The 69,416-nt window shown below is 50.7% G+C and overlaps 2 protein-coding genes across 2 annotated transcripts; one reads left to right on the top strand and one right to left on the bottom strand.

Annotated features, from left to right (window-relative positions):
* Window positions 1-19,523: 19,523 nt before the first annotated feature.
* Window positions 19,524-39,286, top strand: DDX17 (DEAD-box helicase 17). The gene is made up of 13 exons (XM_049771584.1): window positions 19,524-19,653; window positions 23,047-23,197; window positions 23,521-23,620; window positions 24,751-24,884; window positions 25,949-26,014; window positions 27,818-27,959; window positions 28,965-29,125; window positions 29,214-29,386; window positions 29,796-29,906; window positions 30,082-30,143; window positions 31,053-31,112; window positions 35,170-35,406; window positions 36,492-39,286. The coding sequence occupies exons 1-13, from the start codon at window positions 19,604-19,606 to the stop codon at window positions 36,995-36,997; spliced, it is 1,953 nt and encodes a 650-aa protein (XP_049627541.1). The 5' UTR covers window positions 19,524-19,603; the 3' UTR covers window positions 36,998-39,286.
* A 1,050-nt stretch (window positions 39,287-40,336) lies between these two features.
* Window positions 40,337-49,802, bottom strand: KDELR3 (KDEL endoplasmic reticulum protein retention receptor 3). Its single transcript, XM_049771705.1, has 5 exons — window positions 49,695-49,802; window positions 47,039-47,139; window positions 44,115-44,273; window positions 41,048-41,300; window positions 40,337-40,473 (listed from the first exon to the last, which is right to left on the bottom strand). Exons 1-5 carry the CDS (start codon window positions 49,783-49,785, stop codon window positions 40,433-40,435), a joined length of 645 nt encoding a protein of 214 aa, XP_049627662.1. The 5' UTR covers window positions 49,786-49,802; the 3' UTR covers window positions 40,337-40,432.
* Between the last annotated feature and the right edge of the window lie 19,614 nt (window positions 49,803-69,416).

Here is a 69,416-nt window from a genome sequence, read left to right as displayed (position 1 = left end):
TGTTGTTTGGCTGCATCTCTTGCTATAGAAGTCCAGGATCTGGGCCCCGAGAGATAGCACAGCGGCATTTGCCTTGCAAGCAGCCGATCCAGGACCAAAGGTGGTTGGTTCGAATCCCGGTGTCCCATATGGTCCCCCGTGCCTGCCAGGAGCTATTTCTGAGCAGACAGCCAGGAGGAACCCCTGAGCACTGCCGGGTGTGGCCCAAAAACCAAAAAAAAAAAAAAAAAAAAAAAGAAGTCCAGGATCTGAGAATTGGGCTGATGAATTTCCCTGACTTGGTGTGGCTTGGTGAGCTTAGAGGTGAAGCGGGGCTGTTGCTCTCAGGGCAGCAATTGTGGGATGTGGGTGTGGGAAAAGTTCACTGTGAAAGTCTCCAGAGTCCTCAGGCTGAAAGCCAGTGTGTGGGGGCTCCACATGCTATCCTACAACCCTGGGAAAACGGGTCTAGAGCAGGGGTCGCTGCTGGAAATAAACTAGGGCAAAATTGAGAGAGTGAAACACTAGTGTTCCGGGAGCTTTCAACCTCGTGGAGTGAGAGGAGAGCTCTATCCGACAAACCAGCTGTCCTTTATTAAAAAAAACCTTCACTACCCAAATGCTGAGGGGAGGGAAGTGAATGGAAGACAAAAGGCTCAGCTTGAGCTAGGAACAGTTCAGGAAGGTCTCTGACTGCAGAGGAAGAGGGTAGGTAGGAGGAGGAGCAAGAAAGCCAGTTGGAAATAGAGCACACTGAAAGTTGTCCTTGATTTGGTGACTGCAAAGATTAGTCTGGAAGTAGTGAAGTCGGACTATTTGCATGGCTTGTAAGGCAGTGATTGTGGGGTCTGGGTGCAACTGCTGGGGCTTTAGCAGGGTGGAGGCTCAGTTTGTCCCCCTCCCAGTGACACCCCAAAATTTATAGCCCGAAGACCAATGCACCTTAGTTTTAGCAGCTTGGCTTGAGTCTCTTTTAAGATGCATGGTAAAGTTGTGAAGCTGGAAGTAGGAGATAACGATTACATTTTAAGATTTGGGTAGAAAATTCAAAATTTTATAAAATATTAAAATCAATTTATTTATTTTTGTTTTGTTTCATTGGGTCACACCCGGCAGCACTCAGGGGTTACTCCTGGCTCTGTGCTCAGAAATTGCCCCTGGCAGGCACAGGGGACCATATGGGATGCCGAGATTTGAACCACCATCCTTCTGCATGAAAGGCAAATGCCTTACCTCCATGCTATCTCTCCGGTTTCTAAAATCAATTTAAATGTAAAAATTCAACAAAACGAACCCAAAATAAGTAGGCAGAAGGAAATAACAAAGCTTAGAGCAGAAATTAATGAAATGGAAATCCAAAAAATAATTCGAAAGATCAAGGAAAACAAAAGTTGGTTCTTTGAGAAAATAAACAAGATTGATAAACCACTAGCAAAACCCACAAAGAAAGGGAGAGAAATTTAATAAACCAGATTCGAAATGAAAAGGGGGAGATCACTATAGATAATACAAAGATCCAAAGGGTAATCAGAGACTACTGCGAGAAACTCTATGCCACCAAACATGAAAACCTGGGAGAAATTGAAAGAAAAAAAAAAAGAAAAGAAAAGACATTATTGTAATAATGCCCAGAGACAATAGAGATGCGGGCCGGAAGGGCCGGCTCACAATACGAAGCTCACCACAAAGAGTGGGAAAGCAGTTAGAGAAATAATACACTAAAAACTACCATGACAATGTTAATGAATGAGAGAAGTAGAATGCCTGTCTCGAATACAGCAAGGGGTGGGGGAGGAGCAAGAGGGGTCATTGGTGATGGGAAGGTTGAACTGGTGAAGTGGGTGTTCTTACAAACATTACATGTTGGTAATCAAACATGTTTGTAATCATGGTGCTTAAATAAAGATATTATTAAAATGTAACAATTTAAATATTAATATATATTTACACATTTATAATTTATAAATCTGTAAAAATTTCGTTTCTCAGTCTAAAGAGAGCTTAATGGGCTGAGGGCATGTTTACCTGCAGGAAACTTGGATTCGGGTTTGATTGTTATTCCATGTTTCCCCACACGATGCTGAGAGTGAAATTTACCCCAACCCCTAGCACAGAGCCAGTAGTATCCCCTGAGCACCAGTGGGCATTAACCAAATACCTATATATTTTTTTCTCTAATTGTTAAGCAAAAATAAAACCAGTGGGTTTTGTTTTGCTTTATTTTGGGGCTACACTCAGAGACACTCAGGGGTTACTCCTGGCTCTGTGCTCAGAAATCATTCCTGTCAGGCTCGGGGACCATATGGGATGTCGGGAACATAACCCGGGTCTGTCCTAGGTAGCTGTGTGCAAGGCAAATACTCTGCTATCATGCTATTGCTCGGGCCCCCAATAAAGCTAGTTTTTAGGGGGCCATAGTGCTAGCACAGTGGTAGGGTGTTTGCCTTGCATGCAGATGACTAGGAGCAATTTCTGAGCACAGAGCCAGGAGTAACCCCTGAGCACTCCCGGTGTAGCCAAACAAACAAACAAACAAACAAAACCAACAAATTAGTTTTTAGCCTTACAAGTGGATGACCTAAATTCGAACACCAGTACCATAGACAGTCATTTGAGTATCCCAGGAGTGATCCTTGAGCATAGAGCCAGGAGTAAGTCACAAGCACAGCCAGGTGTTGCCTAAAAACAAAAATTGAAAAGCTTGTTTTCAAAAAAATATATATAACAAGTGTTAAAAATTAAAATGCTAAGTACATATGAAATGGCAATCTTCAAAGACTTCAAAATATTTTGTCTCTTATGTTGCATCAACTTGTATGACAATTCAAAGTGCCATTTGTTAAAACAGTATTCATTCTGTCATTTATTCACCAACTGAAAGCTGAATGAATGCTAAAGGCTAAAGAATATAAAAGGAGGGGCCCGGAGAGATAGCACAGCGGTGTTTGCCTTGCAAGCAGCCAATCCAGGACCTAAGGTGGTTGGTTCGAATCCCGGTGTCCCATATGGTCCCCCCGTAGCACAGCGGGTAGGGCATTTACCTTGCATGTGGCTGACCCGGGTTCGATTCCCAGCATTCCATATGACCCCCTGAGTCTGCCAGCATCAATTTCTGAGCGCAGAGCCAGGAGGAACCCCTGAGCAATGCCATGTGTGACCCCAAACCAATATATATATGAGGAAAATATGTTTTATTACCTCAAAGAATGTGTAGTGTATTCTAGTTCAGAGGAAAGCTTGGGAGGGGAAGGAGGGAGGGAGAGAGAGAGAGAGAGAGAGAGAGAGAGAGAGAGAGAGAGAGAGAGAGAGAGAGAGAGAGAGGATGATTATCAGGAGGCGCATCTTGGATTCTTTCATACTGAAATGGGAGAGAAAAGGTTAATCTGGGACAGCACGAACAAAGTGGGTAGAGAAGCTGGGGTGTGGGAACAAAGAGGAGGGAGACCAACCTGACACGCAGAAATTAATTGTTCACATTGTGGAGAAATAAGAGCTTCCCCCCTCCTTACTTTTTTTAAACCACAGAAGCTGCTTCTCTGAATAAACACAGATAAAGTCCTCTAGGAGCAGACTTTCTGTATTTTGCAGTCACTTAAATGAATTCTTTTAGTATGCAAATATGAAAGCATGCCTTTGTCCTGGGGAAGGGAAAGTTTTGTTCCTTGATAAAAAATGTGCTGCTCTAGGGGTGGGGTAGAGGGTTTCGGGGTGACATATGGGAACAGGTGATGGGAGCTTATTCTGGTTTTGGGATTGGTGTTGAGATAGTAAATGCCTAAAATGAAACTATCAGAAGCTGAAGTGATAACACATGCCTTGCATGCAGCAGACCTGGGTTCGATCCTCGGCATCCCATGTGCTCCCCCAAGCCTGCCAGGAGCGATTACTGAGCGCAGAGCCAGGGAGTGACCCCTGAGTACCACTGGGTATGGCCCCCAAACCAAAAATATAAAAAATAAAAATAAGGGCCCGGACAGATAGCACAGCGCTGTTTGCCTTGCAAGCAGCCGATCCAGGACCTAAGGTGGTTGGTTCGAATCCCGGTGTCCCATATGGTCCCCCATGCTTGCCAGGAGCTATTTCTGAGCAGACAGCCAGGAGTAACCCCTGAGCACTGCCGGGTGTTGCCCAAAAACCAAATAAATAAATAAAAATAAAATAAAATAAAATGAAACTATTAATAATCTGGTAAATTATATTTTTAAATTTAAAACATTTTAATAACATTTACAAAATGTTGGTCATTCGCATAGTTAAAAATAAAGGCAGCTGCTCTGGGTACTATCCTTATCTCTTAACAACCCAAGCCTAAATCCCCTACCTGTCACCCTCAACCTAGTCCTGTGCCATGTAAATTGCCTGAGAGATTGCAAGGGCACTCCCGATCACAAAACCAAGAATAGCCCCCCCAGACTCTGCTTGGTGAAACCCAAATTCCTCACCCCTAAAATAGAAAAGAAAAGCATGTGTATTTTCCTTATAGGTTATTCATTCTGGGGAAATAGAGATCCCCAAATGAGAACAGAAGCGACTCTGTTTGCTATGTCTAGAATCAGTGACCCTCATGACAATGTAGTTGGAAATGATCGCTCTGGACAAGAACAGGTTATTGAAAGGAGATAAAGTGTTATTCTTTGGGAACAATATTGCAAACCACCATGTCTAAAAGGAGAAATGGGGTGTTGGGCAGAGAAAAATGTTAGCCACAGAGGCAGGCTGGGGAGCACAAAGGAGAGTCTGGGAGGGAAACAGGGGACATTGGTGGCTGGAAATGTGCCCTGATCAAGGGTGTTGGATATAGTATGACTGAAACTCAATCAGAACAACTTTGTGATTGTGTATTTCACAGTGATTCAATTAAAGAATACATTAAAAAGAATATATTAAAATATTAAAAAGTATAAAAACATAAAAACCATTTAACTTTTTTTTTTTTTTTGGTTTTTGGGCCACACCCAACAGTGCTCAGGGGTTACTCCTGGCTGTCTGCTCAGAAATAGCTCCTGGCAGGCACGGGGGACCATATGGGACACCAGGATTCGAACCAACCACCTTTGGTCCTGGATTGGCTGCTTGCAAGGCAAACGCCACTGTGCTATCTATCCGGGCCCAGAACTGTTAACTATTTACTACATAGTTTGAACATGGCATTATGCTATGTTTAAAAAAAAGTAAGTGACCCTTACATGCTTTATCTAGAAACTCAAAGGCCAAGGAATCAGAGTTCTGAAGGAACAAAGAAAGGCTTCCTAATTCTCCTATTGGTGGGAGTGTACATGAGGAGGGAGGTCAGGATGGTAAATGCCAGTCCCTTCTCTACCCGCTTCAGGCTCGTCTTCACAGAAAGCAATTTCCAAAAAAATAGACAGTGAAGTAAAATAGTCTTTGTCTTCTTGGTTTTGGGACTATTACAGTGGTGGTCAAAATCTACATCTGGCTTCATGCTAGAATTTAGGCTCCTCCTGGGTCCATGCTTTGAGGTGGGGGTAACTCCTGGCAGTGCTCGGGCCACTGTGTGGTACTCAGGATCAAACCCAAGCTTCCAGTCTGGCAAAGCATGTGCACTAGTCTTTTGAACTATCTCTTTAGCTGTGAAGTAAAATAGTTTTAAAAATATGAGACATGAGGGGGCCAGAGAGATAGTATGGAGGTAAGGCATTTGTTTGCATGCAGAAGGACCGTAGTTCAAATCCTGGCATCCCATATGGTCCCCAAGCCTGCCAGGAGCAATTTCTGAGCATTGAGCCAGGAGTAACCCCTGAGCGCTGCCCCCTAAATCTTGCAAGTTAGGCTGTGTGGGCAACTCCAGAATGGAGCACTGTAAAAGATGGATTTGAGGTCGTCACTCCTGCAGAGACAGCCGGGGCGGCAGCAGGGGTGGCTTTTGCTCAACAGCCAGAGAGGTGACCCGAGCAAGCTGTTCAGCTGCCCACGGCAGGCCCCAGTCTGCTAGGCTGCAGAGTTGCTCAGACTTCGTGCATTTCCTGTGCGGCTGTAGCCTCGTGCTGGGACTCCTGCTGCCCTTCCATGAACTTCTCTTTGCTTCAGCCAGTCAGTAAAATTCTATTATTTTCCATAGACCAAGGGGGCCAGAGAGATAGTATAGGGATAAAACACTTTCTTTTTTTTTTTTTGGTTTTTGGGCCACACCCGGTAACGCTCAGGGGTTACTCCTGGCTATGCGCTCAGAAGTCGCTCCTGGCTTGGGGGACCATATGGGACACCGGGGGATCGAACCGCGGTCCGTCCAAGGCTAGCGCAGGCAAGGCAGGCACCTTACCTCTTGCGCCACCGCCCGGCCCCGATAAAACACTTTCTTGGCATGTGGCTGATTCTGGCTTGATTCCCAGAACCACCTAGCATCCCATGAGCACTGCCAGATGTGATCCCTGGCAAGGAATTTGATCTGCTGGGATCTGCCAAGCTCAGAGCCACCAACCACCCCAAAATACATAAGCACATCCCTGTACACATTTGTTGTTTGTTTGTTTTCAGGTCACACTTGGTGTCACTCAGGGTTTACTTCTGGCTTTGCGCTCGGGAATTGCTCCTGGTGGGCTTGGGAGACAAACCCGGGTTGGCTTCGTGCAAAGCAGATACCCTACAGTTGTGCTATTGCTCTGGCCCCACACAATATTTTTTTTTCCCCACACAATATTTTTTTCTTTTTTTTGGGGGGGTCACACCTGTTTGACGCTCAGAGGTTACTCCTGGCTATGTGCTCAGAAATTGCCCCTGACTTGGGGAGACTATGGGACACCGGGGGATCAAACCGTGGTCTGTCTTAGGCTAGCGCTTGCAAGGCAGACACCTTTACCACTAGTGCCACCTCTCCAGCCCCAATATTTTTTTTATCATTTGTCTTCTCGACAAATGATAAATGAGGTTATTAGTGTGTAAATATTGCTTGTCTCCATTTTATTCACTTATTACTCCTGGCTCTATGCTCAGAAATCGCTCCTGGCAGGCTCGGGGGACATATAGAATGCCAGGATTTGAACCACCATCTTTCTGCATGCCAGGCAGTTTTTAGCATATTTATTTATTTATTTATTTATTTATTTATTTTTGTTTGTTTTGGGCCACACCCGGCGGTGCTCAGGGGTTCCTCCTGGCTGTCTGCTCAGAAATAGCTCCTGGCAGGCACAGGGGACCATATGGGACACCAGGATTCGAACCAACCACCTTTGGTCCTGGATCGGCTGCTTGCAAGGCAAATGCTGCTGTGCTATCTCTCCGGGCCCACATATTTATTTTTTAATAATATATTTAAGCATCATGATTACAAGCATAAAAAGAATACCTCCTCTTCACCAGTACAACCTTTCCACCACTATCTCCCTCCTCCCCACCCCCTGCCTGTCTTCAAGACAGGCAATCTATGTCTCTTACTCACTATCACTGTTATGATAGTTGTTATTGTAATTATTTCTCTAACTGAACTCACAACTCTTTGTGGTCCTTCCAGCTCTCATCTCTATTGTCTCTGGGTATTATTACAATAATGTTTTTTATTTTTCTTAAATTCCACAGATGAATGAGACTGTTCTGTGTCTATCCCTCTGACATATCACTCAGCATAATAGTTTCCATGTTCATCATGTATAGGAAGATTTCATGACTTCATAGTATTCCACACAATATTCCTTTCTTCTTTTTCTTTTTTTTTTTTTTTGTTTGTTTTTGGGCCATACTCAGTGGTGCTCAAGGTTACTCCTGGCAGGCTCGGGGGACCATAAGGGATACTGGAGATTGAACCCAGGTCCGTCCCAGGTCATTTGTGTATAACGCAAATGCCCTACCACTGTGCTATCACTTTGGCCCTTCCACACAATATTTCTTTTTTTTTTTTTTTTTTGGTTTTTCGGGCCATATGGGATGTCGGGGGATTGAACAACGGTCCTTTCTTGGCTAGCGCTTGTAAGGCAGACACCTTACCTCTAGCGCCACCTCGCCGGCCCCACCACACAATATTTCTATTTAAAAACAAATCCAGGGGGCCCGGAGAGATAGCACAGTGGCATTTGCCTTGCAAGCAGCCGATCCAGGACCAAAGGTGGTTGGTTCGAATCCCAGTGTCCCATAGCCTGCCAGGAGCTATTTCTGAGCAGACAGCCAGGAGTAACCCCTGAGCAATGCTGGGTGTGGCCCAAAATCCAAAAAAAAAAAAAAAAAAAAAATCCAGGTTTAATCCCTGGCATCCCAGCTTCAGGCCTCTGGGGTTCTGTCTTTCTACTAGACATCCACATTTGTGGCTTTCATCCTCAAAGCCAGCTCATGGTCTAAGGAAGAAACTGGAACCAATAAAATGGTGATAAGTAAAAGGCAAAAATATTTCTTCAACTAAATCAGCCCTTCACACCATACTGCAGCTTAGAGCTTATTGGCCTGAACTCAGAGAGGTACATGGCCCGAGTTAGAGACTGAGAAGATATGTTAGTCTTTTGTTCAAGATAACACTATGCCCTAGTAAAATTTAGGCTTCTCTACTGAAGGCACAGTACAGGAAGGAATGCATGAGGTGATAGCAGTCACAACCAGGGATCTCAAAGCCAGGTATAGCCCCTGTGCACCACTGAGTGTGTCCCAACTCCTCTGTCCACACCTCAAATTTCCAGGATTCTTTATGTTAAGGAGAAAGGGAGAATGGTTGCTTATTGTAAAACAAATCCCCATGTTGTAAAATCACCCCACACATCATATTTCCAACCCCAGGCAGACAAGTCTGAAGAAGGGAACTGAAAATAATAAACCAAGCCCACTGAGTGTGTCCCAACTCCTCTGTCCACACCTCAAATTTCCAGGATTCTTTATGTTAAGGAGAAAGGGAGAATGGTTGCTTATTGTAAAACAAATCCCCATGTTGTAAAATCACCCCACACATCATATTTCCAACCCCAGGCAGACAAGTCTGAAGAAGGGAACTGAAAATAATAAACCAAGCCAGGGGCCGGGCGGTGGCGCTAAAGGTAAGGTGCCTGCCTTGCCTGCGCTAGCCTTGGACGGACCGCGGTTCGATCCCCCGGTGTCCCATATGGTCCCCCAAGCCAGGAGCAACTTCTGAGCACATAGCCAGGAGTAACCCCTGAGCATTACCGGGTGTGGCCCAAAAACCAAAAAAAAAAAAAAAAAAAAAAAAAAAACCAAGCCAGTCAGGAGAGAGTCATGGAGTCAGTCTGGTTTTTGCCTCATGGTCTCCCTGATTGCCAACCCAGACTGACCTTTATTTATTTGTTTGTTTGTTTGTTTGTTTTTGCTTTTTGGGCCACACCCAGTGATGCTCAGGGGTTACTCCTGGCTATGCACTCAGAAATCTCTCCTGGCTTGGGGGATACCGGGGATCGAACCGTGAGCCATCCTAGGCTAACACTTGCAAAGCAGATGCCTTACAGCTTGCACCACTGCTCCGGCCCCTGACCTTTCTTTATTAAACCAGTCCCAATTCCCCTAGGTGGCGCTAGAGGTAAGGTGTCTGCCTTGCAAGTGCTAGCCAAGGAAAGAACCACGGTTCGATCCCCGGCATCCCATATGGTCCCCCCAAGCCAGGGGCAATTTGTGAGCGCATAGCCAGGAGTAACCCCTGAGCACCAAATGGGTGTGGTCTGAAAAACCAAAAATAAACAAACAACAACAAAAAAAAAACAATTTTCATGGGCTGGGGAGAGTAGAGTGATCCAGGCATATTTATGCATATCAAAGGGATAGGTTTAAAGGAAAGAGGAAGTGGGGGGAGCTTTGTTTTGGGTTGATAGCTGGGTGTCATCATACAGTTTATATTAAGGAGGGAAAGGGGAAATGGCACCAGATGGGTGTCAGGAGTCAAACCTGGGACAGCTGCATGCAAGGCTGGTAAGAACCCTGCCTGCTGTATTTTTGCACTGGCTCCAAGAAAATGTTGGATAAGCAACTAGTGGTTTTAAATAGTCACAAAAGATTGACTTTGATTTGATTTTTTGTTTTGTTTTGTTTGGGTCACACCCGGTGGCGGCCGGCGGCGGCGCTCAGGGGTTATTCCTGGCTCTGTGCTCAGAAATCTCTACTGGCAAGCATGGGGGACCATATGGGATGCCGGGATTCAAACCACCATTGATCCTGGATCGGCTGCATGCAAGGCAAATGCCCTACCACTGGGCTATCTCTCCAACTCCATGACTTATTTAAAATATTATTTCTCACCTACACTTCCTCAGAATGGCAAACATTTGGAATGCCTGATATATATATCTGATGTAGGGCATTTTAGGCCTTTTGTATTTTTACCAGTAGAGCTGTGGAGGAGTGTATCAGAAAAACTTCAGCTGCAAATAACAGAAAATCGAACTTAAAGTTACTTAAACATTGATGATTACACCATTTTGTATAATAATTTTTTTTTTTGTTTTTTGGGGCACACCCAGCAGTGCTCAGGTGTTATCCCTGGCTCTGCACTCAGAAATCACTCCTGGCAGGCTCAGGGGTCCATGTGGGATACTGGGGATTGATGCTGGGTCCATCCCAGGTTGGCAGTGTGCAAGGCAAACGTCCTACCACTGTGCTATCGCTCGGCCCTAATGAAATTTTTTAATTAACAAGCAGGACTGGAGAGATAGTACAGTGAGTTAGATGCCCATAACATCCCTGGTTTGATGCCCAGCATCTCATATGGCTCAGAGCTCCAAGTAAGGCCTAAGCAGCCAGGTGTGACCCCCAAACAAAAATAAACAAAAAATGAAAGAAAGGGGGCTGGGCGGTGGCGCTAGAGGTAAGGTGCCTACCTTGCCTGCGCTAGCCTTGGATGGACCTCGGTTCGATCCCCCAGCGTCCCATATGGTCCGCCCAAGCCAGGGACAATTTCTGAGCACTTAGCCAGGAGTAACTCCTGAGTGTCACCGGGTGTGGCCCGAAAAACAAAAACAAAAATAAATGAAAGATTATAACAGTTAGACAGAATTATATAGATAGAGGGAAGAATTTCGACTTTAGATGGTGCTCAGGAATTACTCCAGCAGTGCTCAAGGAACCATATGTGGTACAAGGGACAGAACCCAGATTGGCTGCATGGAAGGCAAGCACTCTATCCACTATCTTCTTTCTTTGACTCCTGAATTGCATATTTATTTAAGAATCTAAGAGTGCAACTTTTTGTTCACTGTACTGATTCTCACCTGCAAGTATGGCCCCATATTCAATCAATCAAGCAATCAAGAGACTGGCTTTTTATTTGACACAGTCCTGCTTTAAATCCTCACTTTAGTGGATTGTTCTGCTAGTGTATAAAAACTGCTCTTTGGGGCCGGGCGGTGGCGCTGGAGGTAAGGTGCCTGCCTTGCCTGCGCTAGCCTAGGACGGACCGCGGTTCGATCCCCCGGCGTCCCATATGGTCCCCCAAGAAGCCAGGAGCAACTTCTGAGCGCATAGCCAGGAGTAACCCCTGAGCGTCACAGGGTGTGGCCCAAAAACCAAAAACCAAAAAAAAAAAAAAACCAAAAAAAAAAACTGCTCTTTGGGGCTGGAGAGATGACATGGAGGTAGTGTGTTTGCCTTGCATGCAGAAGGACGGTGGTTCGAATCCCAGCATCCCATATGGTCTCCCGAGCCTGCCAGGAGTGATTTCTGAGCGTAGAGCCAGAAGTAACCCCTGAGCACTGCCAGGTGTGACCCAAAAACTAAAAATTGCTCTTTGCTGAGCCAGAGAGATAGCACAGCAGTAGGGCGTTTGCCTTATATGCAGGACAGTGGTTCAAATCCTGGCATCCCATATGGTCCCCTGAGCCTGCCAGGGGCGATTTCTTTTTTTGTTTGTTTTTTGTTTTTGGGTCACACCCGGTAAGGCTCAGGGGTTACTCCTGGCTATGTGCTCTGAAGTCGCTCCTGGCTTGGGGGGCCATATGGGACACCGGGGAATTGAACCGCGCTCCGTCCTAGGCTAGCGCTGGCAAGGCAGACACCTTACCTCTAGCGCCACCGCGCCGGCCCCCAGGGGCAATTTCTGAGCATAGAGCCAGGAGTAGCCTCTGAGTGCTGCTGGGTGTGACCCCCCAAAAAACAAACAAAAACAAACAAACAAAAAACAACCTACACTTTGCTACTGATCTCAAAATAATGTTGATACAAGCTCTGTTCTCTCGTATAATATCTTAGAGATGCCAGTTGGTGTTTAACTGACCTATTGGAGTTTTCACTCTGTCCATCTGCTCTCATTTTTCTTGCCAGCCTCTCTGCTTTCACACCAGTAAGTCTAGGTAATTCTAAAGTACGCTTGGCTATTACATAATTCTAGACTTGCTGGTCGAGGCTTTCTCAGTGGTTCCTTAGCAGAATGCTGCGCTTGCTCCTTGACTTTGAACTCAGCTCCACAGCTAATCAGTTCCCTGGCCTTGTCTGGGGAAACAAGAAGGAGCTAACCAAAACATATCACCCATCCTGCTCAGCCACAAGTCCTGCTCAGCCACAAGGACTTGGTCCTTGATTTATTTATTTATTTTTTTTATGGAGGGGGGTCACATCCGGTGGTGGTCAGAGATTACTCCTGGCTCTGTGCTCAGAAATCGCCCCTGGTAGGCGCGGGGGACCATATGAGATGCTGGGATTTGAAACACCATTCAAGGCAAATGCCCTACCCCTTTTCTGGTTTTAGCATTCTCTCCCTTCCAGTCTATAAAGGCCACCTTTCCCTCCTGAAGTTTGTTCAAAAGCATCCCAATCACCACTTCTTCCAGAAAGAACACCGTATCAGTAAGGTCAGTATTCACAGCACATAGTCAGTCGTCAGAGGCACCTGACCTTGAACTTCAGTTCTACTCAGAGAACTCAAAAGGGTCCCAGCAGGTGGCATGTCCTCTGCTTCGTGGCCACAGTGACCCTGTGTCTTGATGGGGTCTTGGTGGGGTTGGTTTTATGACTTATCTAAAACTGCAAATTCACTGACTTGCCCTTTGTTTCAAGCTTTGTGATCATTCCTTTTTTCTGCCTAGCACACAAGGAGCCAATGAAGTCAGGAGCACTTGAACTTTATCTGCTGTAAAAACTGAGACTGGCTTCAGCGTGTGTGTGTGTGTGTGTGTGTGTGTGTGTGTGTGTGTGTGTGTGTGTGTGTGTGTGTGTGTCTGTGAGAGAGAGAGAGAGAGAGAGAGAGAGAGAGAGAGAGAGAGAGAGAGAGAGAGAGAGAGAGAGAGAGAGAGAGAGAGACCTGTGTGCATGCCCTACCCTCTATGTTCCCAGAACCTCATTTTTTTGGTTTGTTTACATTTTTGTAGTACAAGCCTGGAAAATAGCTCCAAGGGTTGGGTGCAGGAGTGGCTAGCAGGAGGCCTGGGTTTTGACTCCAGCAACATAGGAAGGAAGCTTGGAGGAGAGTGTTTCCACCTCTTTACTCAGCCTACCTTGGCCACCCTGGAAATGCCTGGCTGTGAGCACTCACACTACATGGCACAGAAACTCATGCCCCACTAGTTATTAAACTGCATCTGTCCTGTTGGCTGTGCCCAGTGTATGAGATGGTCTTGCCACCCGGTTTCTCAGGAAGCTGTGGACTTAGACTGGAGTGAGAAATTGTCCTTTACAGGAAGGGACACTCAGTCCTCACCTCAGCACATGCTTTCTGGGCTGTCTCCTGCCCTCACAGAAAAGAATTTCAGGTGACTGGAGGGATGGTACAGAGGGTATGGCATGTACCTTGCATGCAACTGACCTGGATTCAATCCCTGGCTTCCCTCATATTGTCACCCAAGCCTATTGGGGAGTGACCTCTGAGCACAGGGTCAGGAAGAATAAGTTCTAAGCACAAGCACATATACACACTAAGTTGTTTTTTTTTGGGGGGTTTGTGTGTCACACCTAGCGGTGCTCAGGCCACACCTGGCTTTGCTCAGGAATCACTTCTGACAGGGCTGTGGGGACCATATGGGATGCTGAGGATCAAATCAAAGGCAAACACACTGTACAATCTCTCCAGCCCTCAAGATTTTTTTGTTTCTTTTTGAGCCACACCTGGTGGTGCTCAGGGGTTACTCCTGGGTTTGTGCTCAGAGATTGCTCCTGGCAGGCTCAGGGGACAATATGGGATGGGATGCAGGAGATTAAACCCAAGTTGGTCCCGGGTCAACTGCATCCAAAGCAAAGGCCCTACCCCAATAGCTCCAGCCCCAAGATACATTTTTATTAAAAGAAATTTTGGGGGGGCCAGAGCAGTGGCGCAAGCAGTAGGGCATTTGCCTTGCATGCGCTAACCTAGGACAGACCGTGGTTCAATCTCCCGGTGTCCCATATGGTCCTTCAAGCCAGGAGTGATTTCTAAGTGCATAGCCAGGAGTAATGCCTGAGCGTCAACGGGTGTGGCCCCAAATCAAAAAAAATTAAAAACAGGGCCGGGCGGTGGCGCTGGAGGTAAGGTGCCTGCCTTACCTGCGCTAGCCTAGGAGACGGACCGCGGTTCGATCCCCCGGCGTCCCATATGGTCCCCCAAGCCAGGAGCGACTTCTGAGCGCATATAGCCAGGAGTAACCCCTGAGCGTCACCGGGTGTGGCCCAAAAACCCAAAAAAAAAAAAAAAAAAAAAAAAAAAAAAAATTAAAAACAAAAACAAAAGAAAGTTTTTGGAGGGGCTGCAGCAATAGCACTGCAAGTAGGACATTAACCTTGCACATTGCTGACTGGGGTTGCACAAGTTGCTATGTGGAGCCCCCCCCCCAAAAAAAAACAAGCAAAAAGATAGCATGGAGGTAAAGCATTTGCCTTGCATGCAGAAGGTCGGGGTTTGAATTCCGGCATCCCATATGGTTCCCTGAGCCTGCCAGGAGCGATTTCTGAGCATAGAGTCAGGAATGACTCCTGAGCACTGCCGGGTGTGACTCAAAAACCAAAAAAAAAAAAAGAGAAAGAGAGAGAGAGAATCTCATCACGACCTTCTGAATCTTCTGCAGCTTCTCCTTTTCTGAGACCTGCCCCTCTCTGGGTGGGACCTTGAATTTCTGCATCTGGGTGGTGCCTCAGTTTCTCCATATCCAAATAGCTGAGGATTTGCATCTTTGAGGAATGTGGTGCTCCTGCCTTTGGGCTACTTTAGAGCTGGATGAGCTTAAGTTTTACTACTTCCCAAAAGTACCTTATCACCACCCTTCCCCTGCCACACTCCAACATGCATAAACACCCCATCACCAACATGTCCAGCCTACTAATTTATCTGCTATCATTATGAATCTACACGGTATCTAACACCTGTATAGCCCATAGTTGACATCAGGGTTCACTCTTTTTGGATAAACAACTCGTCTCTACCATTATGGTACCACACAGCAGAGCTTCCCTTCCTTCACAATTCTCTGTGATGTATATTCAGACTTCCTCTGTGTGTTGCTGTGTGTACACGCTCATGCACACATGTTTGGTTTTGGAGCCACACCCAGTGAGGCTCAGTCTCAGGGTGTTATGGCAGGGTGTGGGGACCATCTGAGGTGCTGAGAATGAAACCCAGGTTGGCCCCCACGGGCTCTACCATCACTTTAGTCCTCTCCCCTTTCCCTCCCCCCACTTTTTTTGGTCACACCCCGCAACACTCAGGGATTACTCCTGGCTCTATGCTCAGAAATCACTCCTGGCAGGCTCAGGGGACCTTAGGGGATGCCAGGATTCAAACCACCATTCTTCTGCATGCAAGGCAAACACCCTACCTCCATGCTATCTCTCTGCCCCCCCCCCTTTTTTTTTAATGAAGGCCTTCTTGATTTTAACTCCTGGCAACCTCTGAACTATGTTGTTTTCAGTTTTGTCTTTTCCAGAACATGAGACAGAATCATACAGGATGTAGCTTTTTCAGATGGCCCATGTGAGTACCATATGATCTTCCACGTTTGGCCAGAGGTCATCTCTGAGTAGAGAGCTAGGAGTAAGCTCTGAGCAACAACCTGTGTGAAAACACGTACACACACCAACCACCACCATAAAACAACCAAAAAACCAATTTATTTGAAGTCACCACCATCCAACATTTTCATGCAGGCCTGGCAGGAAATTTTTTTTTTAATGTTGTTTTCTTTCTGAGGCCGGAGCGATAGCATAGCGCTAGGGCTTTTGCTTTGCACATGGCTGACCCAGGATGGACCCAGGTTCCATCCCCAGCATCCCATTTGGTCCCCCAAGCCAGGAGCAATTTCTGAGTGCATAACCAAGAGTAACCCCTGAGTGTCACCGGGCGTGGCCCAAAAAAAACAAATAAAAATAGTTTTTCTTTTTTTCCTTGTTTTTGGCCACACTTTTATTTTATTTTTTGGTTTTTGGGTCACACCCGGCAGCACTCAGGGGTTACTCTTGGCTCAGTGCTCAGAAATTGCCCCTGGCAGGCTTCGGGACCATATGGGATGCCGGGATTCAAACCACTGTCCTGCATGAAAGGTAAACGCCTTACCTCCATGCTATCTCTCCGGCCCCAATTTTTGGCCACACTTGGAGGCTTTCAGGGGTTACTCCTGGCTTTGCACTCAGAAATCACCCCTAGCAGACTCAGGGGATCATATAGGATGCTGGGGATCGAACCTGGATCGTCCTGGGTCGGCTGCATGCATGGCAAACACCCTACCACTGTGTTATCTCTCTGGCCTCTAACATGTTTTCTTATTTATTTAGGTTTTGGCCACACTTAGTAATGCCCAGGGCTTTCTCCTCCTCTGTTCAAGGTCATCCTGGCAAAGTTCAAGCAAGGCAAGCTTCCACCCTGCTGCCCTCTCCAGCCTGGAAGATGATTTTGTTGTCTGAATTTAACTCCTTCCAATTTGAGGCATGCTCCTTGACCTCCAAGGTCACCAGATTTGTTGACATATTTTTTTTTTATTTTGGCTAAGTCGTAGCCTTGGGGAAATCAAGGGGGTGTGAGGGATCTTGGAGCATGCATGTGCTCAGTCGAACTACATTAAAGCCACCCTCCTTTCACCTCTCGCTTGATCAATCAAATGAATTGCATTAAGGACTCATTAATTAACCTGCTTGCTTCTGCCTGCTGTCCCTCTCAATATAGTCACTGCACTGTAGGCTATATTATTATATATTATATATGACAATAATAAGTCACTTTTTTTAAGCCAGTCAAATTGAGCAGTGGAGGGGTTATATACCAACTTTTGTGATACTAACATTAATAAGTTCTGATAAACCACTGCCATCGAACCAGCCAAAAGTCACTTTTATTCTACTGCAAATGCTTGAATTATGTCAATCTGGGGGAACTTTCTGAGCCTTGTTATTATCGAAAGGACAGGCCAGAGTGACCTCCAAACCCTTCTTATCTGACTCTCCCTTCGGGCCCTCCTTCGGCCCCCTCAGACCTCAAGGCCTTTGCTCTGGAATGTTGGGCTGGATCAGCAAGGCCCAAGCAACCCAGGAGTCTGGGCTGAGTGAGTCACCTCATCTGAAAACCTCCCTCCTTCCTTTCCCGAACCCATCTCTTTGTTTTGTGGAGCCACATCGGGCAATGCTCAGGGGTAAAATGGGGTGCCGGGGATAGAACGGGGACTGGCCAAGTGCAAAGCTGTGCTCCTACCCCACCCTTCTCCTTCTCTAAGAGTGGTTTGGGTGGCCAAGGCATTCAAATTCAGGCCCTGGAGCTGTTTGTAGCTCTGGGGGGCATGGTGGATAGATGGGAGGGTGAAGGCACCCCAGCTTAGAACCCACCCTGAGAGGAGGGAGCTGGTCGGTCTGAGGCTGGTGTGCCCTGAGCCTTGTGCCTCCCCAGCCCTGGCCGGCCCTAGGGCCGCCTCCACACCCTGGGTGCAGGCCTGGAGCTCTGCCCGGAGGCCGCAAAGATGGGAGTTAGGAAGGAGGCCAAGGTGGGAGCCTCTGAGGGAGGCCCCCTCTCCCCTGTGCTCTAGGTCATTCGGAACCAAAGTGCTCAGGTGTTGAATCACACCCTTGGGGTGGGGGTGGGGAGCTGGTCACTGAGCACCCTGCAGAGTGGAAGTGTATGTGGGCTCACGAACTGGGAGGTGTGTGTTTGTGTGTGTTTTCGTGGCCTCACGAAGTGGGAGGATGTGTGTGTGGCCTCATGAAGTGTGTGTGTGTCTGTGTGTGGTCTCATGAAGTGTGTGTCTGTGTGTGGCCTCACGGAGTGGAAGGGTGTGTTTGTGTGTGTGTGACCTCACGAAGTAGAAGGTTGTGTGTTTGTGTGGCTTCACAAGGGGAAGGGTGTGTGCACGTTTGTGTGTTTGTGACCTCACGAAGTGGAAGGGTGTTTGTGTGTGTCTTCACAAGTGGAAAGGTGTGTGTTTTCGTGGCCTCACGATGTGGAAGGATGTGTGTGTGTGTGTGTGTGTGTGGCCTCAGGAAGTGGAAGGGTGTGTGTGTGTGTGTGTGTGTGTGTGTGGCCTCACGAAGTGGAAGGGTGTGTTTGTGTGTGACCTCACGAAGTGGAAGGTTGTGTGTTTGTGTGGCTTCACAAAGGGAAGGGTGTGTGTGTGGGTGTTTGTGACCTCACGAAGTGGAAGGGTGTTTGTGTGTGTCTTCATCAGTGGAAAGGAGTGTGTGTGTTTTCGTGGCCTCACGATGTGGAAGGATGTGTGTGTGGACTCATGAAGTGTATGTGTGTGTGTGTCCTCAGGAAGTAGAAGGGGGTGTGTGTGTTTGTGTGTGTGGCCTCACGAATTGGGAGCTGTGTGTGCGTGGCCTCAGGAAGTGGAAGGTTGTGTGTTTGTGTGGCTTCACAAATGTAAATGTGTGTGTGTGGCCTCAGGAAGTGGAAGGATGTGTGTGTGTGTCCTAAGGAAGTGGAAGGATGTGTGTGTGTATTTGTGTGTGTGGCCACACGAATTGGGAGCTGTGTGTGTGTGGCCTCAGGAAGTGGAAGGGTGTGTGTGTTCGTGGGGGGAGACAGCCATTGTCTCAGGCCAGCGACACGCACGCGCAGGCCTCACTTCCGGCCGCATTCTTGAGGCGGCGAGGCTCGCCTTGAGGCGGCGCCAGGAACGGGACGTCGCGCGACGGCCGCCGGAGGCCCCGCCCACCTCTCGCGAGAGTTACTTACGGCGGGCCGCGCGGGAACGCTACGCCCGCGGCGTAACCGAGCCCCGCCGCTGCCAGCCGCCTCCGCCTCTACACCCGCGCCAGAGGCGTAACGGGCGTCCCAGAATCGCCACTCACGCGCTTGCGCGGCCTCAGCGCCGCGCGCCCGCGGCGTAAACTGGGTGCCGCCTCCGCCTCTCCCCCTGCGCCGCCGGCGTAACCCGCGTTCCAGAATCGCCGGCAACGCGCCTGCGCGGGCGGGCGGGCGGGCGGCCTGAGCGCGCCGTTGACGTCGACGTCGCGTCGTCGCGTCGCGCCCAGCGGAGCCCGGCCGCCATTTTGTGCTGTGCGAGTCGGCGCCTGGCGAGGAAGCAGGAGGAGCCGCTCGCCGCCGCGTCTCCCGGGCCTCCGTGCTGTCTCTCTGCGCCGCTCTTTCCGCCGCTCCCGATTCTCCGCGCGCTCCGCTCCGTCTCCGACGAGGGACGCGGCGACGGTGGCGTCCGCGCCGGGAGAACGCGCAGCCGAGCGAGAGCGAGAGGGCGCCGCGCCCGCCGCCGCCCCGGCCCCGACCCCGGCCCCGCCCGCGGCCCCCGGCGCCCCCCGGCCCGAGCCCCCGCGCGCGCCGCGCGCCCCGCTGCCGGACCTCTTCCCCTTCGGCGCCATGCGCGGGGGCGGCTTCGGGGACCGCGACCGGGACCGCGACCGCGGCGGGTAAGGCGGGCGGGCGGCGGGCGGGCTGCGGCCTCCTCGCGCCTGCGCGGCCTTTCCCCGGCGCCGCCCTCGCTGTCACTTGGCCTTTTCTCTGTTTTCTGCTCATTTTCTTCTCTTTTACTTTGCATTTTCTCTCTTTATTTTCTGTCTTTTTTTCTCTTGCTGCATCTTTTATTTTGCATTTTCTCTCTATTTTCTGCTCATTTTCTTTTTTTTTTTTCTTGCTCCATCTCTTTCACTTTGCTTTTTCTCTCTCTAGTTTCTCATTTTCTGCCTTTTTTTTCCTTGCTCCATTTCTTTTTATTTTGCATTTTCTCTCTTTAGTTTCTGTCTTCTTCTTGCTCCATCTCTTTTACTTTGCATTTTCTTATTCTGCATTTTCTCTATTTTCTGCTCACTTTCTCCTTTTTCTTGCTCCGTCTCTTTCACTTTGCTTTTTTTTCTCTTTGTTTTCTTGCCCCATTTCTTTTTGCATTTTCTCTATTTCCTGCTCATTTTCTGCCTTTCTTTCTTGCTCCATTACTTTTACTTTGCCTTTTCTCTTATTTTCTTGCTCCATCTCTTTTACTTTGCATTTTCTCTCTATTTTCTGATCACTTTCTGTCTTTTTTCTTGCTCCCTCTCTTTTAGTTTGCATTTTCTCTCTTTAGTTTCTGTCTTTTTTTTTTTCTTGCTCCATTTCTTTTACTTTGCATTTTCTCTCTTTATTTTCTGCTCATTTTCTGCCTTTCCCCCTCTTTTGCGTCCACTTTCTTTTTTATTTTGTTTCGGTCTTTTATTTTCTCCTGCTCGTTTTCCTCTTTTTTTTTTTTGTTCACTTTTTTTATTCTTTTCTCTTTTGCTCATTTTCCACCTTTCCTTTCTCTTGCTCGTTTTCTTGCCTTTTATCTCTTGCTTTATTAATTTATGTGGCTCCTTTTTTCCTTTATGTTCACTTTCTTTTCTTTTTCTTTTACTCGTTTTCCTTCCACACACCACCCCCGGCTTCGCTTAGAAGTTAGCTCGAGCAGGCTCGGGGGAATCATAGGGGCATCCCGGAAATCGAACCTGGGTTTTCTGCTCTTGGGGAATCAAATCACTCTCGGGGAGGGATCATAGGGGGATCCTGGAGATCGAACCTGATTCTCTGCTCTTAGGGAATCAAATTACTCTTGGGAGGTGCTCAGGGAGGCCCTTTGGGATGCAGGGGATTGAACCCTGGTCAGCTGTGTTCGAGGCAAGCATTCTACCCGCTGTGCTATCGCTCCAGCCCCAACCCCAACTTTTATTTATTTATCTTTATTTTTAAGATAGGCTCATTTGGGAGTCACTGGGTTGTCCCACAGGCATGTTTGGGGAGCTCCCTATTGTGCTGTCTCCCTCCACTTTTCTCTCTCTCCCTCACTTTAATTTTTTTAATGGCAGCAGAGCTTTTGACTTTCTTCCTCGCGGGGAAGTTTCGTTGCTGTTGGGAGTTCAGGGTCGAATCTACTGTGGGTTCCCCTCCCTCTCACCCCAAGGCACCAAATTGATGCTTAAGAGATGGCGGTTACTTTTGCTCGATTTGGCTATGATTAAAATTGGGGTGAAGGTAATAAATGAGCAAATTGCCTTTACTTCACTTTATTCTCAGAACTGAGAGAATTCTGGGTTCTGCTCAGCCTTTCCCCCAAGCCTTTTTTTTGGTCTTGTTATAGCAGTCCTACAGCACCCGGCCGAACAGTCGCCAGTCCCCCCCCTCCAGTACTGGGGGTTCGGAATTTGAAATAGAGAGGCCATTACGGTGCTGGTGGGTGTTTGGTGCACACTGGGGCTTTAACAAAGATTTCTTGGGAGGAGGAAAGTTGAGCTGCTTATCCGGTGACTTGAATTATTTTTCTTTGGTTGTTGGGCCACATCTGGCTGTGTGCAGATACGCTTATCCGCTGTACTGTTGCTCTGATCCCTGCCCTAGAGCCTTGAAGGAAAAAATATCTTCTGAATTCTCAGTTGCTTTTTGTTTGTGTTTGGGCCATAAATGGTTCTGCTCTGGGGCACTTATGGGATGCCGGGAATAGGCCTGAGTTGGCTGCATGCACGGCAGACGTGGTGGGGGACACCACTCCCAATCTGGCCCACATTTGCTTCGTTTTTAAATGAGGGCCTGGACTCACAGAATACAGTTTGATATATGTACTATGTAACATTGTTTACATTGTCTACACTTAGCCCTCTAGGATTATTCCTGGAGGGGCTATGTGGGATGCTGGGGATTGTACCTGGGTCAGCTGCGTGCACAGCAACTACTTTTAATTTTATACTGTTTTTTGGGGGTTGGAGCGTATCTGGTAGTGTTTGGAAAACAATATGGAGTAGTGAGGCTCCAACTCATTCATCTACGTGCAAGGCAAATATCCTACAAAGTTCAGCAGCTCATATTTTTAAGTTCTTCCTGTTGACTGTAGGTACCAAATGTTTCCCGCATTAAAAGATTTCTCTCATTAGTCTTTGTATTTAGAGAAATGTTTAGCTGGGTTTTTATCATTCTAAAGACTACTTTGAATTCCAGAAAATTGGGCCCTTTAAATTCTGGTACAACTACTGCCTGTCAATTATAAAGTGGAGCCATCTGCAAGATAATTTGAGTGGGTTAAGTGATAAAAGGAAATTCAGTTACAGTGTTTTCAGGGAATCTGGGGGGGGGGGGAACCCAGGACGCAAAAATTCTATTTGTACACCAAACAGTGCCCGCGCATTAATAGGCTGAAGTTGAGAGCTGGAGAGGGTCAAGGTATCGTGGAATTAGGAGAAATTTGTATTCCAGTTGAATTTAACTGCTTGCTATGATTTGAACATGTCTGCTGAACACAAAAAGGTTGCTTTTAACTAATCTTCAGCTGTTATAACCCAAGTAATGGTTATTAGTAGCCTGCTTCCGCAAGTGAAATTAACAGTAATATCTACTTAGCCACAATGAGGAACTAGAAAAAAGGAAGAAGAACAAGCGGTAGTATAGCTAGCTGGTAGGGGGTTTGCCTTGCAGGAGGCCAGCCTGGGTTCAATCTCCAGCATTCCCCCAGAGCCAGAACCAAAATTCAGACATTCTCCATTTTTGGAGCCTTGTGACTATCAACTAGGAGAAATTTCAGTATTTAATCTATCCTTGCCTTTTTGCAGATTTTGGGCACCTAATATTAACATAGGTCACCGAGAGTGCTCAAAGGGCAAGCACACTTTTTTGCATGCAGGTTTGATCCTCTGCATTGCGGTCTGTCCCTGCCCCAGAACTGCTTAGTCTGGCTTTCCCCAAAACAAGACCAGAGTTGTGGCTCCAGGGTAGAGCATTTGCCTTGCTAATATGAGGCCCTGAGTTTGATCCCCTGGAACAAACACCCGAACACGCACCCAAGAAATTAATAAGTATTTTGTCTCTAGATTTGGAGCAAGAGGTGGCGGTGGCCTTGCCTTGAAGAAATTTGGTAATCCTGGAGAGCGGTTGCGTAAAAAGAAGTGGGATTTGAGCGAGCTCCCTAAATTTGAGAAGAATTTTTATGTGGAACATCCAGAAGTGGCAAGGCTGACACCAGTAAGTTTATTTAACTTTTTCATGTGCGATTATGATTATGAAAGTGACACACTAGCCAGACCCTAGTAGGCATGTTCTTTAACTCTTACAAATGGGATTTTTCTTGGTTTTGTTCATTCTTTTACAAGATAAAAGACATGCCTATAGTGATTGCTTGGTTCTCTGCTGTTGGCTATGCTGCCTGATCAGTTTGTCATCATGGCTTTAAATATACTAGGAGGTTGGATGAGATTTCTTTTATTGAGCAAATTAAGTGCATGAAAGAGATGAGCATTACGTATTCCTGCTGCTTCATGTTACAACCTGGCTTCATTTTCTCCTAGTATGAAGTTGATGAACTACGTCGAAAAAAAGAGATTACAGTGCGAGGGGGTGATGTGTGTCCCAAGCCTGTTTTTGCCTTCCATCATGCTAACTTCCCACGTGAGTTGTCTTCCAACCCAGATTCTTAACTGTTTTAGTCATTGGTAAGATTGTGTCATTTAAATTTTTGACAGAGGCTCAGGAGATAATTAAAATGATATAGAAACATTTCAAAACAAAACAAAAAAAAAACATTTCAAAAAGGTAATAGTTGATATGGGTCGGGGAATATTTGGTGATAGGTTCAGATCCCTGTAGGATTGAGTCTAGCCCAAGTTGACTGTGTGCAAAGAAAGCACCTTCACTATTGAGTGCTTTCTCCTGTCCTGGCCGTTTAATGGGCGGCTTCCAGGGAGGGCAAGGAGCCTGTGAGAAACACCGAGATCGAGACCTCAACTAGCTCCCTGGGCCCTAGCCACTTTTTAATCTGCCCAAGGGAAAAATACTCTGATTGTTGAATAAGAGATTGCTGCCTCAGTTGGGGGGTCATGCTCAACTTTGCGCTGATGCTTGGGAACCAGATCAGTCAGGGATTGAGTGTGGTCTTCCCCGTGCATTATCTCACATTCTTTTGTTCACCTGTTTAGGGGTTTATTTAGTTGTTGTTTATTTAGTTGAAGGGCCCTGTGAGCCCCACCTAGTGGTGCTTAGTACTTACTCCTGGGACTATATGGGATGCCAGAGATTGAATCTGGGTTGGCTACATGCATGGCAAGCACCCAGCCTGCTGTACTGTCCGCTCCCTAGACTACTCAGGGACCTGTGATTTGAATTTTTTTTTTTTTTTTTTTGGTTTTTGGGCCACACCCGGTGACGCTCAGGGGTTACTCCTGGCTATGCGCTCAGAAGTCGCTCCTGGCTTGGGGGACCATATGGGATGCCGGGGGATCGAACCGTGGTCCGTCCTAGGCTAGCGCAGATAAGGCAGGCACCTTACCTCCAGCGCCACCGTCCGGCCCCTGATTTGAATTTTTGACAAACTACCATGCAACATGAGGGTAGTGGGTTTTCACGGTCATGAGATTGGGAGATGTCTCTCCCTCCCCTCCCCTTCCCTCCCCTCCCCTCCCCTCCCCTCGACTTCAGGAGTCTCAAACCTTCATTTGTCATCTAAGAGCTGTAAATCGCAGTGAACTTACAGGTTGGTCTGTGTCTGGTTTGGTTTAAGCGCAGTGCATGTTTCCTTTCAGAGTATGTCATGGATGTGCTGATGGATCAACACTTCACAGAACCAACTCCGATTCAGTGCCAGGGATTTCCTTTGGCTCTTAGTGGCCGGGATATGGTGGGCATTGCTCAGACTGGCTCTGGGAAGACATTGGCGGTATGTATCAACTGGGGAAGTTTCAGCTGCTCTAACCTGTTTATCTTTTTTTTTTTTTTTGCCTTTGGTTTCTGGGCCAGAACCATCAGCAATCAGGGGTTGTGCCTGGTTCTGCGCTCAGAAATCACTCCTGGAAGGCTCGGGGTACCATATGGGATGCAGGATGTCAAACCAGGGTTAGATGCATGCAAGGCATGCCTTATCCCAATCCTGGGGCCCCCCCCCATATATTCTTTTATGTTGTGGGGGCTGTGTTTGTTTTGACCCACCAGCTATGCTCAAATCAGTCCTGCCTCTTCTACTGGGATTTAACTAGGTTGGCCCACAGTATTAAGTCTCTAGCACCAATCACATGTATGCTAGAAAAGGACACCCCATTCTCTTGAAGTGATTGGCTTAGCGCTTGCACAGTGTGCTTCAGAACACTTCAGAAATCTTGTGCCTCCAGGCTGCCAAATAGGTGTGGTGGACACACTGAATGCTTCATCTAGGTGCATGCTTGCCAGGTGTGCACTTGGTTACTGAGCCATCACTCACTTCCATGTAAACCACCGTTTTCAAGTGTTTGGTTTTAGAGTAGTCATGCTTGGGTTTGAGGCCCAAGTGGTGCTTGGGTATTGCTTCTGGCTCTGCACCCAAGCATCACTCCCGCCTCCTGCTCAGGAGGACCAAATGTGGGACCAAGGATCAAACTTTGGTGAGGTGCGAGTAAAATAAGTATCCACCCTCCAATCTTTCCAGCCCATATTGTAGTTTGGGGGGAAGGGAAGCGGTGGTTTAGGCCTGTTCTGTCTCCACTCAGGTCATTCCTGTAGTACTTGGCACCACTCAGTTCCCTTCCACGGTTATCTCTGGCCCTGTTCTCGTTGTTCGTTACATTGTAGTTCAGAGAGTAGGTGCTACTGTTACCTGAAAGGAGTGGAAGTGTTTGATCTGCAGATTAGCTTTGCACACATATGTAACAGTGGGGGGGGTCTTTTTAAGCATTATCAATAATTGATGATTTTAAACTTAAAATAATGGCTTGGTTTTAATATTACATTCATTCTTTTGTTCACCCCCAGTATTTGCTTCCTGCAATTGTTCATATTAACCACCAGCCATACTTGGAAAGGGGAGATGGCCCAATCGTAAGTGGACTTCTAAGAATAATTTCAGCTTATTGGTTGTGATTCAGCCACTGCTTTACATACACTGAATTCAGATAACACAGATAAAATTCTCCACCCCACTCATTTGAAAATGGAATTATATTACTAACCTTAAAGAGTCATTCAGTGACTTGCCCACAGCATGCTTTGGGAACAGAATTTTGGTACCTTTAATAATGAAATCAGTCCGTTGTGATTCAGTTTTTTTCTTAATGTGGTTGATGCTCACCAGTGTTGAGCTTCAGGTGCTGCTTTTTTTTGGGGGGGGGGCACACCCAGCAGTGCTCTGGGGTTACTCCTGGCTATCTGCTCAGAAATAGCTCCTGGCAGGCACCAGGGACCATGTGGGGCGAACCTACCACCTTAGGTCCTGATAGGCTGCTTGCAAGGCAAACGCCCTCTCTGGCCCCTCAGGCGCTGCTCTTAATTGCTCTGTGATGCTTAGAGATCCAGGGGAGGCTTTGGTGAAATCTACCCTGAGTCAGTTTTGAGGATACACTTTGTAGTAAAGTGATCTGTAGTGGAGCATTCTGTCCTGAGAGATTGAGTAGTGTTCTTTACTTTGAATATTCTTTGTTTTGGGAGTTATACCAGGTACTGCTAGTTCTGCTCAGGGATCACTCCAGGCAGTCCTTTAGGGACCAGTTGGGTTCCTGAATGTGTATCTTAGTTGCTTTTGTAATCTTGTACTTGTTTTTTTGGTGGTTTTTTTTTTTTTTTTTGGTTTTTGGTTTTTGGGCCACACCTGGCATTGCTCAGGGGTTACTCCTGGCTGTCCAATCAGAAATAGCTCCCGGCAGGCACAGGGGACCATATGGGACACCGGGATTCGAACCAACCACCTTAGGTCCTGGGTCGGCTGCTTGCAAGGCAAACGCCGCTGTGCTATCTCTCTGGGCCCCCATCTTGTACTTGTTTTTTGTTACATTGTCTTTCACAAAAGCCATGAAAAATAGAACTGCATTCCTTTACCTTAGGTAATGCATAGTGTCTTCTACTTGGGCTCATAGAGAAATTGTTAGCACAGTGAGTGCTTTTGTTTGCATTCAACTGCTGCCACATTATCTGTAGCCCATTATCCTCTCTACTGTATTTTGGTATTTTGGGCCACACCTCATGACCACTGCTAAGAACTATTAGCTCTGCTTGGACGGGGTGTGGTGCTAAGATTGATTGCAGGTCAAATGAGCACATGCGGGGCTAGCCCCTTACCTATACTTCTCCAGACTATTTTTGTTGAATGTGCTAAACTAGAGGCATTGCCCACTTAATATTTAATACATGGCTTTGTTACAGGAATAGTTAAACTTTATTTCTCTTTTGTTTTATAAAAAGTTGGTAAAACAGGGGCCGGGAAGGTGGCGCTAGAGGTAAGGTGTCTGCCTTGCAAGCGCTAGCCAAGGAAGGACCACGGTTCGATCCCCCGGCATCCCATATGGTCCCCCCAAGCCAGGGGCAATTTCTGAGCGCATAGCCAGGAGTAACCCCTGAGCGTCAAACGGGTGTGACCCAAAAACCAAAAAAAAAAAAAAAAAGAAGTTGGTAAAACAATCTCAAGTTACTTAACACACACTAGCCTAATCCTGCACCTAAAGTGACTGCACTAAAGTGTTCTGTGTGCTTGCCCCCCCCCTCCCTGAAGTCCCCGCTTTCCCAGTGCCTGCTTGGTCAGAACTATGAAGGGACCACATTAGCCTTTTTGATAATACTTTTCTTAAAACCTATTTGAGTCTTGTAGTAAGTAGTGTGTATGTGTGCGTTTAATTTTCTTTCTTGTTTCAGTGTCTGGTTTTGGCTCCAACCAGAGAGCTTGCCCAGCAAGTCCAGCAGGTGGCTGATGACTATGGCAAGTGCTCTAGATTGAAGAGCACATGCATTTATGGAGGTGCTCCCAAGGGCCCCCAAATTCGAGACTTGGAAAGAGGTATGTTTTTTACTTCATTACATAAAAATTGTCTGTTGTTTCTTAAAGAAAAAAAATGCATTTTGGGGCTGGAGAGATAGCATGGAGGTAGGGCATTTGCCTTACATCCAGAAGGACGGTGGTTCGAATCCCGGCATCCCATGATTCCCCGTGCTTGCCAGGGGCAATTTCTGAGCACAGGGCCAGGAGGAACCTCTGAGCCAGGTGTGGCCCAGAAACAAGAAAAAAAATGCATTTTGAAGAGAATTCAGTGATAGCTTAGAAATTCTTCGTGTAGGGGTAAGGATTGTGGGTTCAATTAGATTGTGGGGACAGGTTGGTTGTGGAGAAACTATACTCAAAAGTGGCATAGGAATGTAAACTCGGTAAAAGGCTGTGGAGGTCTAAGGAATGGAACACACGCACTTGTCATACAGGAGGCCTCGGTGCCATGCACATTACTTTGTGTATAGTTGAAATTTATTATTTTTTTTAATTTTATTTTTGGTTTTTGGGCCACACCCGGTAATGCTCAGGGATTACTCCTGGCTATGTGCTCAGAAGTTGCTCCTGGCTTGGGGGACCATATGGGACACCGGGGGATCGAACCGCGGTCCGTCCAAGGCTAGCACAGGCAAGGCAGGCACCTTACCTTTAGCGCCACCGCCCGGCCCCGAAATTTATTTTTTTATTTTGGCTTTGGGATGTCACACCCAACACTCAGATTACTCCTGGCTCTGTACTTAGGAATAAACTGGCTGTTCTAAGTGGACCACAGGGGATTCTAGGGGTTGAGCCTGGACCGGTGTGAGTCAGAGCCCCCTACCTACTGTATTATCTTCAACCCCTGAACACTGACTGTTCTCAGTGTGAAATCTCGAGACTGTCACACAACACTGTCTTTGCAGACGTAACGGTGGACACATGGTCTCATCAGGCTTTCTTCAGGGCTAGGATGTATACAGATTGGATGCTGGGATAGAGCAGAAGAATTCCTCTTTGATGGCATTTCTGGTTTTGTCATAGGTGTGGAAATTTGTATAGCTACTCCTGGACGCCTGATAGATTTCCTGGAGTCAGGAAAGACAAATCTTCGTCGATGCACTTACCTTGTACTGGATGAGGCTGACAGAATGCTCGATATGGGTTTTGAGCCTCAGATCCGTAAAATTGTTGACCAAATCAGGGTGTGTATACTATTTGAGGTCTTTGTAGCCTTTTCCTATTGCAACTTCTTAGCCTAAAAGAAAAACTGGTTTTCCCCCCGGGTCATAGCCCGATAGGCAGACATTGATGTGGAGTGCTACCTGGCCAAAAGAAGTACGGCAGCTGGCGGAGGATTTCCTTCGTGATTATACCCAGATCAATGTGGGCAACCTGGAGCTGAGTGCCAACCACAATATCCTCCAGATTGTGGACGTCTGCATGGAGAGCGAGAAGGACCACAAGTAAGGCACCAGGTGGACAGCAGCAGTGGTCAAGGCTCACTCCTGGCTCTGCACTCCAGGATAGCTCTGGGACCTTACACAGTGCCAGGGATTGAGTCTGGTTTGGTGACATGAGAGGCAACCCACCTTATCACTGTTTTTGTACTCTGGCCCCACTAGTTTGATCTCTGATTGACCTTTCCTAATAATAGGAAAAAATCAAAGTCAGGAGACCTCCCCATTTTTTGTATTGGTAGTATTGCTAGAATAGCATAGTTTGTATAAGAAAATTGTAACTAAAGACAAGGAGTAAGCATATAGAAAATAGCTTGGGAGGATAGATTGCCTAGGGACTGGTAAAAGCTGTCTTTTACCTCAGATACAGAAAGGACAGTCACGATGATGGCTTTATGGTTGGTTTTGGTTTTAGGTTGATCCAACTCATGGAGGAAATAATGGCTGAGAAAGAAAATAAGACAATAATATTTGTGGAGACAAAGAGACGCTGTGATGACCTCACCCGCAGGATGCGCAGAGATGGGTGAGTCTAGCTCAGGTCATTCATGTCCTACTGTAAGCAGTCATGCCTGACACATGTTTCCTCTGTAGAGGGCACAGCCACCCTTTGTATCACTAATGTGTCTTCATGTTTGTTTGGCAGCTCTTTCTTCCTTTGTAAAGATTTCTAAGATTTCCAATTATTTTTCTTCTCACAGCTGGCCAGCTATGTGTATTCATGGAGATAAGAGTCAACCAGAACGAGATTGGGTGCTTAATGGTGAGTGCAAAGCCAAGTCCGGTGTGGCCTTTGGGTCACTGGTGGGTGGAGGAGAGGGCCTTGAGTGAAGGTTCTCTTTGTAGGTAATATGCTGATTTTGTCCGAACTGGTTAATCCTGGGGTAGCGTGAGATGGCCGAATACAACAAAGAAATTATGTGACTATATTCCAAATATGTTCTCTTTGATTTTTTTTTCCTTAATAAAAGGCAGGGGGCCCCCTAGGCCAGAGTTTGTCCTGCTCCTGGCCCTTAGGGAGCGTGATGTAGACATGCTCTAGCAGGAGTTCCGTCTAACTGGGGTCTTCCACAATTCTGAGGTGCTGCACTCAAATCACTCCTGGTGAGGCAGTGTTAGGGGATTGAATTTGGGTTGGCCACATGCAAGGCAGGCACACAGCCCGCTGTACTATGCTCAGACCCCATCCTGGCAACTCTAAGGCATTTTAGGAACATCTCAGAAAACAACCAGCGTCATTATTAAAGTGCTGAGTGCAATTTTGCATACTGAGACCCAAAACTCCATCTTTAATGCCAAGAGCTAGTCAGCACCATCAGGTGTGACCCAAAATCTAAAAAATAATGAATTATTAAATAAAAAAGTTCCCAACATCGGTTTACAAAGAAAGCTCTTCCCTCATAGGGAATTTAAGAATTTAAGGAGGAGGGACTTAAGATTCTTGCAATACTGTTAGATATTGTTCTTTTGTTGGTACTTTATTAGCGGTGATCATCACTAACTAGTCTCCTATTTAAAAGAGGCATTTTTTATCTCATTGTTTGAGATTTAAGTATGGTAAGGTGAGAAGGGCAGGTAGGAATGTTTATTTGATAATGTCCTAAGACAGCACTTAGGGGGTGTCAGTAGTACTGACTGGCCTTTGAAAGCCCGTCTGTCTGTTCTCTTACAGAGTTCCGTTCTGGAAAGGCTCCCATCCTCATTGCCACAGACGTAGCCTCCCGAGGGCTAGGTTTGTATAGATAGGTGTCTCTGTCGATGGTACATGTATTTTTTGGTTTAAAGATTTGTTTGTCATTTCAATTTGTCAATGCAAGTTACACGTCTTCATATAGAGTAAAAGACAAGATTACAAAGTGTGATTTTCCTCCCCACAATTTTTTTTAACCTTGGTGTTTTTTGTTGTTGTTGTTGTTTTTTGTTTTTGTTTTTGTTTTTCTTTTATTTTCAAAGTCTCTTCCTGCTCCTAACAAACAGGCTTTGGTCTGCAGCAAGGCCTAGGCATGACTATTCGACAGATAGAGGGAGAAGAGGCATTCAGTTGAACATCTCACTTCCTGATTTTATTCAAATTTTTGGCTGAACAAAATGAGCCTACTTAAACCTAGCTCTTAGAAGCTAGTTTCTTCCCTTAATCCTCCCAGAGCAGTCCATGGATATCTAAGTCCATGGGTGCTAATACAGTTTAAAAAGCATAAATACAGGGGCCGGAGAGATAGCATGGAGGTAAGGCCTTTCATGCAGGAGGTCATTGGTTCGAATCCCGGTGTCCCATATGGTCCCCGGTGCCTGCCAGGAGCAATTTCTGAGCCTGGAGCCAGGAATACTCCTGAGCAGCACTGCCGGGTGTGACCCAAAAACCACAAAAAAAAAAAAAGCATAAATACAGCATCCCGTAGCATTAAATTTGCGGAGTGCAGTTTTATTCGTGGCAACAAACTCGTTGATTGTCAGTTCTTCCTCCTACTCCTGTCAATTTCTACCGGCTTCTGGTTTAAGGCCTTGTAAGAGGAGGAAGCCGGTGCCCGAGTGTCTCCTCATGGTGGGAGGCGATCTTGTGGCTGAGCAAAGCTGTGCATAGCTCCAAATGTAAGTTTTTTAAGATGAGTTCTTTTTGGTATGAACCTCTTAAAATCATTGACAGGTTTTAAGTTCCTGACCCAGAAAAATGGGACATACCAAATTCCCTTGTATTTTACCTGAAGCAGCCAGCCAGCCATTCGCGCTGGACTATAGAAACGAAGCCCTTTCTGGTCCTTTGCCCTCGTCGTCCCCTCCTTGTGAGGGGCTGCAGCCATGACTGACTTGTCTCTGCCCTCTGAGGTCATGTCTGGATCTGTGCGGCTAGAACTTCGGCCTGTTGGGAGAAGAGGCTGAGGCCTGAAAGCACTTGACAGAAAAGCTTTCGGTGACGGTGGTTTTTCTACAGGCTTGCTATGTGCTGGTAGCTTCTTTGTGCATCTTGCCTAGACACTTCCAAATACTTGTTTCGTGTGCCCCTGCATTTCTCAACCCGATCAATTGGCTACTGTTAGAATAACTTAGACTCTTCGCCTAACTCCCCGCTCATCCAAGTTGGGGGAGAGGGAAGGTCCCCGAGTCTGTTTCTTGTTACTCAACATCGGAGCTTCTTTTGGGTCCCCGTGTTTGCTGCCTTGTAAAAATCAAATGGAGGGGGAAACCCACCAAAATGGCAGAAAGCTGACCAAGGTCCTACAAGATCCTGGAAAGTGAAGGCTCTACCTCATAGACAGGGGCGCTTTTCAGCTGAGTCACCAGGCCTTTTTTCACTTCCCGTCGGGAGCAGTGGCCTCTTAAGTGGTCCCTTCAGGTAAGTTCTTTGACTCCCCCATCATTTTCTAGTAATCCTCAGGAAACCACTACTCCCTTCCCACTGGGAACTTTTTTATTTTTGCTTAAGCTATACACTGTGAACTTAAAAGTATTGAATTGATTTTGTTTTGTTTTTTAACAGAAGCTTTGCTATCGGCTGCAGATCCCTGAGTACTTGGCCGAGGCAAATCTACATTGGCCAGAAGCAGTTGAGATGAGCCTCTCGGCTAGTCTCAGTCCCTCCCACTTAGCGATTGGAGATTCGGGCCCTGTCATAGGCTTGTCAGACAGGAAATTCTTAACTAGGCAGCTCACCAAAACCGTACCTGCCCGTTTCTCCCCATCTCCAGCCTCTTCTCTAAAAACAGCAAGATAATACTGTGTCGTGCACAGATAACACCAGGGCAGGCCTGACTGGACACAACCAGCGTCTGTGCTTGCTCATAGGCACCCGCAGGACACCTTCTAGTGTGAAGACCGTGTCCCATGTCTGCTCCCCTCTGCCCCAGTTGCTCCCTTCCAGAAATTCGCGCACGTATTAGTGTTCAAACTGTTGCCTCTAGGTCCCAGTACTTGCTGCTGGGAATGAGCTCACTGCGGGGCCTGCAGTGTAGTTCAGCCTCCCTGAACTCCAGTCAGACTCGGCGGGGTTCAGTTGGGAGCTTTACCACAGCTCTGAAGATATACTCATGGAGCCTAATTCCCTGCCCCCGCACCCTGCTCCACCCTCCCCATTTCTCATCTTGGCCCCATGAATTTTGGTTTCCCTTTGTTGCATCAACGCCCCTAGCCGGAGACTCACGCTGCCCCCTGTGATAACTGCCTTCTCGTCTTTCTGGTGTGATTTCAGGACTTTAGGGGTCAGTACGGACTTGAGGAGCCTTTACTGTAATAAGAAACAGACATAACGCCCCTTTGCAGGCCCTAGCACATGAATTTTTTTAAATCAGCCCCTCATTCCCCTGAAATTAATCCAGTCTGGGCAATTGATGCAGTCTGACCCTTTGGATGTAACTTTCATTTTTTTTAATTATTTTTTTCTATAATCACCCCAATTATCCTTGGGGGAGGCGTTGGAGGACCTGAAATTTTTACCCGAACCCAGGTTCTCCGGCGCTTGGCAACCAAATGGGGCTACAGAGAAGCATCTAAGCCAGTTCACAGAGCGAGCGTGTGTGGGGACTTCTCAGTGCCACGGACCCTTGATGCATGCTCCCCGCGCTCCAGTGGTCCCGTGTCAGAAGGCGGAGTTTTCGAAAGGAGGCCGCCAAAAATAAAAGACAAAGAGACGGGATCGGCTGCAGCGGTTTCCCACAGGAGGAGGGAGTGTGCATCGGTCTGGTAACAAACAGAGAATGTTTTTTCATTATTTCTATCACAAAAATCTGTGTTTTATCTAGGATATTTCTGGATATTCTTTGTAAAATGCAGATTTTTTTCCCACAAAACATTAGGAGTCTCTTGTTCCAGTCGTAAAGTTGTTTGCTTCAGGAGGTGAAATAGGCATTTAGCTGAAAGCATTACACTAACATGTACATGTTCGAGCAGGAGGAGGTTATTCAGTCCCATTCCCAGCAGTGGGCAGAATGGTAAACTTGTGTCTCAAGGTTTCATGGGTTTTTTTCCCCACGCTCCGGCTGGATAATGTTATGTAGAGAAGGTTATGTAGAGAATCTTGGTCATTGAAGCAAGTACTGAGTTGAAATAACCTTGAGCTGAGCAAAAAAAATCTTATTTGGCAAAGCTGGGCTTGGTGATACAGTGAAATTTTAGTGTAATGTGTTACTGCGATCTTTAAAAAGGGAAATAAAAATGTGGGTACTTCTGCAAAGGAAAATAGGTTGTGTGTGTGACTTGGGCTCTGATAGGTTTTTTAAATATTAGAGAAAATATTTTTTAATTGATCAACTTTCATTGTCTCCTTAAACATAGTAATAAAATATGTGCAGTTTCTTCTTTTTTTCTTTTTTTTTTTTCTTTTTTCATTTTGCTCTGTGACTGGTTTAAAGGTAAGTTTGTTATATTATTGGTAGCTTTTGCCAGGCTTCTCCCAACAGAGTAGAAGTGATAAAACTTGATGATTTGTGGCCATTCCGCTTTTTCCTACGTTCCAGTTCCGTCAAGGACGGGACTAGAACTTGTTATGACTCCTGTGTTTGCATTTCTGACACAGGAGGGGGGCTTGTGTTTGGATGGATAGGACATAGATTTGATCACCGTATCAGGTGCTCCCACGGTTTGGTCTTGTCTCATCCTCGGGGGTCTGGGGTCCTCTTTTACTCTGTTGGGATGAGTCTTTTTGGTTCCTGTAGAGAACGTTTACTAACTTGCCCTTCTCTCCTCTTACTGTCACCTGCATTCGTGCTTCCCACCTGTTGTTGGCATGTCCTTTACCTTCTCTTTCCCTGCCACCTCAACCTACCTATTCAATCAATGACTCATCGCCAACTCCGAAGATGTGGAAGACGTCAAGTTTGTCATCAACTATGACTATCCAAACAGCTCTGAAGATTACGTGCATCGGATTGGCCGAACAGCTCGTAGCACCAACAAGGGCACTGCTTATACCTTCTTCACTCCGGGGAATCTCAAGCAGGCCCGAGAGCTGATCAAAGTGCTGGAGGAGGCCAACCAGGCCATCAACCCAAAGCTCATGCAACTGGTGGACCACAGAGGCGGAGGCGGCGGAGGGGGTAAGGGTAAGACCTGGAGTTGATCCAGGCACTGCCAAAGGTATCTTTATATACTTCTGTTTCCTGGTCAGAAACGTGTGAGTCTGTGGTATGTGGCTCCGTGACAAAGAACTGCTTAGAAACATTTGGAGCTTGTTAGGATTTTCTTATCTTTGCAGAAATTTCATTTCTGTAGATAATTACATAACATTTACTATTTTGAGGGCCCGGAGAGATAGCACAGCAGTGTTTGCCTTGCAAGCAGCTGATCCAAGACCTAAGGTGGTTGGTTCGAATCCCGGTGTCCCATATGGTCCCCCGTGCCTGCCAGGAGCTATTTCTGAGCAGACAGCCAGGAGTAACCCCTGAGCACCGCTGGGTGTGCCCCCCCCCCCCAAAAAAAAAGCAGGTCTGAAAAATTGGACAGTTGTGAAATGGAGAAAAATGTTGGCTATTTTTAATACCTAGCATGATTTTGTCATTTTGTGTGTTGGGTTTTATTTTTATATATATATATATATTTTTTTTTTTTTTTTTTTTTTTTTGCTTTGGGGGTTATACCTGGCTGTGGATACTCCTTTCAGGCAGAGCCCAAGGGACTTAGTCATAATGAGGAGCAAATTCACATGGCCCACTCATTGGGCAAACATCTTACCCATGGTACAGTCTTCAGGCTCCAGATTTCTTATATTCTGAAATCATTACATTTGGCTGTTGGTTTGTTTGGGGCCCCAATGACAGCCCGGGATTACTTGGTGTAGGGCAATGGTGGGGGGGGGGTGGAATCGACTGTGCTGGGTTTGGGGGGTTGAACCTGGTTCGGCCGCGTACAAAGCAAGCACTCTCCCTGCTGTACTTTTTTTTAGGGACCTTCACCCTTTCTTGGTTCAGCCACAGTGGACCACAGATACTGCGTTCCCAGGGAAGTGAAGCCTGCTCTGAGCAGAGAGGCTTCCTGAGTGTTGGTCCTGAGGCACAATAAATTGAGTCCTCTCTGGTTGATTCACTTTGAGGTTGTCCCCGCTAGGTGATCTTAGCCCCATGGGAGTGACTCAGTCAGACACCATAGTGTGATGCCTCATACAATTCTTGTGTTCTGCAACCAGGAGGTCGTTCCCGGTATCGGACCACTTCTTCGGCCAATAATCCCAATCTGATGTATCAGGATGAGTGTGACCGGAGACTTCGAGGAGTCAAGGATGGTGGCCGGAGAGACTCAGCAAGCTATCGAGATCGCAGTGAAACCGATAGAGCGGGTTATGCTAACGGCAGTGGCTATGGAAGTCCCAACTCTGCCTTTGGTGCCCAGGCTGGCCAGTATACCTATGGGCAAGGCACCTATGGGGCCGCCGCCTACGGTACCAGTGGCTATACAGCCCAGGAGTACGGGGCTGGCACTTACGGGGCCAGCAGCACCGCCTCAACAGGGAGAAGTTCACAGAGCTCTAGCCAGCAGTTCAGTGGGCTCGGCCGGTCCGGCCAGCAGCCACAGCCTCTCATGTCCCAGCAGTTTGCTCAACCCCCAGGAGCCACCAGCATGATAAATTACATGGGGCAGACAGCCTACCAGTACCCGCCACCCCCGCCACCACCACCCCCCTCCCGCAAGTGAGGCACAGATAAACTCCTTCCCTTCCTTTTTCTTTCTCCTTCCCTAACTGCTGTGATTTGTCTTTCATGCAGATTAGTTAGATTTCACTGCCAGATTTCTTCTGCCCGCCAAAATGATCCAGTCTGTCGTAACAGATTTTGTAAAAAAAATATATCTATATATATATAGCTGACTGGAAGAGTTTTTCCCTTCCCAAACTTACTGCATGTTGAGGATATTTGAGCTATTTTTCATCAAAAAAAAAAAAGGATAAGTAAGGTATTGGCCCTTTGGTGAGAGCCTAATTTTTTTTTTTTGGTTATTCTAGGGAGTGGGGTGGGGGTGGGAGAGCTCTGCAGGAACTGGTGGCAGCTGCTTTACTTCACTCAGCACTGACTTAGGGAACCCAGAGGGATCCCCATTGTTGAGGTTCCCCTTTGCTTCTCGGGCTGGGACAATTTCTCAGCCAGAAGTTAAGACCATGCATTGCCATTGTCATTTTGGCTGATAGTGTGTTCGATGCTTTTTTTGTTCTTGATTGATTTCATCCCCTTGTTCCCCTTCCACATGCCTCCCCTCACGCCCCCTATAAAAATAGCTTAGTGTCAGGTTAGAAGTTGGATTGCTGAGTCTGCGTTTTTTGTTTTTTTTTTTTAACTATATCTTTAAAAATCCCCAGTGTTGGTTGCAATGGTTAAGTGTAGCCTCTCAGCATCTGGCCAGAATCTGCCTCTTTTTTGTCCTCATATAACCAGGGCCCGTCTGCAACCTCCATTTCCAACCAGACGGCTGCTGTGAGCAGAAGGAACATCAGTGTTCACGGGAACTTCCTTTATTAACCAGTTAGTATGCATTCACTTCCAGTGTAAAGATCCACCTTGAATTATAAACAGAATAGATTCAATGGGCAAGTTTTTTTTTAAACTCTGTATTTGTAGCGCTAGAATGAAAGTTAACTCCTTGCCAGCTACTCAGCCCTTTTGGCCATATTATCTTCAAACAAATCTTAAGGGTTTCTTAGAACTCTCCTCGCGCTCTGTTCTGCAATACTTTTAACAAAAAGCTTCAGGATGTCCTCAGCATCCTTTTGCACTCAGCTTTTTACAGGTAGGTAGTGCTTAAGGGAAGTTAGTAATACAGGCCTAAAGCCTAAGTAAGTCCTTTGACTTACTTGTCCCTCCATCTGAAGGTAGGTGAGTTTGTCCCGTTCATAGTAACCCTGTTTCATGTCCTGGGGCTTCTGGAGCAGGTGGGCCTGGAAAGGTTTTCTGCTCTTGTGTTCCCCAGAGCACTGGACTGCTCTGGGACGAGCCCTCCCCCGGGTCCAGTCGCACTGCTCTGCCCCTCCGTATAGTCCAAGACTCCAATGCACTCTGGCTGCGGCCCGAGAGCTGTTCTTTGTTTTTTCCTTCGGAAACTCCAGGGAGAGAGAAGGAAGGGATTGTGTCTGGGCTCTGAGTGGCTGGCGGTCAGCATACAGGTAGGTTGTCCACAGTTTGATGTTCATGCATGTCAGAGCTTGGATATCCTTTCTTCCCCCTCCCCCCACTTTTTAACAGCTTTTCTTTTTAAGCCCCCCCCCCCCCCATATTGAAGTTGAGGTTGAGGGAGGATGGTAGGCACATGCAAAACTGCTGTCCTCAGACCCTCCCGCCAAATTCGTTTTGGTCTAAGCATTCACTGGTTCATGGTTTTAAAAGATTCCCATACCAAAACTTGGTTGGTGGTTTTTGGGCGGTTTCTTTTTCTTAACTAACCCACAGGGGTGCCACTACAAGGAGCACCTGTTCTCAGATGTTGGCCAGTAGTGTGTTGGTTTGTGCCGACTTCCTTTTTCTACCAACTCCAAGTCCCAATGGTCCTCACCCCACGCCCAGCTGAAATCTGGCGGCTTTTCCTGTACAGCTCGAGAGTAACTTTCTACCTCCACGTGTCACTCAGAATCCAGGGCTGCTCCGGCTGCACCATCGAGCACCAGAGTCCTCGTTGGATGCTCGTTGGCGCAGCCTTGGCCGAACCACACATAGGGACAGGATCTCAGTATTAAGCTCTGGGGCGCTCCCCACCCTAACAGTTGTGTGGACTTCCTCCTCATCTGAAAGGTTGGTGGCTTCGCTGGGGGTCAGAGCTCTCTCGTATGTCCTTGCTGGTCTCTGAACACATTCCTGGCGCGTCAGACTTGAAAGATTGTGGCTGTGATGTCGGGGCACGCAATGCTAAGAGCTATGTTACTCTTCTTAGTTTGTAAATTGTCCTTTTGATACCATCTTGTTTTCTTTTGTAGGTATAAATAAAACACTGTTGACAATACGGTGTTGAGTTTTTATTGCTCAAAATGTTTTCCTGCCTACAAATGTAAATACTAGTTTGTGTTTGCTTAGTGACCAAGGGTGTTGAATAGACTTAAATGTAGCACCTGAAAATAAATCTGGGCTGGAGGGGGGATGGGTGGGGTTAATTGGTTTCAGCAGGTAAGTGAGAGGAAGATCATCAAGACAGGACCACCTCGGGGAATTTTGACGAAGGTCCTTTAACAGCCTGGCCGTTGGCAGCCACAGTAGAACCCCAGCTAGTTTCAAAGGTGAAGCAGAGAATAACTTTACCAAAATTAGTGAAGTGAATTTGCCTTAAAAACTCCCAGGTATGCCCAGGGCACCATATGCTTGCTGTATTCTAGAAGGCAAGGAAAGAAGAGGGAAACAGCCAATCGGAATGCAAGCCAAGGTCTGCAGGGCCTCCTTGTAGGAAGGAGCTTGGAGGGATTTGTTTCTGAAGAGCTGGCCCTTTGAGCTTGTCACAAGACTGGAGACATTTGTGTGTGCTAGAGCACATCTTAAGAGGCTTGGCTCTCAGTAAAGGGGGTTCCACTCATGGCCTGTGGCCGCCTTCCCTGGCTGTCAGAGTTGAGGCAGTAAGCACCTTATCCCCAGTCTTCTCCAGCCCCTCTTAGGTGATGGAAGAGTTTTAAGGAAAGCAAATAACCATTCCAATTTATAGGTCACCTGGGGTTTGGTGTGTGTGTATACACAATTTTTTTTCCAGATGTGGTGCCACACCAGTGGTGCTCAGGGACTACTTGGCACTGATCAGGATCAAACATGGTTTCAGGGCTAGGACTGGATGAGGTACCTGCAAGGCAAAAACATCCCCCCTCTCAAGCCATGGGATGTCGGTGCCATAGCACCGTGCTCTTCAAAGGGCATATTTGCCTTCCAGCGTAGCATGTCTTCCTAGATTTTCCCACAAGTCACTGTAGTCTCAGCAGCAGTCCTCTATCCTGGGTTAAGCACCACAGGTTTCAGTTGAGACTGAGGGAGAGGACATGTAGATGAGCGGTTCTAGATAGAGCGACTGACCTTCACTGAGATCCACGTTGAGCAATTTCCGTTATTAGCCAGTCAAGAATAAATCACTGGGAAGCAAGATGGTTTGCTGTCTCTGGGCAAAACATCAGCCTCAGATGGGCATTGGAAGACTTAACTTCTTTCCTTTAAGGACTAGAAAAAGACGGAGGGGGCGGTTAGAGCAAATACCGAGTTCAAAGACAGTTTCTGCATAGACTTGAGATAAGCTCTCAGGTCTGCTCACCGGTATTTGGGTGTTAAAACCAAGAAGACAGGTGAACGCTTGCCCATGGCCCAGCCCAGGCTTCATCCTTGGTGCTGTGGATCGGATCCCCGCCTCCCCCAAGACCCGAAAATGGCCAGGTGAGAGGATTGATATATTGACTAGTCTTAGCCTTGCCCTGGTACTGAGACTGGTTCATCCATTTAGCAGTCAGCTTCGGTCCCTCACATATCTGGCTTGAGTCTGCGCTTGCTCTGCAGCTTGTGGCTGTGTTCCAGGGTCTCTGCTGGTAGTGTTTAGAGAATCACATCGTGCTGGAATCAAACCTGGGCTGGCTGGCTGCCTGGCTAGCAAGCACCTTGCCCACTCTCCAGCCCTTTTCTGCTTTTTGATGATGACCCCATTTCCTGAGAATCTTCAGTTCTCTGTTAGAATTTAAGCAATTCCTATCTCTTCTCCACTCTGAAACAGCTGTGCTAACTGGAAGCAGAAGCAGCCACCTACCTTTGGTGACGTACAAGTAGAAGAAGTCACAGTAGAAAATGGTTTGTACAACTCCTGAGACCACTGCGATTTGATCGTAGAAATTTTCCATCTGGTACCGCATGATCCAGTTAGCCAGGTAGAGGGCCCGGTACAGCCCAAGGAAGAACAGGTAGTGAGTGGTGATGGTCTCTGCCTCTCCCGTCTTGCTGATCATGAAGAGCTGGGGCAGGATGGCCACAGACTCCAGGTAGATGGAGAATGTCCAGAGGATCTGAGGGGAGGAGTGGCCAGGTGAGGCCCGTCAGGACCAAGAATCAAGACTAAATTTATGCTCATGTCCTCCCCTACTGCCAACACTTCATCCCCTTCTCATAAAGCTATTAAGAAATAGACTTGGGGGCCCGGAGAGATAGCACAGCGGTGTTTGCCTTGCAAGCAGCAGATCCAGGACCTAAGGTGGTTGGTTCGAATCCCGGTGTCCCATATGGTCCCCTGTGCCTGCCAGGAGCTATTTCTGAGCAGACAGTCAGGAGTAACCCCTGAGCACCGCCGGGTGTAGCCCAAAAACCAAGAAAAAAAAAAAAAAGACTTGGGGGCCGGAGACCTGGCACAGTGGTAGGGTATTTGCCTTACACATGGCTAACCTAGGGTGAACTGTGGTTCAATCCCCGGTCCCATATGGTTCCCCAAGCCAGGAGAAATCTCTGAGTGTCACTGAGTGTGGCCTCCAAACAAAACAAAGACTTGGGACTGGGGAGCCGGACTGGTGGCACAAGAGGTAAGGCATCTGCATTGCCCACGCTAGCCTGGGACAGACGCAGTTTGGTCTCCCGACACCCCCAAACCAGGAGCTATTTCTGAGCGCAGAGCCAGGAGTAACCTGAGTGTCAACAGGTGTGGCCCAAAAACAAAAAAAATTCAAGATGGTGGGGGCATTGGAGGTGGGAATGTTGCATTGGTGAAGGGGAGTGTTCTTTTTTATAACTAAAACCCAATTACAAACATGTTTGTGAGGGGCCACACCTAGTGATTCGGGTTATTCCTGGCTATGCGTCAGAAATCGCTTCTGGCTTGGGAACCATATGGAATGCCAGGAGATTGAACCTCGGTCTGCCCTAGACTAGCACGTGCAAGGCAGATGTCTTATGGCTTCTGTCACCACTCTGGCCCCTAAATATATATATTTTGGTTTTTTGGCTACACCCGTTTGATGCTCAGGGATTACTCCTGGCTAAGGGCTCAGAAATTGCCCCTGGCTTGGGGGGACCATATGGGACGCCGGGGGATCGAACCGAGGTCCTTCCTTGGCTAGCGATTGCAAGGCAGACACCTTAACTCTAGTGCCACCTCACCGGCCCCTCCCTAAATATATTAAAAAAAAATAAGACTTGGGGTTGGAGGGGCTGGAGCGGCGGCGCAGCAATAAGGCATTTGCCTTGTGTGCGGCTGACTCAGGATGGACCTCAGTTTGATTTCTGGCATCTCATATGGCCCTTCGAGTCAAGAGTTATTTTTGAGTACACAGCCAGGAGTAACCTCTGAGCATCACCGGATGTGGCCCAAAAACAAAATACAAAAAACAAAAAAAAAAATTGGGGTTGGAGCAATAGCACAGCAGGGACGGCATTTGCCTTGCATGTGGCTGACCTGGGTTTGATCCCTGGCATCCCATATGATTCCCTGAGCCTGCCAGGAGCGATTTCTGAGCTCAGAGACAAGAGTAGTGCCTGAGAGATGCCAGGTGTGGCACCAAAACAACCAGGGGCTGGAGAGAGAGCATAGAGGTAGGCCGTTTGCCTTGCATGCAGGACAGTGGTTCGAAACCTGACATCCGTATGGTCTCCCGAGTCTGCCAGGAGCGATTCAGGAGTAACCCCTGAGTACAGCCGGGTGTGACCCAAACTCAAAACAAAACACCATTAATAATTGTTTTCAGGGCCGGAGCAGTGGTGCAAGAGGTAAGGTGTTTGTCTTGCCCACACTAGCCTAGGATGGACCATGGTTAATAGTAATATAGGGGCCCGGAGAGATAGCACAGTGGCGTTTGCCTTGCAAGCAGCCGATCCAGGACCAAAGGTGGTTGGTTCGAATCCCGGTGTCCCATATGGTCCCCCATGCCTGCCAGGAGCTATTTCTGAGCGGACAGCCAGGAGTAACCCCTGAGCAGCACTGGGTGTGGCCCAAAAATAAAAAACAAACAAACAAAAAAAAAGTAATATAGTAATATAAAATATAAAGTACTTACTAGTAATAAGTTTCTCTCTCTCTCTCTCTCTCTCTCTCTCTCTCTCTCTCTCTCTCTCTCTCTCTCTCTCTCTCTCTCTCTCTCTCTCTCTCTCGGCCACATGCGATGACGCTCAGTAGCTTCTCTTGGCTATACACTCAGTAATCACTCCTGGCTTGAGACCAGAGACATAAGCACAGTGGTAGGGCATTTTGCCTTGCAAGTGGCAGACCCAGGACCAGTGATTCAAATCCCTGCATCCCATATGGTCCCCCTGAGCGCTGCTAGATGTGTGGCCCAAAAACCACACACACAAAAAAAATTCACTCCTGGCTTGGGGGATCATATAGGACCCCGGGGATTGAACCGCAGTCTGTCCTAGGTTAGCGCATGAAAGGTAAACGCCCTACTGCTTGTGCCACCATTCCGGCTCTTTTTTTTTTTTTCTTTCCCCACAACAGTCTGAACCTTCATAGAGCATTATTTTTCACTGTTAGAGAATTAAAAAAAAAAAAAAAGCTTTCGTTGAGGTCTTGGTCTCTGGAAATGTACAGTCCAATTCCCAAGTCGAAAATGCTTGTTACCCTGTAAATTCTTGGAACCAGCCCCAGGCCCGGCACTGAACTGCTCCCACAGTATTATGAAGGTCTTAGCAGCCCGGAGCAGCCCGTCCAATGTGCCTGTGGGGTGGGGGTGGCCTACCAAGCAGAGGGCCAGGGTCACCCCCAGGGGGCCATTTTCAAACCCACCCACCCCTGTTGGCAGTTAGTCAAGGAATAATGGGGAGCCAGGGGGCCCAGAATGAGGGTTCTCGGGGAGTTTGCCTGGGGAGCTGAGCCTCCATAGACCCCCTTTTCCTACCTCCAGGGGAGTGAAGCTGTAGTTCTCCAGGAAAGAAAGGCCGATGACAGGGACCAAAAGGAATTCCACTCGGAATGTGTCGTTCTCACGGTCGAAAGTCTTCCGGAATGTCCCATAGATGAAGTACACCGTGATATAGGCACAGAGGAGAAAAACCACCTGAAGAAGAGGGGGTGGAGGGGTGCTAGGAGGTGGCTCAAGAGGACGGGCTTGTACATGAGGTACAACCGGGCTTCTAACCCCAGGACCACCACCCTCACCGCCAAAAATCCATGGTGTAGTCCTGATGATCCCCAGCACTGCGAGGCCTGAGTTCAGGAGCCAAGTGCTGCCCAAAGGGGCAACCTGCACACCCCCCACCCCAAAAAAGGAAGAAGTGAGCCAGAGGGTCATTTCCCAGCCTCCACACTGAGTTGGGACTAACTCCCCTGGGAGAAGTGAAATGAGTTTGTGCTGCTCTTAGCACTGCAGTGCCCCCTTTGGGAGCCTCCCCATGTGCTGCTGGTTGGGATGGGCTCACTCCAGCAAGATGCCAAAGGCAGTGCCCAGTCCTGCCTCGTTGGACAGCCTCGGGCCAGACTCCGAGCTCAGGGCTGCTGGACTTAGTAGCATCTGGGGTTTCTCTCTCTCTCTCTCTCTCTCTCTCTCTCTCTCTCTCTGTCTTTTTCTCTATCTGTCTGTCTGTCTGTCTCTCTCTCTCTCTCTCTCTCTCTCTTTCTCTCTCTCTCTCTCTCTCTCTCTCTCTCTCTCTCTCTCTCTCTCTCTCTCTCTCTCTCTCTCTCTCTCTCTCTTTCTCTCTCTTATCTCAGGGGACCATACGGGATGCCGAGGATCAAATCTGGGTTGGTCGCATGCAAGGCGAACATTCTCCCTGCTGTGCTATCCTGGCCCTCTACCTTTCTCTTCAGGTGGAGGCCAAGTTGGGCCTACCTGACGGTGCTCAGAAGTTGGTCACTGCTGCCTCTGTGCTAAGGGATCACTCCTGGAGGAGCTCAGGGGACCACATGGGATGCCAAGGATCGAACCTGAGTCAGCCTTGTGCAAGATAAATGGCCCTGACTCTCCAGGCTTCTTCCTGGCTCGGCCTTGCTGGAGGTGATGGGGCACCATGACAGTCTAAACTAGATCTCTCAAATTTGCCTGAGCACCCTCTCCTTGTATCCCTGTGTGTGGTGTGTTGTGTCTGTATGTGTGTCCATCCCAGCACCCCAGATGGCTCCCTGAGTACTGCCAGATTCTCCAGGCCTGCCAGCAGGAGCCAGGAGTAGCCCCTGAGACCTATCAGGTGTGGCCAAATAAAATAGCTTACCCCTAAAACCTGTAAATGTAAACCAATGTTACTTCAATAATCTTCTAGGAGACAAAGGTTAGAGTGTCTTAACTTTTTTTCTGGTTTGGGACCACATCCAGCAGCACTCAGTGGTTATTCTTGGCTCTGCACTCAGAATTTACTCCTGGCAGGCTTGGGGGACCATATGGGATTTTGGGGATTGAACCCGGGTTGACAGTATGCAAGACGAATGCCCTACCCGCTGTGCTATCACTCCAGCCCCCTTTTTTTTTTTTTTTTTTTTGGTTTTTGGGTCACACCCGGCAGTGCTCAGGGGTTACTCCTGGCTGTCTGCTCAGAAATAGCTCCTGGCAGGCACGGGGTACCATATGGGACACCGGGATTTGAACCAACCACCTTTGGTCCTGGATCGGCTGTTTGCAAGGCAAACGCCGCTGTGCTATCTCTCCGGGCCCATAGCCCCCTATTTTTTGAGTGGAAGGGATTTGAGGCTTGTACATCCTGTACTTTTCAGGGATTATTATTTTATTTTATTTTATTTTTAATTTTTGGGTCACACCCAGCAGCGCTCAGGAGTCACTCCTGGCAGACTTGGTGTACCATATGGGATGCCAAAATTCGGACCAGGGTCTGTGCTGTGTTGGCCGTGGGCAAGGCAAACGCCTTACTGCTGTGCTGTCGCTCGGCCCCTGTTTTCTTTTCTTTTTTTTCTAAGGGGTTATTTTTTTGTTTTGGTTTGGTTTGGTTTTTGGGCCACACCCGGCATTGCTCAGGGGCTATTCCTGGCTCTACACTCAGAAATCACCCCTGGCAGGCTCGGGGGATCCTATGGGATGACAGGATTCGAACCACTGTCCTTCTGCATGCAAGGCAAAGGCAAACGCCTTACCGCTGTGCTATCTCTCCGGCCCCCAGGGGTTATTATTTTTTCTCTTTATTTTTTTTGGTTTTTGGGTCACACCCGGCGGTGCTCAGGGGTTACTCCTGGCTGTCTGCTCAGAAATCGCTCCTGGCAGGCATGGGGAACCCTATGGGACACCGGGATTCGAACCAACCACCTTTGGTCCTGGATCGGCTGCTTGCAAGGCAAACACCGCTGTGCTATCTCTCCGGGCCCAGGGGTTATTATTTTAAACTGTGTGCTCAGGAGTCATCCCTGACAGTACCTGGGAGGACCATCTGGGGTGTAAGGGATCAAGCTGGGTCAGCTGCATGCAAGGCAAGCACCCTATTCTCTGTTACTATCTCCAGCTTTATTAATTTAAATTTTAGTTTAGTTTTTAGGCCACACCCAACAATGCTCAGGGCTTACTCCTGAGGGAAGGATTGCTTATTTCAGGGATCATTCCTGGCAGTGTTTGAGCACCATATGGGATGTCGGAGATAGAACCTGGGTCAGCCACATGCAAGGCAAATGCCCTCCCTGCTGTGCTATGGCTCCAGCCTCATAGCTCTAGCTTTTACCTAAGCTGCCAGGTCTGTTCCTCTAGTACCCCCTTAATTGCTTTCAGGCCCCCTGTCGTTGCCCCATTTCTTTTGCTGCTATGGAAGTGGGTCCACCTAGGCCCCGCCAGCCTGGCTCCTGCCACAGGGGCTCACAGGCAGCGTGGGGGGGGGCACCCACATCCCTCACCTTCATGACGCTGTTGTAGATGGAGATGAAGTTGGTGAACAGGTCCAGGTACCTGGTGGTGAAGACGAGGGCGAACAGGGCCTGGCTCTTCCCCGAGATGCCTGGGGGGTCAGGAAGGGGTTTGTGAGGATACCCTGGCTCAATTTCGGCCTCTCAGAAACACTGAGCTGTGCTGCAAGGTGACAGACAAGTGAGTGGCCCCAACAGTGAGGGCCCCCCACTTCCCACAGACCACCCAACTCCCGGGCCTGGGTAGGGCCAGGTGGAATGATGGACTGGGTGAAGGGGCACTGAACTTCTCTTCGCTCTGCCCCAGAGCTCCACTGACACACCCCCAAAGCTCCATTGTTGGGGAATAGCTCATTGACCTATCAAGGTGTTGATTCATGGGGAGTGGGGGTGTGTGGGGGGGAGGAAGTTGAGGGCAGAGGAAGGTGCCAGCGGGGATGGGTGGGATCAAATTTTGCTATGTGGGGCCAGAGCAATAGCATAGCACTAGGGTGTTTACCTTGCACACGGCCGACCCAGGATGATCCTGGGTTTGATTCCAGCATTCCATATAGTCCCTGAGCCTGCCAGGAGCGATTTCTGAGTGCAGAGCCAGAAGTAACCTCTGAGCGCTGCCAGGTGTGGCCTGGCACACACACACACACACACACACACACACACACACACACACACACACACACACACAAATGTTGCTGTGGCTGGAGTGGTAGCATAGTATTGGAAGGGCCTTTGCCTGGGTTTGTTCCCCAGTGTCCCATAGGGACCCCCAATCCCACATGGAGTGATCCCTGAGTGCAGAGCCAAGGAGTAAACCCTGAGCATCGCTGGGCGTGGCCCAAAGCCAAAATAATAAAGCAATCAAAGATCTGCCTTGTCTACTCTTTGCAATACATGAGCTCTAAAGCAGCAAGAAACAGGAGCCCAGCACCAGGGTCGTCTCAGGGTCTCCCGGGCACATCCCTCCATACACACCACACACACAAATAGCACAGATATATACACCAGACACATGGGGTGACACAACCCAACATATACAGGGGTACACAGACACAAGACACACACAAATGACATCATGGGGAAGCACGGTATCCAGAGATACATGGACATATAACATACACATGAGGACACACAAATAACACACAGGGGAGCTGGAGCGTAGCAGTAGGGTGCTTGCTTTGCACGTGCCTGACCCTGGACAAACCTGGGTTCTCTCACCCGGTGTCCCATCTGGTCCCCCAAACTAGGAGCGATTTTTGAGCGTATAGCCAGGAGTAACCCCTGAGCATCACCATGTGTGGCCCCAAAACAAAACAAAAAAACCAACACACACACAAGGCCACACACACAGACTTGACATATACCTACACATGGATGTACCCCTCTACACAACGTAGGGTACATCGTCGACACCACACTGAGTAGACAGAACTGGGGTCTCTCTTCCTTGACCCCCTGACCACTCTTGCCTCTTTCTTTCTAAAACCTTGTCATTGGAAATCATTTTGAGGTTCCCTGTGTGGGGTGAGACGCTGGTCTGCCCACCCCAGCTTCGTCTCACTTCGTCCCACATCTGAACATTCCAGAACAGTCTGGCCCCATCTATCACTTCCTCTTCCTCCGGGTTCCAGCCTAGATCCTGGGGTGACTGCTGCACCCCACCACACCCCTCCACTCAGGCACATCTGGGGTGCCAGTCTGCTCAATATTCCTGTGTCTCAGGCCCACTTGCTCGCTGGTGGGACCCAATGCTGCAGTCAGTCTTGGGGGTCCCGGGACCCCAATTGACTCCCCACTCAGGCCTGATTCCTGGGGACCCTGAACCATCCTGGGCCTGCGCCATTCCCAGCCCCTGTCACACCCCGACTACAGTAGCCCACCCGGAAGAATTGGCCTCCAGGTCACCCCAAAATCAGGCTGCAGGTCCTGTTCTCTGTGACAACAGGTTTGTCCCCCACAGCTACCCACAGTTCCCACCCTAGGAGCCACCGTGCTACTCCAGAACCCAGCTCAGAACTGCTCCCTAGGATATCATCAGGGCTCAGAGGTCAGTACCCTGCAGCCCTGAGCTTCTCTAGGCCCCCTGAGGACAAAGGGGCCACAGAGCCAGGCTGCCAGAGCTGAAAGGTCCCCAAAGCCAGCAGAGCAAAGTGGGGACCTACTTTCACCAGTCTCACCCTGGGCTGGGTCTGAGCATAGAGGCAGAACACGCTCAGCGGTGGGGGCCTGTTTGCCAGGAGATGAGGTGAGCCATGAGATTGGGGGGGGGGGACAAGAGAAGTTCCCAAAAGTTGGGGGGTGGGCTTTGGCAATTCCTTCGTGCAGGGCCTGACACAGATAAAGGGATGGGGGCTGGCCCAACGCAGGGGGCCTGGCAGGAGAGAGGGGTGCCGCTTCTGCTGACTCCCTCCTCATTCCAACTAGCATTAGGGGTGGGTGGTGCACCCCTCAACTAGGGGGTGAGTCCCCAGGGACTCGAGGTCACCTCCCTAATCTCTCAAGCCCCCGCTTCTTTCCTTGGCGTCTCAACCGTGCTTTCTTGAGAAGTTTGGAGGTGCAGAGTTTCAAGCCCACCCTATCCCCCGTTTTAGTCTCCACCCCAGCACCGGGCCGGGATGGGGGTGCAAAGCAACCCGGGGTTGTCGCTCACCCGCACAGCTCTTGGACCTCCAGATCTTGCCCAGTAGCAGGATCATGGCCAGGAGGTGGCTCAGGTCCCCCAAGATGCGGAACACGTTCATGGTGCGCACCCCGCCAGCTCCGGGAAAGTTCGGGCGCAGGCTGCGGAGAGCCCGGTGGGTGGGTGACGTGGCCGGGGGGAGCCAGGAAGCGCCGCTGCCCCAGATCCCGCCTCCCGGCCCGGCCCGACTCCCTTCCCATCCCGGGGCGGGGCGCCCGGCCAGGCAAGGGGTTTCCGGCCGGGCCGCCACGTCCCGCAAGGCCTTGGGGACCAGGCCTCCGCTCTCCGCCGCTCCTCCGGCCTCTGGAGCTGGAAGGGCGCGAGCTAGGGGTGTCCTCGGGTTTGGGGGCTCCCAGAAGACTGGAGAAAGGTGGGGACGGGATGGCTGGGGAGAGAGCCACACCCTCCCAGTGCTGTCTCCCAGACCTGGGTGCCACTCTTTCTGGTTCAAGCTTTGCCACTGCCTCCACCTTCCACCTAAAGCCCTGGGTCCTGCCCTCCTATTCTGAGCCCCGTTTCTCGCTCTACAACGACCCTTCACTCCCCCCAGTCAGTGTGTCTTTTTTTGCATGGTTCCACAACTCAACCTTTCATGGTCCACTTCAACCAAGCATTCTGGAAGCCAGCCTGGATTTGAGACCCTCAAATGCAGCCCTAACAGCATGAATAACCCGCCTGCAAGAAATGCACACCCCAATTTCTGGAGCAGAATGAGGCTGAACACGGTTCCTGATTTCCAACCACATGGAGGTGCCAGGGCTGGTCCCATTGCCCAGGTCCCCTGGATTCAGTCCTCAGTCACTCTGGTTGCCATAGGGGGATGACAGGCATGAAAGGTGGGGCCTCAGGGGCCTTGAGCCATAACAAAGTGGTAGGGCATTTGTCTTGCATGCAGTCGACCTGGAAAGAACCTGAGTTCCATCCCCAGCATCCCATATGGTCCCCCGAGCCTGCTAGGAGCGATTTCTGAGCGCAGAGCCAGCAGTGACCCTTGAGCACCCCCGGGTGTGACCACCCCCCCCAAAAAAAAAGAAAAGAAAAAAGAAAGAAAGATGGGCACAGGGCAGGGTGCCCATTTAGGGGTAACCATCCAGAGGTGCACTGGGGGCCCAGCACCCTTTGATGGTGTAGATTCTGGGGGGCCAGAGGGGTGACAGGCGGGTGAGGGGGCACTGTGGCAAGGGGTCCCATTTCTCTTCCCTTCATTCCAGCCCTACCCAGCTGCCGCCTGGTCCTGGTGCCCAAAGAAGGCGGCGGCTATTTCAGTCGCTCAGGTGTGGCGGCAGCCCAGCTGGCAGCGTGTCTGTGCCCACCTCCTCGGAGCCGGGAAGGCACGTGTGCTCGCCATTTGGTGGAACATCTGCCCCGCTGGAAGGCGCCCCAATGCCAGGGGCTGGAAACATGCTTGAACCCGCCCCGCTCCTCCAGGGCCTGGGCAGGGCACTGGGAGGTCTCCAAGTGACACCCCCTATGGCAGTGGAAGGGACCAGCCCGGGCTGAGGACCCCTTGTCCTGTGGCGCCCTCAGTGGCCCTGAGCCTCGGCTTACCCATCAATCAATGGAAACAACAAAGGTTCTAATCTTCAATTTCCCCAAGAAACAGTTTCTTTTTTTTTTTTTTTTTTTTGGTTTTTGGGCCACACCCGTTTGACGCTCAGGGGTTACTCCTGGCTATGCGCTCAGAAATCGCCCCTGGCTTGCGGGGACCATATGGGACGCCGGGGGATAGAACCGCGGTCCTTCCTTGGCTAGCGCTTGCAAGGCAGACACCTTACCTCCAGCGCCACCTACCCGGCCCCAAGAAACAGTTTCTGCCTCTCTGGCAAGACCTCGGACTCCTCACCACCACTCTCCAGATGAGGAAATTGGGGTGCATATTTATCTCTGAATCCCCTCGACACAAGCCTCCTCAGATCACCTCTCCCCTCAAAATTTTAGTCCTCAACCCTGAATCTTCAAATGCAGCCCAAGGGGGAGCAGTTTCAAAGGTACCAATACAGAGACGGGGTGATCTCTGCTCATGAAAAGGACTCTGCTCTGGGGCCGGGTGATGGCTCTGAGTGTTGGGATGTGGACTTTGATCCCCGTCATCTCATGGTTCCATGAACAACACCAAAAAGCTCCAAAACACCCAAAGTGCTGAGCCAGGTGTGGTTCCCACCCCTTTCTAGGTTAACCCCCCAAAATGTGGTTCTGGCCTCCTGTACCCTCAGATGTGGTGTTGATCCCCCATGCCATGGAACTTCACTTTCCTGGCACCCTGTAAGTGTCTGCTGCATCCATGCCTGAAAAAAAGCTGAGAGGAACCCTGAGGGAAAGAATTTTTTCTTCCTGGAGTACAAGGTGGGACAGGGCCAAGTCATCTTCCGGGAGAAACAGCCAAGTGTTCCTTGTGGAGAAGTTCCTGGACACCCCCCCCCTTTGGTTCTACAAGGCCTTTGTCCTGCCTATCCCTGTCCAGGTGCTTATGTCCAGTAAGCCAGAAATGGCACAGAAGGAGAATACAGCTGAGCTGTGTCCTGGATGCCCCCATTGAGATCACCCCCTCACTTGACACCTGGGGGGCCCAGACCAAAAGGGGCACAATGCCACAGGCATTGAAGCCTCAAATTTCCTCTGTGGAAGGCTGGGAGATGAGAGGCTCTGTTACCTCTCCTGAGAGTGGGGGTATGTTCTCTCCCTGAGGGGCAGAAAACTCCTTCTTTTCCTTTTAGATCTCAGGAGTGGAGTGCACAGGGAGAAAAGCTTAAGGCACAGGCTTTGCATACAGGCAACTGGGGTTCCATCTTGATTTCCCCATATACCACCAGGAGTAACTAACTCCTGAGAAGTGAGCCAGGGGGATGTCGCTAAGTCCTAAGCATAACCAGAAATAATAAGGTGAAGGTGGACCCCCCCCTTTTTTTTGTTTTTTTTGGGTCATGCCCAGTGGCGTGCTGAAGGGTTAAATACTGGCTCTGGGCTCAGAAATCACTCCTGGCAGGCTCAGGGGAGTGGATGAGACGCCAGGGATCGAACTTGGGTTGGCCAAGTTCAAGGTAAAAGCCCTCCTGCTGTGCTATCACTCTGGCCCAAACACCCTTTTCTGTTTGTTTTTGGGTCACACCTAGAAGTGCTCAGGGTTCTGCACTTACTCCTGGCTCTGCATTCAGAAATCATTCATGGGGGGCTCGGTGGGATACAATGCAAGGCAAGCACCCTCCTCACTATACCAGGGTTCCGGCTCCCAGAAACCAAGATCTGGAACCTTCCCTGCTCTAGCAGCCCCAACAATGCTGAGTGAGGGCCACATCAGCCTGGAGAATTTAGGGCTAGGCTCCAGGGACCTGCAGCACCCTGAGAAATGGGATACCAGGATGTCCAGGTTGGGTACAGTAGCCCAGAGGTCCTACAGGGGCTGTGTTCATAGGCCCAGTGTTTCAGGGGTGCCCTGGAAGTTCTGAACAACAATGGCTCGACTAAAGGCAACATTTGAGGAAGAGGAGGCAGGTTCCAGTGAAAAAAGACAAGAGATAGGGGCGGAAGAGATAGCATGGAGGTAGGGTGTTTTCCTTACATACAGAAGGACGGTGGTTTGAATTCCGGCATCCCAAATGGTCCCCTCGAGCCTGCCAGGAGCGATTTCTGAGCATAGAGTCATGAGGAACCCCTGAGCGCTGCTGGGTGGGACCCAAAATCAAAAAGAAAGAAAAAGTCCCATCTTGCATGAGTTTCAACCCAGAGAAGTATAATCATCATCTTCTTCTTCATCATCATCATCATCATCATCATCAAATTGTTGCATTAAACCCCTTGGATGGGCTTGGATGGAGGTGAATGGTGATGGAGGCCTTTTTCCTTCAGCTCAGGACCACGTGGCCGCACCTCCTTCCAACCGGGGGTTTCTGGATTCAGGAGAGCGGCGGGTATAAAACTCACAGGCAGGCAGGTTTCTTCAGGAGATAACTATCATCTTCATTTATGCCCTGATCACCACATGTGTGGCCTATCATAACCATTTACGCATGCCATCCTTAGCTTGCCCTGCATCTTAGCTTCTTTCAGCCATCTCTCTCCTGCTACTTCTTCATTCAGGCAAATTTCTTGTTGCCCCTCAGGCAAAACCTTTTATAACCTCCCCAAGATCCCTACCAGACATGGGAGGGTCTTTCTTGTAGGTAAGGTTACACAAAGAATAGGTGTAGGGTTACAAATTAATAATAATAATAATAATAATAATAATAATAATAATAACAAACTAATTTAGATTTAAAAATACTCTCTCTGCCCCAGGAACCTTCTGGGGCGCTTGGAAGGTTCTGTAGCTTGATTCGAATGGTGTTTGCTGGTTGGAGCCCTACGGGGGGTAAAAATATTTGCAGAGTTCTGAGGCAAGCATCGCTCCTTGCAGATGAAAAGATGTAGGGGAAGAAAAAAAACAGAGCTTGAGCCCCCGAAGGGCTTGCTCACTCGCTCCTTCGCTCCGGGCGACAGGTGTGTCTCTGAGACTTCACACCGCTCTGCTTTGCGCGCTGGGCGGCCTCAGCGCTTGGTACCCCGCGCCCCAAGAGCCCCAAACGCGCGAGGTTCCCACGGCAACTGCAAAGCCAGCGCGTCTCTCTGCATCTCCCGAGTGACAGGGCGTGAAAGAAGCCCCGGAGAGCGGATCTGAACCCGAATGGGAGCAACCCAGCGAGGCGGAGCTGGCCAAGGCCCCCCCACCAAAGCCCCCCACTACCTCGAGGTCCTTGTGGGGAGCATCTCCAGTGCCCGGTGGTCCCTCAAAAGATGCTCAAGACAGCTCCACCTTTGCAATCCTGGAGCTTGGCAACTCCCCAAAATTGGATGGATTAGGGGCCAAGCCTGATGTCGGTTAGTCTGAGTTTTTTATTTTTCTTTCCTTTATTTTTTTTGGGGGGTGCAGGGGTTTGGGCCACACTCGGCGACGCTCAGGGGTTCCTCCTGGCTCTTCGCTCAGAAATCACCCCTGGCAGTCTCCGGGGACCATATGAGATGTCGGGGATCGAACCCTGGTCCATCCCTGGTAGGCCAGGTGCAAGGCAAATGTCCAACTGCTGTGCTATCACTCCAGCACACCCTTCCCTTTTTTAGATGCATTTGAAAGACAAAGACTTTCAAACTCCAAGTTTTCAGAAGAGTCTACAGAAGGTATTTTCTTTACCCAGGTCCACCAGTTGTTAGGATTAGCACCCCAGATTTGCTGCTCCCCACCCTGCAGCCTTCAAATCCCTCTCATGTAGCCAGAGACCACCAACAATATCCCAGGTAGCTGAAGCCAAGTCTGTGAAAAATACATGTAAGAGGGGCATTGAGGGGGCCAGAGTGGTAACACAGCTGGGGGGGAGAGTGTTTGCCTTGCACACTGCTGACCTGGGTTCGATCCCAAGCATCCTATATGGTCCTCCAAGTCTGCTAACAGTTCCTGGGTTGTGGGTGAGTTTGTCCTTCCAGTTCACCCTCTCCTGGGAATCAATCCAGAGGACCAAAGCATCCACTTATGGGGGAGCCCACCCTCTTCCACCCACCCTCCAGGACCCCTCATCCTCATCATCTTGCACCCTGCTATCCTGGGGTTCCCCACTCCTTGAAGATGTCTGGAGGGTTCAGGACACAGTACCTGCCCAGAGCACACTGGGGTGTTTGGAGCATGGCCTGTGAGCATGTCATATTGGCTCTGCCCCCCACGTAAGTCCCAGCTGGTACACACACCTGGCCCGAGTGTGTGTCCATGAGTCACAGATGTTCCCTGTGAGTGTTTTCTGGGCTTTGTGTGTCTTTCGACCCTGCTGCTGTAACCACAGTGGATGCAGGGGGTGTGGACAGAAACTGCTGGTCACATCAGTGAGTATGGAGTCTGTCCTGGGGCATGGACAATGTCCCTGCCACTCTTCTCATCTGGATGCTCTTGCTCCTACTGCTACAGCCCATCCCTGGGGCCACGGCCATGCGTGGGCTCCCTCCTGCCTCCTCCGCAGACCTGTGGATGGATGGATGCTCCGTGTTTGTCCGGCCTGGGTGCTTGGTCCCGGTGGGAGCAAGGGGGCCAGGAGGTGGGTGGGTGAGCCTGGGGGCCAGGGCTCCTGTGCCACCCCCTCCTCGCAGGGCCCCCCCCTCCCCTCAGCACAGCAGGAGCAGCAGCGGGAAAGGTTGGCGGAGGGGGTCTATTTTGGGAGCGTCTCCTTAGCAACAACTGCCACAGGCCGTCTGTGGCAGTTTTTCTATAGGTGCTAAAATATTCCACCCTGGTGAGTACTGACTGCTGGGGTGGGCGAGGGTGGGAGCAGTAAAGGGGGTCATGAGAGAGACCCCTGCTGTCCTCCAGACCCTGGGCACAGCCTTCTTAAGGGCTCCCATCCTCTGCCCCGCTTTCCCAGTTTCTTTTCTCCCCATTTCTTCCTGGCGGGCTACAGCATGCTTTATCCTGGTCTGAGTCACGTCTGGGGTCTCCATTGGCCTGGCCCGGAGAATGGGCTTGCAGGTTCCAGGGAACTTTCTGGGCTCCGCACTAGAATCGGTGACTTTGGCATTTTGAAGGGTTCCCCGTGAGTCTCGAAGTCAAGTAACTCACACACCCTTCCTGCCCTGACTCTCGGGGCCTGCCTGGGTCCCCACAGTGGACTGGCTGTTCTGCTGGCCTGGAATGACCTTCCCCCTGCCCTCCTCCAAGCTCCCTCAAGGACTGCCTCAGACATCTCCTTAATCTCTTCAGGCAAGATTAAGGATAAACCCCTTAATCTCTGCACTGAGGTGCTGTCATCAAGAGCTGTGGTAAAAACTGTGTGTGTGGGAGGGGGGCTGGCAGAAAGGAGAGTGACCAGGATGCCCTTCCCTACCAATCTCCAGAGCAAGTCCCACCTTCCAAACCACCAACCTGTGCCTCAGTTTCCCCAGTGCTGACAGGGCAGGGGGAGGTGACCATGTCCCCATACAACTCTAGGTCTTTTCTCTGGTCACCTTCTTCCATCTAGGGGTGCTATATAGGACAGAATGACACATGAATTGTTTGGGGATGGCCTGGCCATTACTGTGGGGGGCTCTGAGGTTAGGTGGGTTTTGTTTTTTGTTTATATTTGTTGTTGTTTTGTTTTGGGGTCATACCCAGTGGCACTCAGGGATTACTCCTGGCTCTGAGCTCAGAAGTCGCTCCTGGCAGGCTTGGGGGACCATATGGGATGCCGGGATTCGAACTGGGATTTGTTTTGTGTTGGCCGCGTACAAGGCAAATGCCTTACCATCGTACTATTGATCCAGCCCCGTAGGTGGATTTTGACATTGGGATCCTCTCCCCCACCTGCTCTCAATCCTCACTTGGAGTGTGAGAAGGTCCCAGAATGGTTGGGGAGGGGGTTGGCCTGGAAGTCAGGGATACTTGCACCCCCCCACTCCCTTATGGGATGAGGACAGAGTGTGAGTGTTGAAGCATATTGTACGTGTGTGTGTGTGTGAGGATGTCAAAGTGTGTGAATGAGTGAATGTGGGAGCGAGTGTATGTGTGAATGAGTGTGAAGAATGTGAGGATGAGTGTATTTTATCAGTGTGTGTGTGTGTGTGTGTGTGTGTGTGTGTGTGTGCGTGTGTATGTGAGACAAGCGTCTGAGTGAGAATAAGTTTGTGAACCATTGGATATGAGATATGAGCGTGTGAGTGTAGTGTGGGGACTTGAACCCCGGGCTTCTGCATAGAGTGAGCCTTTCTCCCACTGAGCCCCCCCTCCCCACGCTTGAGCCTTCCATTTCTGGGCCCCCTCTGAACCTCTCCAGGTGGAGCTCCCAGCCTCCTCAGCACCTTTCTTACAGGGCAGAAGCAGTGGGGAGGGGGGTCCTCAGACTGACTCCACTTTTGAGCGGCCCCTTCAGCTCTGTGCCATTACAACGCCCTGGATCCCTGGGAATATGGGGGGGGGGGCAGATGAAGGAGATGCTTGAGATTGAGGTTTACCACGGTGGATCCCCAAGCTTTGCACATCTGGCGCCCCCCTCCCTGCTAATCTTCAGAGCAGGTCTCACCCTCTAAGGCTAGGCCTCAGTTTGGGGGCGCTCTTGCTCCCCCTCTTGCTCCCCTTTGAATCTTTGCTCCTGTTTCGAATCCCTAAGTCCCCCCACCTCACCCCTGCATAAAGACACAGAGGACTTGGCGCTCAGAACCTGTTCTGGAGGACATGAGCCCAAGTGGGGACTTGAGGGGGTCCCTAAACGTCTCCAAGCTCGGTCCCAGATGCAGGGCTTCCTGGCAACGGGCAGGCTGCCTGAGGATCGCGCCAAGGTCGTGCAGCGCCTGAGCCTCCAGCGCTTTGGCCCGACTCCCGGCCCCACGCGAGCGCGCGCGCTGGTTGGAGGGTCTGGAGCCAGCCGGTGGGCGCTGCGTTGGATGAATGAATGGGTTGGGGACACTGGAGGGGGCTTTCAAGGGGAGGTGGCATGGGGGTGAGCCCTGAGGTCGGCGGGAAGCCTGGGAGCAGATTGGGGGGCGCAAACATTTCAGGCAGGAAGAGCCGCGCACGTGCAGTGCCCAGCCGGGCGCGAGCCAACGATCTGTGAATCGGGGTGCGGTGCGCGCCTATGGCACACGGAATAAGGAGGGGCGGGCGGTGCCAGGGGCGGGGTCCTGGGCTGTGGAGAAGGTCCTTGGGGGGGGCCCTGGGAGGCCTTGGTCTTGGGGGGGGGTCAGGAGAAGGGGGTGGGAAATTGGGTCTTAGAGCCAGTAAGTTCTCTGGCTTTTGGGGCGTCTCCTAAGCATGTCGGTCCAGGTTCCGAGAGGGTTGCTTGGGGAGCAACTTTTCACCATAACTGGGGGGGTCTTATCCTCATGCATTGTCCGTCCCTGCCCATCAGACCCTGCAGAGGCCATTGGGCGCGTGTGGCCACCAGGGTGGCTAGCTGTGTGCTCTGGCCAGGCTGTTTGTAGGGGTTCCCTTCTCCCCCCGTGAGTGGGGGTATCCACGCAAGGGGACCCTCAGGATAAAGGGATGTGGAAACGGGGGTCCCTTGCCCAGTTAATTGGGAGTAAAACGTTGTTCCCATCCCACAGCACTTGCCAAGGACGGCCTCTTTACACCGGTTCGAGACCCCCTCCGGACCCCTCAAGCTGCAGATCTTCGGAATGGGGCGACCCCGCTTAATGGGTTGAGGGTCCTTGGAGAGAGGAGGGTCCCTCTTTCAGAGCGGGGTGCGGAGCCTCTCTAAGTTTCCCAGACTCCGGGAAAGGAGGAAGCGATCCTTGGAAGGAGCGCCTGGGCACTCGGCACCGGCTCCCCGCGCGCCCTTCACCCACCTACCCGCCGCGCGCGTCTCGGGGGATGGGGGGGGGACCGTTTCCACCTGCCCCAAGAGTGGGGGGGGGCCTGCAAAACCCGGGTGCGGCATCCCGGAGCGGGTTTGGGGAGGCGCTGCTGGGGAGCAAACAGAAAATCCGGGCAGGATCTGAGGCTGGAGCGCACCCCCTAGCCCACTCCCAGCCCCCCCAAAAACCCACCCAGCCTCGGCCCCCCAAATCCCGGCGGAGGCCCAGCGGGAGGCGTCAGGGGGCCCGAGAGTGGGCTTGGCCGGGGCAAAAGGGGCCGCCGGGGGGGGGGCCCTGGGACTTGGGGGCGGGGTGCGCGCGGCCTCCGCAGCGGGGTGCGGGTCACGTGTGAGGAGGGGCGAAAGTCTGGGGTGCGCGGCGCGTGCCGAGAGTTGGAGTTGACGGCGCGCCGCGGGCGGGCGGGCGGGCAGGCGGCTGGAGCTGGGGCTCCCGGGCGGGCGAGCCAGCCGGGGACGCGGCAGAAGCGGGGAGCCCGGGTCCGAGACAGCGGGGACCGCGAGCAGGACCCACCAAGGGAAGGGCAGCAGCCGGGGCCCGGGGGCCTGGGCCCGGCGGGGGAGAGGCGCAGAGCGACCCGCAGAGACTTGGGGGGCGACGGGGGCGCACAGAGGGGCACCGAGCCCGAGGAGGATCGGGGGGGACCAGAGGGACGGTCCGAGAAGGGGGACGCAGCCCGAGATCCGGGAGCCGCACAGGGAAGTCCACGCGCGCCCTCCGAAGAGATTTCGGGGTGTCCGAGGTGCGCGCGGGTGACAGCAAGGAAGCCTTAGGGGGCCGGCTGGGGCTGGGGGTTCAGGGCCATGGATCACCCCCGGAGCCCCACGCTCTGACAGAGCCCCGGCCCGGGGTCCGAGGATGCTGAGGTCGAGATTGCGCCCTGGACGCGGCGCTGAAAGTTGAGCGACCTGCGCGCGCGGGGAGCGCCCGCAAGACCCCCGACCCGCAGCCCCCCGACCCCCTGGTGGCCGCTGACGGGGTCGGGGCCTGCCGGCTGGCCGCCCGCCGACACCCCTGGAAAGGGGCGCCCGGAGTCCTCGCCCCGCGCCCCCCGACGCTTCCCACCCGCCCGCCCACGCCGTGGGATGTAGCTCCCTGCCCTGCGACCTCCAGGACTCTCTCGGGACCCGGCACCCCGCGGTAAGCCCAGAGAGCGCCCGTCGAAGGCGCTGTCCACTGTCTGTCTGTCTGTCTGTCTGTCCATCTGTCTGTCTGTTTGTCCGGCCTGTCTGTACGTGCCGGTCCGTGCTCCGCACCTTTCCCGCGCGCGCTTGGAGCACGAACCCCTCCTGGAGTACGCGGTCTTTGCGCGCGCCACAAAGTGCCCGGGTTTGGGGACCCTGGTCTGGATACCCCAGAGCAGTGGTCCGAGCTGAAAAGCAAGCGCTGACCTCCTGCACCCCCGGCCACGACCTTGCCTGCCTCCTCCCGTGCCCAGCTGTCACTTGTCACTTGTCATTTAGGGTTCGGAGGAGCTGCAAGGCAGGTGACTTGTGTGTGCTTGTGTGTCCGTGTGAGCATGGGAGCCTGGAGTTTAGGGGTGTGTGTGTGTGTGTGTGTGTGTGTGTGTGTGTGTGTGTGTGTGTGTATGTCATGTGTTTGAGTGTGTGAGGGTGTAAGAGGGTGATTGTTGGGTGTATGAGTGTTTGAAGGTCCTGAGTGTGTGTAAGTGAATATTTCCACCTTCCCCAGTCCTGTCTGCTTGCCAACCAACGGCCCTGTCAGTGGAAATGATTCCGCCTCTCAGGTTTATTAAGGGTCACTTTGCAAGGGGGACCCCCCCTTCCCCCGGGGTGGGTGGATGGACAGAGATTTCCGGAAAGTGGCATTTCAAGGGATCCGGGGTGAGGAAAAAGGCTCATTGAGGGAAAAAGGTTTCACTGAGACCCAGAATAGGAAACTCCAGAGTCCCCCAGTGCCCAGAACAGAGAGGAGAGCAGGTGGGGGGGGAATGCATCAGGTGGGGAGGGGTGGCTCGTGGACCCTCATGTCTGTGTCACTCACGTCGGGTCTCCTCGCTGCTTCTCCCAGGCCCATGACTGCCAGCAGTTTGGAACTTTTGGGGGGAACTGACAGGAGTTGAGGGTCCTAGAGTTACATAGTGGCTGCAGCAGGGCTCCAGGAAGGAGGGTCTAGTGGGGGGCGGTGGGAGTTGGGGGAGATGTGGTAGGAACCAGGTCGGCCTCATCTAGGAACCCAGGGATTTTGGACTCCAGGCCCCCATCAGCAGGTTCTATTTGGGGTCTCATCTGTTCCCTGTTATGGCCCCTAAAAGTCGCCATGGCCGGGGGGGGGGGGGGGAAACCAACACGAGTCTTCCCTCCTTGGCCCTCACAGCCCACATGGTGTTTAAGAACACAGGCCATTACTGATAACAGTAAAGAACAGACAGTGCTTGAGGACTGAGGGAGGGTGTCCTAGAGCTTAGGGGAAATCTCTGCTCAGAAAAAAATTGCCTTTGGGGGTATCATTACATGGACTGAGAAACCACTCCACCCCCATCCCCAGCCAAGTTGGCCTTGAGTTTCTGCTGGGTGACCTTGGGCTGTTCACTGACTTCTCTGAGCCTCAGTGTCTGTAGTTGGAGAATGGGATGGCGAGACGTGGGGGGCTGGGGGTGCGGCATGCTGACAAGGCCAGGAACAGGGAGGGAGTGAAGACTCCCTTTCTCCCTTCGCCTGAGTGAGCTGGGGCAGGGGAGGGGGGAAGTGTGGGCTAAGGGGGCGTGCTGGTTCTTAATGTGGATCTGGGGGAGGCAGGGGCGAGTGCCGGGAGGGGGGCGTGAGGAGGAGGGGAGCCTCTGCGGGGACCACTGAGTCACGAGGACATGGAAGCGACATGACAACTCGCAGCTCTGTAACCAGGAGACTCGGGCGGTGGGAATCGGAGCTGGAGCGTGTGCTGAAATGGGGGGGGGGGGCTGTCAGCTCAGGCCCTGGAGGATGGGGGGTCAGGGAGCAGCCAAACAGGCTCCTCCAGGGGAGACAGGGAAGCCCCAAGGCCAGGTGGGCAGCAGGTAGAGAAGAGTGGTGAGGCCTGGGGGTCCTCTGGGCAGGGGGCCACCCCCCGCACCCCCCGCTCCCAGCTTCTCTCCCCACATCTCCACTTTTCATGCCTCTCCCCCCCAGGATGCCAAATTTGGCTTGTGCAATCTGTCGTCTCTTCTAAGCTCCGCACCAGCGCCAGAGACACACATTACATCACCGCCGCTTCCCTGCACAGGGCACCCCAAGAGGAGGGCCAGGGCCAGGGGCAGGCGGTCAGCCCGGCCCCCAACTTTCTCTCCTGTCCATTTGCTTCCCTCTTCTCACTGGCTCTGGGAGCAGTGTTGCCAGCTCTGGGGTCTCGAGAAGTTTCTGTCTCTGGGCAGCTCCAGGAGTCCAACTCATGTGACCTTGAGCTAACCCCACCCCGTGAGGAGTCTGAGCACCGGGAGGACTCCCCGAAGGGCTCCCCTAAATGCCCCTGAACCAATCTCGCCTCCTGCACCCACCAGTCATCCTGAACCGAGGATAGGTGTGCGTGACCTTGAGCTCTGCCCTCTGCCTCCGTCTCCTCACCTGTAAAATGGGACTAGGAACCAGAAAGACGGGGGACTGAGGGGGACAGCGGATGAGATTGGGACTTGGACCCTAATATCAAGTCTGACTCAGATATCCTGGCCGGGCTGGAGATGAGAGAGCCAGTGAGTTCAGAGCCTCTATATAGTGTGTGTGTGTGTGTGTGTGTGTGTGTGTGGGTGGGTGGGTGGCTGGAGGGCAGCGTGTATCCGCAGACAGACCAACAGACAGACAGCTCCGAGCTCCAGACACCAGTCGAGCCATTCACTTTACGGAAGTGGAAGTGAAGCCTGAACCCCCCCTCCAAGGTCATAGTGCTGTTTGGGGGTGGAGGGGAAAGAGCAGGGTCAGAACCTGGAGGTCCCAGCTCCCAGCCTTCCTAGGAAGCAGACAGACAGACAGACAGAGAAGGCAGCTGTAGAGACCAGTGGTAGCCTTCATCCTCTGCCTTTGCCCCCCACACCCTGTCGCTGTTCTGTTTGCTTCTGGGGTGCATTTTCAAGCCAATTTCTGAGGCTCAAAAAGGCTCTGGCTGCATCTGGCCAGAAAGATCAGAGTCCCTTAGGAAAGAAAGATCCACCCCAAGTGGCAAGGGACACAGTGTACTGGACACAGTAAGTGTCCTCTCAGAGCCACCGCTGAGGGACCTCTGGGGACCTGCCAGGAGACCCTAAAATCCCTCCTGAACTCAGGACCACCTGCTGGAAGGTGTGGAGGCATGCCACCTCCACTCCAAATCCTGGGTGCTCCCATCCGCTCCTCTAAGGACTGGGAGCTTGTAAAAATGTCCCCTACCGGCGGGGTGCAGGCTGAGGTCCCCATGATGCCAGTAGTCACAGCTCAGAGAGGCTGCGTGACTGGCCCAAGGTCACACAGCGAACGACACTGAAGCGCCTGGCCAGTTTGATTTGGTGGCATGTGTGTGTGGGGCGGTGGCATTATCCCTGGGACTTTTTTTTGCAAAAGAGTGGGGTGGGCATCCCTCCCGGGCACTGGGGCTTGGCAGGAGATGGCATGTCACCCCCGCAGAGTGACACCAACTGAGAGATTCTCTGTGAAGTCAGACACACTCAGACCCCAAGGGGACTTTGGAGGGGGGCTGCAGGCTCAGAGACTGACAATGAGTGGTCGGTCTCTTAGCCAGACCATCTCTAGATCCTGGTGTCTGTCCCCCAGGGGTGCAGCTGGAAGGATGGATGGGAGTATGTGGGGGGCAGCAATGCTGGGTTTGCAGGGCTCTGAGTCCCAGAAATTTCTCCTGCATTTCCCTGTTCCACCCAGACACACCCCAGTGGCCCTCAGTACTGGGGGGACAAAGGACCCTTTGGGATAGCTTCTCCAGTGTTCTTAGGTCACTTCCTCACCTTCTCTGGGCCCGGATCCCCATACGAGTGGCCCCGATGTAGTGGCTGCTGGGGCTGTCACCTGGGAGCGGCCCTGGGTGTTAGCTCCGGGCCATGGGCACCCAGGGACGAGGGGTGCCAGCCCCACCTTTAACCCGCCCGCCACCCCCCATGAGGGATCTCAGGGTTCAGCGCTTCTTCTCCTTTTCATCTTTATTTTTCTCCTGCTCCTTCTTCCCCTCGCTACGTGGGCTGATCGCTGCTCAAACTTTTAATTCAGATGGTAATTGGAATAATAATACGGGCCGAGGCCTCTGCCTGTGACGCTGCAGCTGGCGGAGCGCTATGAATAGACCTTGAGTCACACGCGCACTCGGCGGGCGCGCTCACGGCTGCGGGGCGGTGGGTGGGGAGCCGCGTGGGGGCGGGGGGCACACGCGCCAGCCTGCACCGGGCTTCAGGGTCCCCACGCACCGAAGCCCCTGGCCACTTCCTTCTGCGCCTCCCTGTAGGCCGGAGAGATGGCTGGTCCTAGGGGATATCTGCGCTTTGCTTTGTTGACAGGAGGGGAAACTTAAGGCTTGGCAAGTGGGAAGAAAAATCTGGACTTGGAAAAGAGACCTGGGCGAGGTGGGACTCAGGGGAGGGGTGGGAGGGGGCACACAGAAACACACATGTATATGTGTAAATACACAGTGCAACACATGAAGGCATGTATGCACACATATACATGGAACATACATTCACACTTGGACTTACACAAATACACACATATGCACCAATCACCCTGTTGGTGTGAAACCCTGGATTTGGTGTAGATACCTAAGACCACCAAATCCAGGGTCTCACACCAACATCACCCAAAGAGTGCTATTGCTTGGCTGAAGGGGTGACTGGGTTTCTCGGGGTTCACACTGTCCAAGGGGGTGGGGAGCCAGAGAGATGGAGCACGCAGGGGGGAGGGTGTTTGCCTTGCATGCAGTTGATCTGAGTTCGATCCCCGATCCCCTATGTGGTCCCCTGATCACCACCAGGCATGACCCCTTGAGCATAGAGCCAGGAGTAAGCTCGAACTACTACCTGGTGTAACCCCAAAACCAAACACAACCAAACAGAGGGAAGGGGCTGCCTCTCCTGTCCATCCTGGTAGCTCAGAACCTGTCCAGTCTTCTCCCCCCCCCAAGTCCCTCCCCTCTGGCTCCCAAGGCCCCAGGGAGTCCTGCCGTTGACATGGCAACCCTCCCCTGCAGCCTTGGTGAAGACTGAAGGGGGCCCCAGGGCAGAGGGGAGGCTTTGAGGTGGGTGCAGAGAGTCTAGGGACACTCTGGCCTCTGTCTTCCAGCTCTAGAAAGACACCATCCTTCCAGAGAGTAGCAACTCCCCAAGTCCCACAGCAGCAGGAGGGGGCTAGGCAGGACTGGGGACCCTCTCCTGTGCTCCTCCCTGTCTGAGACTCCTGGTGGAGTCCTGGTCACAGCTGCCAGTCCCTCCCTGCCCTCACCCACACAACCTTGGCCCGGTCACCACCCCCGCACAGCAGGGCCAGCCTGTACTGAAGGAAGGCTAGCTTCTCCCTTGGGGGTGTCCGACCTGTGCTAGAGGCCCCCCCCCAGATCCCTTAACTGCAGAGACCCAGCAGGGGCCGCTATGGAGGGTACTGCCCCTTTTCAGAGGGGTGTATCCCTCTGATGCCCCCCTTCGGACCTGAGACATCCAACACCTTTTCTTGCAGAAGCCTGGGCACAGATGAAATGGGGCATGAGGAGCAGCCATGGCAGGCATGAGGTCTGGGAGCAACGTGGGGCACAGACTGGGTGGCCACCGTTGCTGACTCGGGCCCACCTGAGCCCCCAGTCCCATCAACTTCTCCTCTGCAACAGCTTGTTTCTAGAAGGTTCCACTTATTAACACTCACTTCCCACTTTCACCTCCATCTGCCCTCTGCACTCCGAGGGACCCACATGGGTCCTGCTGATTCCGGGGGCTGGTCTTCAGACTACCAACCTCACTGGGCATCTGTGTGAATGGGGGCATACTTGTCACCTCTCAAGCCCAGCTACCCATCTCAGGGGGCCTGGTCATGCAGGGAGCAGCTTCAAGACAATGCCCAGCACCTCCTGTCCATGCTCTGTGTCCAGTCACCGCCAGTAACTACTTCTCTGATGCCCTTGGTCTCTCCCACGCTCTCCTGAACTCCCCAGACCTGACCATGGGGGTGGTGCTTTGGGGCACAAGTCCAGGCCCGCAGCTGCCATCCAGGGTCCTCCAGACCTTGAGAAGAGCCATTTCAGGCCTTTGAGTCAAGGCCGATCCCCACCCGGACACAGGGCAGGAGCTAGTGTGGGGCACAGAAAGTGAAGAGCACAGAATAGGCTGGGAGACACAGACAGGCCAGGAGACAGAGGAGAGAGGACAGCTGGTTATGGGGGGCATGTGTGTAGCTGAGCTTCACAACCTCAACCACATATACACACAACAGAAGTAAGCTCCCCGTCCCAGATGGTATGCAAGACACTGACAAGCCCAAATGGCTGCTGTCCGTGGTGTGATGTGAAGGTCTTGTGAGAAAACAGGACTAACAGACTGTTCCAAGCAAGGCCCTGACCTCTTACACTGCCACCAAGGACAGCCCCCTCCCCAAATTCCCTGACCCAAGTCTGTGCTACCTAAGGACCCCTGGTGGAGGTCACACCCTTCAGCTCCACATTTTTCCAGACTCACCAGGCCCAAACCATCAGGGAATTGATCTGGTGAAGGCCTGAGTTCTTTAGCACAAACAAGTTATTGATAGTTTAACAAGTTATTGAATGTTTCATTTTATTTATTTATTTATTTATTTATTTATTTATTTATTTATTTATTTATTTATGGTTTTGGGGCCACACCTGGCTGCACTCAGGGTTTACTCCTGGCTCTGTGCTCAAAAATTGCTCCTGGGGCCCGGAGAGATAGCACAGCGGCGTTTGCCTTGCAAACAGCTGATCCAGGACCTAAGGTGGTTGGTTCAAATCCTGGTGTCCCATATGGTCCCCCGTGCCTGCCAGGAGCTATTTCTGAGCAGACAGCCAGGAGTAACCCCTGAGCAACGCTGGGTGTGGCCCAAAAACCAAAAAAAAAAAAAAAAAAAACCAAAACAAAACAAAAATTGCTCCTGGCAGGCTCAGGGGACCTTATGGGATGCCAGGGACCGAACCCAGGTCCATCCCAGGTGCCACATGTAAGTAAAATGCCCTACCACTGTGCTATCTCTTTGACCCTGGCACAAACAAAATTTGAAAATGAAGCAGTTCGTGTGTTGTGAAGGGTGCCTTCTTCTGGTTTTGGGTTTTTTTGTTTGTTTGTCACACCTAGAAGTGCTCAGGGGTTACTCCTGGCTCTGTGGTCAGGAACCACTCCTGGCAGGCTCAGGGGTGCATATGGATGCCAGGGATCTAACTGGGGTTTGCTGCACAAGGCAAGAGCCCTCCCCACTGTGCTCTCGCTCTGGCCACCTCTGTAAGTTCCTTTTTTTTTTTTTTTTTTTTTTTTGGGTCACACCCGGCGGCTCTCAGGAGTTACTCCTGGCTCGACGCTTAGAAATTGCTCCTGGCGGGGCCGGGCGGTGGCGCTCGAGGTAAGGTGCCTGCCTTACCTGCGCTAGCCTAGGAGACGGACCGCGGTTCGATCCCCCGGCGTCCCATATGGTCCCCCAAGCCAGGAGCGACTTCTGAGCGCATAGCCAGGAGTAACCCCTGAGCGTCACCGGGTGTGGCCCAAAAACCAAAAAAAAAAAAAAAAAAGAAATTGCTCCTGGCAGGCTCAGAGGACCATATGGGATGCTGGGATTTGAACAACTGTCCTTCTACATGCAAGGCAAAAACCTTACCTCCATGCTATCTCTTCTGGCCCCTCTCTGTAAGTTCTTATTGGAGCTATACATGAGCGACAAAGCTCTGCATGGTTGGTTGTGCTCTAGTTCTTTGCCAGAAAGGTTCAGAAAAATCCTGGGTGTGTTCCTAAAAGCGGGGGGGACACACTCTTTCCCCAACCTGCCTGGGGATTAGACAAGCATAGGCCCTGGGAAGAGACTTCCCTCCACCTAGTCCCAGAGATACTTCTGACCCACCATGTCTCTGTTCCCTGTGCCCCACATCTCTGGAGGATTTCACGAGCCAGGCAGATTCTCTACCTCCTGTTCCCAGCACTGACCCCCCCAGCCCAGCAAGGTTACAGCAGCTCAACTGCCTCAACACCCCAACATGGGCTTAAGCTACAGTGGTTCTAATGGGACCACCAAGGCCAAGGATTCTGCTATGTTGGGGACACTCCAGGCAGGAAAGCAGAGGAGGGAGGAAGGAAGGTGGGAAAAAGGAAGAAAAGGAAAGAGAAAGAGAGAGAGGAAGGAAGGAAGCAGGAAGGAAGGAAGGAAGGAAGGAAGGAAGGAAGGAAGGAAGGAAGGAAGGAAGGAAGGAAGGAAGGAAGGAAGGAAGGAAGGAAGGAAGGAAGGAAGGAAGGAAGGAAGGAAGGAAGGAAGGAAGGAAGGAAGGAAGGCGGGAGAAGAAAAAGAAGGAGGGAAGGAGGAAGGGAAAGAAGGATTGAAGGGGGCTGGAGAGATAGCATGGAGATAAGGCATTTGCCTTTCTTTTTTTGTGTGTGTGTGTGTTTTTTTTTTTTTGGGGGGTCACACCCATTTGATGCTCAGGGGTTACTCCTGGCTAAGCGCTCAGAAACTGCCCCTGGCTTGGGGGACCATATGGGATGCTGGGGGATCGAACAGCGGTCCTTCCTTGGCTAGCGCTTGCAAGGCAGACACCTTACCTCTAGCGCCACCTCACCAGCCCCTTTTTGTTTGTTTTTTTTTTGTTTTTTGTTTTTGTTTTTGTTTTTGGGCCACACCCTGTGACGCTCAGGGGTTACTCCTGGCTATGCGCTCAGAAGTTGCTCCTGGCTTCTTGGGGGACCATATGGGACGCCGGGGGATCGAACCGCAGTCCGTCCTAGGCTAGCGCAGGCAAGGCAGGCACCTTACCTCCAGCGCCACCGCCCGGCCCCGGCATTTGCCTTTCATGCTGAAGGATGGTGGTTTGAATCATGGCATCCCATATGGTCCCCTGTGCCTGCCAGGGGTAATTTCTGAGCATAGAGCCAGGAGTAACCCCTGAGCGCTGCTGGGTGTGACCCACCCACAAAAAAAGAAGGATGGAAGGAGGGAAGGAGAAAGGTAAGGAAGAAAGGAGGGAGGAAGAATGGGAGGATGTGGGGTTCTGAGAAGGAAGTTGGGGTGAAGTCACACAAAGCGAGGCTCCCGTGGTCTCTGGCCCATTGAGACCCACCCACCGGCCCCTTTTCTGACTGGGTTTCTAATTTCCTTCTTACTTTTATTGATTTATTTGTGTGGAAAATCATGCCTGGGCTACTTCTAGCTCTGTCCTCAGAGATCCATCCCAGGGGTGCTTGAGATACATGGGATTTGAACCTAGCTGCCCACACATAGAGCCTGAGCTCAGCCTCTT

Source organism: Suncus etruscus, chromosome 4 (assembly GCF_024139225.1).
Source record: "Suncus etruscus isolate mSunEtr1 chromosome 4, mSunEtr1.pri.cur, whole genome shotgun sequence".
NCBI lineage: Eukaryota > Metazoa > Chordata > Mammalia > Eulipotyphla > Soricidae > Suncus > Suncus etruscus.
Note: the sequence above shows the minus strand (reverse complement) of the source record. Positions and strands in the feature narration are given on the sequence as shown.

What these genes read in the sequence shown, in the direction of transcription:
- DDX17 (XM_049771584.1), top strand. Translation starts at nt 19,604, where the DNA reads ATGCGCGGGGGCGGCTTCGGGGACCGCGACCGGGACCGCGACCGCGGC. An exon ending in AAGTGGCAAGGCTGACACCA is followed by an intron (nt 23,198 to 23,520) that starts GTAAGTTTATTT and finishes ATTTTCTCCTAG; the next exon opens with TATGAAGTTGATGAACTACG. An exon ending in GAGAGCGAGAAGGACCACAA is followed by an intron (nt 29,387 to 29,795) that starts GTAAGGCACCAG and finishes TTTTGGTTTTAG; the next exon opens with GTTGATCCAACTCATGGAGG.
- KDELR3 (XM_049771705.1), bottom strand. Translation starts at nt 49,785, where the DNA reads ATGAACGTGTTCCGCATCTTGGGGGACCTGAGCCACCTCCTGGCCATG. An exon ending in ACAGCTTCACTCCCCTGGAG is followed by an intron (nt 41,301 to 44,114) that starts GTAGGAAAAGGG and finishes TCCTCCCCTCAG; the next exon opens with ATCCTCTGGACATTCTCCAT. An exon ending in CTACTTGTACGTCACCAAAG is followed by an intron (nt 40,474 to 41,047) that starts GTAGGTGGCTGC and finishes GTCTTTTTCTAG; the next exon opens with TCCTTAAAGGAAAGAAGTTA.